Source organism: Oreochromis niloticus, linkage group LG16 (assembly GCF_001858045.2).
Source record: "Oreochromis niloticus isolate F11D_XX linkage group LG16, O_niloticus_UMD_NMBU, whole genome shotgun sequence".
Taxonomy (NCBI): Eukaryota; Metazoa; Chordata; class Actinopteri; order Cichliformes; family Cichlidae; genus Oreochromis; species Oreochromis niloticus.
The window spans coordinates 22,196,449-22,267,801 of record NC_031987.2 but is presented as its reverse complement, the minus strand read 5'-3'; the positions used below and the strand labels follow the sequence as shown (position 1 = coordinate 22,267,801).

Below are 71,353 nucleotides of genomic sequence, written 5' to 3'. Positions count from 1 at the left end.
CGTAATTAATGAGTTTGCAGTCTGCTTCACTTTATTTCAAGCATTTTATGCTCTACAATCAAAGTCAATCAGGGCTCAGCACACACAAAAGAACTATTTAATATCTGCCCATGTGAGTGACAACACACTGGAATAATCTCTATAATAACTATGAATGTTGGCACTCATCAGGGAGCCTATATAGCTAATGTGGAGTCCACACAGTCCCAAAGGGCCTATATGTTAGGCAGCCAGCTACACTACTCTGTGTTATTCCTCCAAACACAGCTACCATTATTAAATATTACATTTCTGACATGGCAGGTCAGATATGTGTTAAACATAAATGACATCAGCCAAAACTTGTAGATATAAACTGAAGGTTTCTTTCTACCAAAATTACCACATATGTTCTCAGAGCATTTGCACTGCCAAGACAGAAATTTCTTCTGAAACCACTGACAGATTATCCTTGATCTCCCTGAAAGAAACTCAAAACAACCAAAAGAGATGCAAATGAGAAGAAATTAAAGAGACATAAAATGAAGGGAAGAGTAATGAACATAATATCTTAAAGAGGCATCAAACAAAGAGAGGCTTAGCAACCAAGATGAGATGAAAAAGACACACGCAGAGATACAAACATACAACAAAAAGATGCAGATTTGTCAAAATGAAATCCAGAACGACCAGAATGAAATGCAACCGCCCACAAAGCGATGCTAAAATGACCAGTATGTGATACAAGACAAAAAAACAAGCGTATAGAGACCTGCTTTATGGTTGTTTCTGTCTTGCTTCTCACTGGCTTAAGTTGGGAGGGCTTAACACACTTGAGCCCATGGCCCATTTTTCTATAATCTATCCATGACCAAATGCATTAACTTTGTATCTCCAATCATACATGTTGACAAATGTGGATCAGGAATGTATCATCACCAGGAGCAGGAGGCTACTGTCTGATTCACCTCTGTATTGTTCCTCAGCAGGAAGATGATTACAAATGTCTTCTTGTGCTGCATAGTTGCTACTTTAAAATAATACCTGTCATGTAAACAGGATGGTCTGGAGCCTATGTGAAATGCAAATGCAAACATTAGACCACACACATACACACAAATATGCTCCATATACTGTACAAGGAAGTTGCCTGTGGTTATAGGGACCTCCTACAAGTTGACCTTTGAACCCCAGAATACGGTATCTACTGCAGTTTATTTATCTTGTCTTGGAAGATAAAATATCTATAAAATTCATTTTTTTTCCACCATTTAAAACTGCCACAACATCCTATAGTCTCTAAAAATGGTACTCTGGTAACATCAGGGAAAAACATATAATATTTATTTTCTTGTTTCCTCTGAAACAGGGTAAATGAGCAGAGGGTTTTACGGGAATATCTTAACAAGATAAATTTAAGGGCTCATCGGCAAAGAGATTAAACTTCTTTTATTGCGTGCTTCATTAATGAATGAATTTGGCCAGGGATGGTTTACATGGAGGGCTCATGAAGAATAAAAAGAAAATACACAGCACATGGACAAGGAATGTGTTCTGACATCCAACAAAGCATTCTGGGTAGTGAACAAGCTAGCCCAATTCAGCTCCAGCCACATTTCAGCCACAAGACAAGCTCCAGGCCTTCAACCAAGACTACATATTACTGAACGCTTGCATTAGAACATCACAAGCCTTAATGAGGACCACAAAACTGAAGCCTCACTGCTCCAGGACACTGTTAATAACAAGCTAAAATCATACGCAGTCACTGTAAAAGGAAAGCACACCTACTTTCATTTCTACGATTTGATATATCTGGAGATAATAAAAATAGGTCAAGCAGCAGCTAGGTGCTGCTAATCAAATGAACTTGATTAAATGATCATCAGGAAGTGTGAGCACCTCTATAAAGGTTTAGGAAGTTAACACATTCAGGTGTGTTAACACAAGGATCAATTGTTTCTCTCTGTTAATCTGGGAATTGTTATGAGGCCATTTCCAAACAATCTTGAGTCCTTTAATCTACAGTGAGTAAGATTCACAGATTGGAAACATTCAAGACAGTCAACAGTCCTCCCGGGAGTGGACATCTCAGAAAATTCACCCAAACTTTAGACCCATTCAATCCTTAGAGAAACTGGAGAAAAGCGAAGAGCTGCATCTCTACAGGCCTGAGTTAGTAGTTTAAGTGTTCATGACAATATCATTTGAAAAATACTGAACAAATATGTTTTGTTTGGAAGGGTTGACAGGAAAAAGTCTCTTTTCTCTAAAACGAACATGTCGGCATGACTTAGTTTTACAAATATGCATCTGAACAAACCAGAGACTTCTGGAGCACTGTTCTTTGTATAGATGAGGCCAAAGTAGAGATTCTTGTCTATAACGCACAGTGACACAACACAACATCTCATTTAACTTCATTTTTGTTAAATAAAAAAGGACACAGTATAATATGTTGTGTGTGCTGTTCATCTGTGTTTTTATTATTATGTCTTATTATGTATACAATTATGCGTTGCAGAGGGTGTACTTTCTTTTTACCATGGCTGTACTTAACGAACCATTTATTTTTATGAAAAGGTGTTTCTATTATTTTGAGCACTGTTGTTATGTTAGTAATATACAGAGTTTGACAATAACATATATGGCAACGTGATTGGAGCCCTGATGCCTCTTGTTTACACTCCGTACAATGATTTACTGGGACACTTAGCATAAATATGAATAATTGGCAGCAGGAAACAGTTGAAGGCTGAAATAAATGACATAAATCACCACATATGAGAACCAGATTACATGTGGTATTGATATTAAATGAAACAAACACAACGCAACACATGAATATTCCCCTTGTTTCAGTAAGAGCAAACAAATGAAAAGAGGCATCAGAGGTCATGCAGGGATTATACACCCCGTGCATGAGTCACGAATCATTTTACTAATTATACAAACTGTTTCTTATAGTTGCATTTTCATCTGCTTTAAAAAAACTCCAGGAGGAAATAAAAAACACTTGTAGAATAACGGAAGGAACAGGTTTGGGTTTTATGATTGACAAAAAAGACTTTGCCTGGGGTGACATTTTTCGCTGCTATGTTGTGGACTGAGCAGTTGATTTGTGTATTTGGATTCTTCTTGGTTGAAAAGGCAGCAGTGTATATAACCCTGATGAACAAACGCAATTTGTCTATGCCGGCAATAAATAGTAGGGGACAACCAGAGGTCAGAAAAGCAACTAAAGAAGGGGAGAAAGAGAGGGAGGAAGCCAAAAATGAAAGTAATAAAAACTGATATTAAGTAAAGAAATACAGAAAACAAAGTTCAAGATAGGCAGATGTGTATTATAGGATGTCTTAGTTTCAGTCATTATTCTAGCTAGATCATTCTAAACCATTTGGCAATTAGTATCATATAATACAAAACAAAGCCACGATGAGTTCCGTATTAGCAGAAAAAGATGTGTGTGATCCATTAAATAAAAATGGAAAAAAGTTCATCTTTAAAACACCGTGCTTTCAAACGTCATACCATTGTTCATAGCAACCTAAACAAATATTCAGAGTTCCTGGTATCTATGTGACTGAGGAGAGCCTAGATTTTATTAATTTCAGAATTAGGTACAAAAAATTATTATTAAAAAAGAGTATTATCAGAGGAGTAATAGAAACGTATCACATTTTTGTATTATTTTTACTAAGAAGTTAAATAGGCCAAGAACAGAGCCTTGATGTACTCCTTATTGCACATCGCAATATTGAGGGTGAGAATCAAGTGATATATACTATCAAAAGGATCAGAGACTGAATGCCGCTAAGAGTATCTACATATACAAGGAAAGGTTAGACAGATAAATAATTATTAAGAGAGAATGAACCAAGTTTAATTATATGAATGTGGATGTGGACAGCACTTAATAGGAAGTAGCCAATGATTACACACAAGTAATAAGTAATAAAGTGATCCAACCAAACCATATCTCCTGCATGTACCTGATAAATCGTTATAGGATATTTTATTATTTCTGTGCATGAATGAGTGAGCTCCTTGTTCAGGTGTTTAATGTGTTATTCTTCCAGTAAATATGTGACCCATGTGGAGGCAAAGGACACCCCTCAGTTACACTCATCTCTGGTTTGGTTTGGAAGTCCTGGAATTATTTAGTCAAAGAATTTGTTTCCAAGGTTCCCATAAAAAAACTACAGCGAATTCGTCAAGCTAAAGACAGCCATCTGTGCACTGGGTCTTATTACCACTGTTGGTTTGTCTGCCATAAACTGTCTGTTTGAATGAGGAGGCATGTAGGAAGCTCAGTATGTGATGCATGTATTTGTGTTGAGTGTCCCTGGAGGGTGCTGTGGTGTGAGCAGACACCGGTCATACATAGGTGGACCACCAGCCATGACGCCCATAAGACCATAGACAGGATACTGACTCATCAGGTCATGTATGTTTGTTTAATGGAAGAAAAAATATTAGTAGAAACCACGTTTCCTTCCACAAAACCACGAACCCTCGGATACTTAAGCTGTCCTGTTCTTCTGCCCAACATCTGTAATGATGGATGAAGAAAGACATATCATGCACATGAACACACAAACACAAGTGCAAACACACTGAAAACACTGAAGAATTAAATAAATTAAACCTCAGGTGTCTTTCAAAGCTACATTTATTTTGGTGAACATAAATCTGAAGGAAACAAAATTTATTTGAATATTGAAACTAAAGCATGTTTAGCGTGGTCATAATACATCACCCAATAGCCTTTTAAGTCTCTTAATAAGTCTTTTAGCACTTCACCGTACAATTATTTTGTACATCTACAATGACACTAAAGGGCTATTCTATTCTATTCTAGTGATCAGATTAATATGGCTCTTAATGACATTTGAAATAATCTTCTCTTATCATCTAATGACAAAAATCCATAAAATGTTCTGGAGTTGGATGAAGCTGTAGAGTGTTTTGGACTTGGGTTAAGGGAACACGGGTGATGCCAGGAATTGTTGGGTAGATATTATGTTAAGGAGAGGAATGCAGAAGGACGCACGTTAGTGGATTTTGAGAAAATGATGAAAATGGCTGTGGTGAACACATATTTCAAGGATAAGGAGAAACGTAAACTTAGGATGACGTACAAGAGTGGAGGAAGGTACACATGTAGACTACATCTTATGCAACCTGAAGGAGATGGGAAACTGGAAGACAGCAGGGGAGAATGAAGCTAAGCAGCACTGGACGATAGTCTATAGGACGACTTTGGAAATCAAGAATTTCATGGGTGAATTGTGGCAGAAGGATAGCAGCAACGGATTGCAGTGAAAGGGAATGGTAGTGAGACCTGCACAGTTGAAGATGTTAAGCTATTGGATGTTGGGAGTGACCAGAATGATAGTGTATATATGGGTCAAAGGATGCTGAATATGGAAGTGCCAGGCAGGAGGAGAAGGAGGAGGAGAAGATAAAGAAAAAGATGGCTTTATTTGTCAGGACGAACAGAGAAATGAGAATGAAAATGAGTAAAGGTCAAACCATCTGAACTCTCTGCTTATTATATTTTAACCCATACCACTCCATAGGATATCAACCTTCAGGTCACACTTAAATTTAATTTTACTGCTTTTGTCAGAATGGATTTTAACTTCACAAGCTGTAACACTGTGTGAATACAAATGTCCCATTTTATCTTGTACTTATATTTTTATGTCACACGTGATGCTGTAACCTTATAATATCTTCTAATTAACACAGTGAGAAAATGTATCTTTTTTCTTCACATAGCTGCATTCATGCAACATTTAACAGCTCTAAGTCTAATTTGTATTCCTTGTAGTCAGAAATTATGAAGCATTTCTGATAAATTGTCACTTTGGAACATAACAACATAAGTATGCTATTAATAAATATCTTTATATTTCCAGCACGTTTTAACATGTTTGTAGCATAGCGTGCTAAAACACGTCTCGTGCCCTATGCTGACTCCCAGTGGAGATGTTATGAAGTGCATGGAACTTCATGTAAAGCACAGGTGTCGAACTCCAGGCCTCGAGGGCCAGTGTCCTGCAGGTTTTAGATGTATCCTTGATCCAACACAGCTGATTTAAATGGCTAAATGACCTCCTAAACATGTCTTGATATTCTCCAGAGGCCTGGTAATGAACTAATAATTTGATTCAGGTGTGTTGGCCCAGGGTGAGCTCTAAAACCTGCAGGACACCGGCCCTTGAGGCCTGGAGTTCGACGCCCCTGATAGGGACTGAAACAGATAACTTTAGACAGGAAGGTTTGTCAACACAAAGGACTAAATAAAATGAATTTCTTATTATGGATTTCATATACCAATGTGATTTTTACTGGTGGTTTATCATGACATTTCTATGTAAACCTATAAGCTTTGCATCACAGTGCCCTGAGGCTAGGGTCACTGGAAACGTGTGACCCTGTGGTCAGTATAGCTTCCTGGTTGAATTCTTTAAAGTTCAAAGCCTCCTTTTACAGCTGAGTGTGTTAGAACACCATCAGGTTTCTACTGCATCTGCTGACATTTTTCAGCTCAGTGGGCGAGAATGGCAACATGCTGAGACTTCAAATATCTGGAGGGAATTCCATGAACTTCCCTCAACAAATAGATCAATATCACATAGAAACATGCAGACATGAATTGACTTGAATACAACAGCAAACATATTAGTTTTACAATATAAGTAAAACGACTTACTATGCAGAATAACCTTATAAGTTATCTTTAAGCACTGAAAATGTAGAAATATTATATTAACTGAATGTGTGAATTATGCTAGTTCTCAGCTTCTGATTCTAACATTTATATACTTACAGTATTTGCTCAGTTTTGATAATAAAACATTTTAATCTTAGTGTTGGCAATTCTGATCATGAGCTTTCTTTTCAAACAGACAGCCTGTACAGACAGGAGCCTTACATGTGATGACTCACTTCCTTGTGAACTGGTTTCCCCCCCCTCAATAATGGCTTGCCAAGGCCTCATTACATTGTCTGACATGGAAAAGAAAAGAAAGAAAAGAAAAGAAAAGAAAAAGAAGGATCAAACTTCCACAGAACTCTATCATTATATTCACAGGCTATTTCTAGGCTAGGTAAACAAAATCATCTGCTTGTTGTCCAAATATCTAATCAGACATTCAGATGGAAGCAACTCTGTGGTTTTGGGCCTGTAGACATTGGTCAAGATGATGGTGAAGAAAGGTGACTTAATGTGGCATTGATTGTAGGTGTCATACGGCCTGAGTATTTCAGAAACTGCTGACCTACTGGGATTTTCCTGCACAAGCATCTTAGAGTTTCCAGAGAACGATCTAAAAAACAGAAAATACTCAGAGAGCGGCAGTTCTCTGAGTGAAAATGCATTGTCCAGACTGCTTTGAGCTGAAAAGAAGGCAATAATAACTCAAATCACCATTTATTACAACCAAGATATAAAAGCATCTGAATGCACACAACACATCAAACCTTGAAGCAGATGTGCAACAGCAGCAGAAGACCACATCGGATATTATGGACTCATCAAACATGTGGGTGATGTCAAGGTGGCTACTGTCATGTTTTATGCACAGTCTGAACATCCTGTATGGCATACAGCTGGCTGTATAAGTATTTGGATACTTCAAATATATCCTGATTGTTCAGATTGTTGTGATTTTAAATGTACTGTGGTCGTTTACAGAGGTAACATAGTACAAAATTGTTATTCAGAAAAGTTTTTGTTTTTTGTGTTTTTGCCCCTGTGCACTGTCATTGCTGTATTTATAAATGTATCAGTTTAAATTCTGCATTTATAGATTTTAATTCTTAACAACCACCTACTGGCTTGCTCTTTTGGATAAAGTACTATTCAGTGATGAGTAAATGTCATGTGATGTGATGACAGGATATCATCCTATACCAATATGATATAGAGCAGTAAAAGAATTAGCCAGAGAAATATCACCGAAAATGTAACTTTTCCACAGGGAAAAATCCAAACACAAAAAGGCAACTGTTGCCAACTTGTTATAATACTATGTGACCACAAGGTGGCGCAATCATTTCAGTAGTTGGACTGTGGATGAGCCTTCTCTCAAAATATGCAGTTTTCCAGCAGGGGTCCTCTCCGTAGCAGTTTATCAGTGTTTTTATAATACCAGCCGGTTAAAATAACTAATGTTTGATGGCTCTTTAAACAAGCTCAGCAGTGCAGAAATCCAGGAAACACTAGTGCAGCTCCAAGGAACAGAATGTACCATGCATGTTTACTTCCAGTCGAGTAAATCATATACTTAGCAATCTCTGGTCTACAGAAAGATGACATTTTGTCCATACAGAACTACATATTTACATCAAGTGTGGAAACAAGCTATCATTAATTTTATTGATATATAAAATGTTATGAACGGTAATGTGTACAATAAATACCACCAAAACTCTGGACCAGAAATCACCAGACTGCACAGTTAAGTCAACACGTGTCACACTTCTCACCCCTGTTATATTGCTTTATTCGGGATACTTCCTGACTTCTGCTAAGCTTATGCAAATAAACATGATTTTGAGAAGATAACACAATGCAGGGAGAGGGAAAAAAAGACGCATTGCATAGGGTGCTGTTAAAGTCACATTTTAATTAGATTGCTGTGCCAATAATCTATTTGTATATTTGTTGTTGGACTTTTGAATTTGCTTGTCAGATGCTGAAAATGGAGTTTGTTTCTCTTTTTTTTCTGTGAAAGACATTTTTAAAGCAACAAAAGTAACGCACACTTAGTGAGATTTTTAGAAGACATGCCAGCAAACTACCACAACCCAATACAAGAACTCAAATATCCAACCTATAGAGAAAAAATAAAGTTCAGTGATGTTATGTGATGTGAGAGGTGTTGCTTTTAGGCTCACTGTTGGTTATTTAGTAGTGGTGTTGAACTGGACTGCCTATTATTAGAAAAATTGTAGAAACACATTTCAGTATCATATCCAGCAAACCCTCTGTAATGGTATTAAAGGGCTGCTGCACCTCACAGTCAATTATACATGTTTATTTTTCCCCCTCTGGCCAATGAATCCATTTAGACTGTACCGATGTTGGTGACCCAATTTTTTTAGACTAAATTGGACTAAATTGCTCTCTCGCTGTGACGCTCAAAGAGTAAAACAACACAAAACATTTGAGCAATTTCATGTAGAAATTATTTTCTTTCCGTACATCTGCCAACCAAAAGGAGTACGCAGCTAGGCAACATTACAGTGGGGTGAATTAAAAATCAGAAGTGCACTGAGGTTTATGAAGCCCAAGTATGAATCATGGGTTAAAATCTATTTTCTATAAATATGCTGTTTGCTGCATGGATATTCTACTGGGTTGAATTATTCACCTTCCAGCCTCAATCTTCATATAGCATGTAATCTATATTGAGCTTTTAGGGAAATTTGTAAGCATGTCCCTCTAAGGGACAGCTCGATAAGTCTGCCACCGAGAATATACTGGAATTCCCCCTTGTGCACAAATGTCTCACAGAAAAACAGATAAGGAATGCAAAGGAGAAAGCGGGTGGGCCATGTGTAGAAGAAATGGACATAGAAGTCCACTTCATTTACCCACAGAAATGAATAATTTCAGCGTAAGGGTCTATCTAGCTATTGTATACTTTTATACGCCCTCAATGATATCTGCCTGTGGTCTACGGCACACACAGACACCCACATGGGCCCATCCAGCCAGAGGGGGAAGAAATAATTCTGAATCATCCAACATATTACTCACATGCTACAGGCTAAAAACTGTGTTTGTTGCTAAATGTAACTATTGGTTACTCTGACAATTGCTTCACATTTGAGCTCTCTGCCAAGTGAGGGTGTATTGGAGAACAATGATAAGTGGATATTTCTTAATTCTCTGCAGTGTCCAGCCAAAGCCTGGGCGTATGATACAGTATGTGCTACCCACCCATTAATCAACCTTAATCAGTGTCTTTCTATAAAGTCTCCTTGATAATCGGATTTCCCATTATGTAAATTATCGTGTGGGATCTGGGTTTTCAGACAATACACTAATGGTGTAATAAATAATGGGTAAATGGGTAAAAAGACAGTAAGGTCATTTGCTCACACAGATCCAGGAAAACACAGGACCCCTTAAGTCCCAGAAATTGCATCAAAGGTTAGATTACTTCTGATTCACCAGCAATGCATATTCAGTGGAGTGCTTTATTATTTTCTTTGTTTACATTGTGCATAAAAATGCAGTTTAACTTCCTTGTAATTATGTCAATTGTAGTGTTTAGTTTATGGAAAAGGAAAAAAACAGGAAGTGTGAGGCACCCTGTATTAGTTTCATAGCAAAAATACATAAAATTTACCATTATGTCATTTTGAATTTCCATCTGCTAATTCTACTATTTTGTGTTATTGCATATACATGAGGTATAATATGCTTCCTAGAAGGTGGACCCCTTCTTTGCTGCATTCCCCCATTTTTATTTATTTATTTTTATTATTTCTTTCACCACCACCATAAGGATAGACGGTGATTTTTTAATTAATTGGACAACAGATTTAGTGATATAGAATTGATATTACATTAATGTATGTACAGGTGTACAGTCACATGCAGTCACCTGTACATCCCCATTTTGCTAGCAAATTGTGCTAATTGACTGCATTTTACTAATTCATTGTCACTGAATGTTGCCATCTCACTGAAAGCAGAAGTTCTCACAGTTTGGTGGTCTCGAGCTTTCAGGTGTGTGTTAACACAATACTGCAATCTTTGCAGGAGTTGACATCCCAGCAAGGTCAAACCGAGCAACACTCAGAGAAACTGCAAATAACCAAGACATATATCTCTGACTTTAGGGGCCTCAGCTAACATGTTAAATACTAAAGTTCACAGCAGTAAAATTAGAAAAAAGCTGAATATGTATACTGTTATATTTAGAAGGGTTGCCAAGAGAAAGCCTGTTTTCTTTAAAAACAACATGGCAGGACAGCTGACTTTTGTTCAAATGCAAACTTGCATTTGAGCAAACCACGAGACTGCTGTAACAAAGTCAATAACACACAGTGTCGTGATTGGTGATAACCAAACATAACATATTAACACAAACACCTGATACGAACTGTCAAGCATGGCGGTGGAGGGATGATGAGTAGGGGCTGTTTTGCATTGACAGGACCTGGACGCCTTGCTGTCACTGAGTCGACCATGAACTCCGACAGCTTAAACTCCATTTCCAAGCATTATTACTTTGTTTTCATTTAGATTATTAGTATTGTCATATATACTGCTTTATTGCAGTTACAATCACAGTATCCTAAACATTAGTATTATTTACTCTGTAAAAAGAAGAAGACTAAGATGAACGGGGAGACTAAAAAATAAAATCACAGTGAGATGTGAAATAAAAAGCGTGTAAAAAATGAATAAAATGTTAAAAGCAGTAAATTCTACCATTTCATTGTCTATCTTTTTTTTTTTTTTTAAATAGCACCTTCTTTGTGTTGAACTCTTTAATCCGTAAAACCCAGCATGATTTGGTCCTGTTTCAACTTTAAAATCCTATTCAGTGTTTTAATAATGGAATAGAACAATATGGCTTTATACGGCAGATCCTCTGACTTGCCCTTGCAGGATGTGATCAGTTATTATTGACACCTGTGCTGTTCCTGCTCTGACATGTCCAGACGTGTGCGAAAAAGAGATTCTCACAAAGACAGCTTTTGTTTTTGAAACATGAGTAGACTACTCTCTGCAGGACTTTTACCTGAATAAAGGATTTCATTTCGCATTGACTAAGACTGGGAGAGTGTGGTTTAAGAAGCAAACAGAAGCACGGATTGTGGGGTCTGCAGGGTGCTGTTTAAGTGTTTCCTTTTGGTGACCAGGTGGATTTTTTGGGGGTGGACGTTTTTATTATATGAGTGTAGCAGGTGCTGAAGGTTGGGGTGGGGGGTGCTTGCGGGCAGTACAGGACCATTTAGACCACTTGGGGGACTCGGGTATCCCAGTCCAGGAGGAGGAGCCTCGGTGGAGTGGAGGAAGTAGCGCCACAGATTGGATATGTGTGTGTGCGAGTGGAGCGTTTACCTCCATAGTGTGTTTGTCGCAAACCACTGGACTGTTGAGCGATAAGCCAAAAGAAAAGAGAAGAAAAGAAGAAAAAATCCTCAGGAAGACACCACCCGCGGACTGTATCTCGAAGAGATGAAGGGTTGCCTTTCTTTTTATTTCCACGGTACAGGTTGAAGCAGCCGGCCAGGAAGCGAGCATTATGCATTCAGACTGCAGGCTGCTATGGGCAGAGCGGTAATGGTGGGCAGGGGACCGACAGGGGCCGGGGTTCTCGTCCTGTCGATACTCATCATTCTCACCACGGAGAGCTGTGGAGGGCAGAAAGGTTTGTACCAGTCGGCAGTGCAGTGACAACTGGACGGGCTGTGTGTGACCGCGGAAACCCGCGGCCATGCCGATTTAAAGTGTAAACACAGACGTGTCGATGTTTCGTGGGATGTTTAAAGTGTGTTGTCATGGTCAACCAAACTTAAACCTACCTTACATGGCCCTGTGTGTGCGCGTGTACGTGGAGTTGAGCACAGCTCGCCACCGCCCGTCGTGATGTTTTTCTTTTTTGGTGGGAGACGGTTGTAGTAAAACCAGGCAAACCGGTTCCTAAAAAACTGATACTGTTGGGAAATAACTGCCGCCTTATAAAATGGGTGCTTACTGAATTAACGTGCTGCTTGAAATGTTTTGCCTAACGTTGAAGCAACAGTATGTTGCTTATGTGCTTTCCCCTGTGCCCCTGTTCTCTTTAAATTGACAGATTTTTTAATGGAGTCTGGTTTTTGAGGTCTCTGTACGAGAGGATAGCACGTTTGGGTGCTTGTGGCCTTGTTGCCTTTTTCAGGTAGCCCAATTTTTACTTTAAAGCTAGCATAACAACCCCGGGTAACAATATATTTTGGTTGGAGAATGCTAACCTGACGCTATATTATAGCTAAATACAAATATATAAGTATATATATTTTAAAGTCAACAGTCCTCAGGTGGCCACAGATTGGGGGTGGGGTAGCAGTGGGGGTAATGCTGTAAACACGTGGACATGGTGTGTCATAACTTGCATTTCACGTTAACTAACATTCACATTAATAGATGGGTGTGATGATAGACATTTGCTTTTAGTATTGTTTCTTGAGCCTGAGAGCTCTCCTTTTATGAAGGTAATCTGCACTCCTGTTAAACACCATACAGTTGCTCGGTAACTTTTGTGAGTCAGGGTGAGGGAAGCTGCTTTGTTTTTGTCCTGTTCATCTGGATAATGTCCACTGAGAGGCTCTTACGTAACTGCAGGTCCACAGAACATCGAGTTAGCACCATGAAGCGTGACTGCTTAGTGTTATCTCAGAGCCACACACAACATCCACAGACTCAGTCTTTGCTTTCTCTCTCTCACACACGCTCTATTAAAACACAGCTTTTAATTTTTGAAAAAGTCTCTAAATCATCTCACATGTAATCGTTAACTTTCAGGTTCATGTGTTGCTCTCTGGAGAACAGCCAACGTTTTGTTTTATTGTCTATAAAAACTAAACAAGAAGTAATACTTAGCCCTTCACTGAACACCATTACTGCATTGGATTACATAATTTAACAGGCACTGTTATTAAAAGTATGGCAGCATCAAACATTTTGTTTTTGTCATTGTCCAAATGCTATAATTTTTCTAGATTAATGAAAAGTGTGTAAACTTTACTGCTAGTTTTCAAAAAGTAAGAAGTTCAAGTGTCATTACATCTGAATTTCTTGTGTATAGATTTTGCATAAAGTATGGCAGATATGTTAAAGTGAGAAACTGGTCATTCCATAAGTGTTTCACAAGCTAGTGGGCGACTTACTGTGAAATCCCTGCTGGACTCAGCAGCACTGGACACTTCTGCATGTGCCAGAAAGGTCATTATAAACAACAGGAATCAGTCGCTCTGGAAAGCAAGCTGCATATGTGAGGACACCCTCACTAAATTAGCCAAACATCTTTTTCTGTATTATGCTCTGCTTAAAAAAGAAAAAAAAGATACTAGTGCATATCGGTCAACATACACTCACCAGCCACAACATTTAGTTACAGCTTGCACTAAGTACTCGATTAGACCCCTGGCTTAATTCTTTATGGCATAGCTAAACCAAGGAAGCATTCCTGAGAGATCTTGGTCCATATTGACATGATTGAGATCTATCAACTGTTCAGCCTGTTTGAGTACAGTGAACTCATTGTCATGTTATAGAGTCCAGTATGAGATGATTTGAGCTTTGCGACATGGCGGTTTATCTTGCTGGAGGAAGCCATCAGCAGATGGCTACACTGTCACTGATGTCATAGGTAGTACTCAGGTAGACTGTGGTATTTACATGATGCTCAGTTGGCGCTGAGGTGGCAGTGAACAAAAAAAACATCCCCCACACCATTACACCACCAACAGCCTGAACTGTTGATACAAGGCAGGATGGATCATTTATTTCCTGACGTTTAGGCCAAATTCTGATCCTACCTCTTATCAAGACTCATCAGACCAGGCATAATTTTGTGAGTCTGTGAGTTGTAGCCTCAGTTTCCTGCCCCTAGCTGATAGCTGTGGCATTCAGTGTGGTCTTCTGCTTCTGTAGCCCAGCTACTTCAAGGTTTCATGTGTCATGCATTCAGAGATGCTCTTCTGTACATCTTGGTTGTAATAAGTGGTTATTCGAATTACTGTTGCTTTCCTGTCAGGTCAAACCTCTGACATCATCTGGGCATTTTTGCCCACAGAACTGCCACCCACTGGATAATTTTCTCTTTTACTGGTCATTCTCTATATTCCCAAGAAATGGATCTCAGGAAAATTGGAGTACATCAGAAGTTTCTGAAATATTCAATTCAGTCCAGTCCATCTGGCAACAAAAAGAACAAAAAGTCACTAAAATCACGTTTCTTCCTCATTATGATTCTTGGCTTGGTCAACTTTACAATTTCTATATGTCTAAATGCACTGAGCTGCAGTCAAGTGATTGCCTGATAATGGCGTTATCGATATGTTGAACAGGACCGCTTTTGACATTTTACATGGTTCACATGCATTGTCATTGTTAGACCCTTTTAAAGGCGACGCTTGCTTCGAGTTCTTCACCTTTTTCTCAAAGACACCCTTTGAAGGAAGCTCATTTGCATTGCTTGTATGCAACCTCATTGTTTCAGTCACTACCCACTGTTTGTGTCCATACCACAAGGTAGGAATGTAGACAGACAAGCAAATCAACAGTTTTGCTGTCGCATCTACATTACTGAGTTCTTCCGTTTCGTGCTGCACAACGCCCCAGTGTGAGGTCGAGGGCATCACCTGACGAAGTCAAGAGAGCCATATTGTGAGGTGATCCTGAGACCAGCAAAGTCGAGCCTTCCCTACTTGGCTGCTCCTAGAAATTCTGTCCATAAAAATCAGAGAATCGCCTCAGGACTTTTCTGACCAGTTTATGATGTCATTGTGGTTAGACCGTATTTAAAAGATGTCTCTATGGATGTAAACATGTTATGTATAACAACTATTTTGTTTCCTTATTCAAAATGCTAATTCAGTTTGAGCAGACTGAAGGTAAAGCCCCAGCCAGATGTGAAGCAATAAACTGCTAGCTCGTTGCCTGTTTATACTTGTATTGGGGATCATTTTGAACTGCGGGGTGACTCAGCAGGACAGTGCAAGTTGAATTGACTTAAAATAAACCTTAAATATCTTTGCTTATTTTAAGTGAAACTGAGTAACTCTATCCTCTATTGCTAAAAGATCTCAGCGACCATGAACACAAAATGAACACAAAATCAACAAAAGCTAGTGTTTGCCCAATAACCAAGAGATGTGGTGTTACTTTTATACTTTACATGGTGTAAATCACACCCACTCTTTGCTTGCGTTTCCTGAAACTGTGTGTTTTTGTTGTTCCACAGGTGATGGCTGTGGCCCCAGTGTACTTGGCCCCGAGAGTGGGACTCTGTCCTCTCTGGGGTACCCAAGGACGTACCCGAACAACACTGTGTGCGAGTGGGAGATCAGTGTGCCGCGTGACAAGAGGATCCATTTTCTCTTTGCTTTATTGGACATAGAAGACAGCGACTGCCAGGTCAACTACCTCCGCCTGTACAACGGCATCGGACCAAACAGGAGCGAGATTGGTGAGGGTGACAGGCGGATGTTAAACTGGACTTAATGTTTTGTAGAGGGCAAATCCATGTCGTTGTTAATAATAAACATGCAGTAAACGATACAGAGTAAGGGAATCATGCTTGTTTCAATATAAAGCAGCAGATCAGTCTGTGATAGGTTTTTGTCAGGTTTTGGACTGATCTCTGGAAAGCCCTTCTCTGTGCGTCATTCTAACACTGCCTATTGGGTGTCAGAGTCTAACAATTTTCTGAAATCGACAGTTCAACATTCACACCCACTCTGTGTCATGATTGGCCGGTGTTCAAAGATGAGAGCGACTGTACCCACAGTTTGATTATTTTTTCTCTAGCTTTCCTTTCTTCTGTCACTCTTCTTACAAATAATTAACTACCACACTACTGAAGAGACTGTGTTGTTGTTATTAACCCATTATCTTCATTCTGTTGCATCTTCCTTTTCTTGATGATGTCTGGCTTTTCACTTCAGTGTTGTGTGCAGACGTTTGAAATGCCTGCAAACGCCTCTTCTTTCAGATGAGCTTGGAAAGCGTGTCTTATGAGCAGATAATGAACATTATCTGTTTATAGGCACAGGAGAAATGTGGTTATTACATTAAAGGAGTTAAATGTCAGGAAATTGGAGGACATATTGTCTTTCACTGTTATAACCTCGCCGTTGTAAGTTATTAGGCAGATTTCGCCCTGATCTCAGCCAAGGGTGGATTATTTTAAGCTATGGGTGTTTTTGGGCAGTTTAATACGCTAAAGCTAGAGTCACTGGATGATGCATAGTGAATATAAAGCCTGCTAAGGTCATGTGTATGTTTCCAACATTTGTCTTTGCTAATACAAGGTGCTAATACATACTACTAATACAGATTATGCACAGCAGCCTCTCTGAGCCTTTTTATTGTGAAGTTTCTCATATTTTTGCAATCAGACGTCTAGTTTTGGTACATCAGAAGCTATCAGAGCAATAAGAAAAATTTGACCTATTATTACAAGTGTTATATTTAGTATAAACTGAGCAAAATTCATTTTCATTGCCAAAACCATCCACCTAACTTCCAGAATCTAGGTCAAGATTTTTTACTTTCCTATTTTTGAAAAGGTTAGAACACTGTATATCTTATTATAATGATTGGAGTGTATGTATGTACAAGTACGTACACATGCAGCGATTATAAACATCTATACGTTTAAAAAATATTTATTGTAAATACCAATTCTTTGGTTTTTTTGTATATATTTTACTTTCATCACTCCCATCTGAATGCGATGTTACGTTTGTGATGTTTGTATCACGTGTCATGTTGTGCGTACGTCGCCCGTACGTAACTTAACAGTTGTGAAAATTTCTATCTGCGACAGAATTTTGTTTGAATTGTGTCGCTATATCAGAGTTAAAGTAACATCTGCTTAAAATACTCAGTTGTAACATTTCTTATGATGTCTTTGTGCTATTTCCAATTAAATATTGGCTTTAAATGATTTACAAAATACTGCACTCTGCTTTCATCTCACACAGCCTTAGCAACAAGTTTATGCCTCCTAGAATATTGGTCAAATTCTAGTGAAATGTGCACATGTAGATGTTGAATAGGTCTTTACCTGAACTGCGCTCACGGTCAAGGTCACATTTGTCATTTTACGTGCAATAACCTGTGAATTGAGCCGGACGAGCTGCTGCCTGATTGTCAATCTGGTTATTGAAAATTTTCAATAACCAGATTGACAATGCCCCAAGGTTTTTGGAAACAATGTTGCCTTATATCAATCTAAAATATTGCTATGTGTGGATGTAAAGCATTGGAAAGTGTATTATAATAAATGATGGTGCACATTAATATTTCAACAAATATCAGTCTGTGGCTGATGACTCTGCATCATATTTATATTATCATTTAGGCCCTTATGACCACGAAGGAGGTGTTGGGTTGCTCTTTATCAGAAGGTTCTTATAAAGACCTGCATTTAACTTGGTGAATCCTGCAGAAAGAAAATTAGATTGACTTTTCCCAGAATATATCCGAAACACTCCTCTAGTCCATCTTACTTAATGAAACTGATGAAATCTTGTTTTTGTGGTTTTATGTTGGGTTTTTTTGTTTTGTTTTTTGGGGCATTAATTTGTGTAACTGACCGGCCTCTTTGTGTCCCTGTTCTTGCTTAACAGTCAAGCTCTGCGGGTTGGGTCTGAAGGTTGAACATCTGATCAATTCCACTGGCAACGAGGCCACTGTGCAGTTTATGAGTGGGACCCACCATACTGGACGTGGTTTCTACCTGTCCTACTCCACCACTGAACACGCAGGTAACGGCAGACTCTCAGCTCACCCACGCGCAAAGTCTCTCATCGTCGTCTTATCATCCCAGCCTGCAGTAACGGTCGTGTGGTTCAGAAATCTCAAGTTTGAGCTTGTGTGCATGTCTGCTTCGGCCCCCGGGGGTGGGGGAATAGGACTTGATTCAGCGATTGTGAGTTTGGGTTAATCACAGCTATTTCGTTCTGCACCTTCACATTATTTTAACAGCTCTGAAGTAATCTGGGTGTTCTGGAAAAGTCTTGCACGCAGATCAGTAACACATGGGTTTGTCTAAAAGCTGGCAACCTGTTACTGTTGGTGTGTGAGAACTGCATATCTCCCTCCTGTTGGGTCATCCAGTTTTCTCCATGTTTGTCAAAAAATCCTGCCGGTGTTAGTGGATGAAAACGTCAGTCGATCAGTCTGGGCAAAAGTGATACACCTAACACCTAATTGGCCAACACTGCAACCTCTAGACCGGTCTGTCTAAGTTTTCTGTTTCTTATGGGTAAAGTTGGAACAGGTCTGACTTTCTAGGGCTGCCTTAAACATCTTTTTGAGGATTGTGCATGCAGTTTTTCCACTGGGCCAATTCAGATTGTGTCCAAACACTTGGAACCAAGAGAATCTTTAATGGGGCTGGGCAGGGAGGGTGACTTGTCATTTTATTTTGCTAATTTAATCATCTGCCTCTTAAAGAATTCAGTTTGGTAAATAACAAACTGATGTAATGGAGTTGAAAGCACGCGCTAATAAATAGATATTCGGCCATTGTGCACATTCTTGCTGCTAGTTTCTGGGAAATAACCCTTCTTCAATGTTCACTATGCTTAAAAACAATGTCACTCTAAGTCATATTTGAAAACTAGTGCTTTTGTGTCGTCTGGATATTTAATATCATATATTAGTTGCAACAAATTAGTCAATTAGAAGCTGCAGAACATCCTTTCATCTGATTGCTCGATTTAGATCCTTTGGCTTTTTTCCCCCCGGTTTAAAACGAAAATGGTTCTAAATATTTGTGTGTTTGTGCAAAAAGCCCCTTCACACACAACGGCTAATATGTTCTCATACTGACAGTGTTATATGTATGTTGAATGTTTTTATGCTCAGGACCAATGTAGATGACATGCATGCCTCATTATCCTATAAGCAAACGATATCCATGGTAATAAAAAGACCAAAAAAAAAAACCCCAGAAAGGTGGGAGTTGAATAGAGAACTGTGTGTTCACTTCTGTGGCGACGACGCTCGAGGCCGCATGAGAGGCTTTTTACGATGTGGTGTTTGCTCACCGCTGAATACGAATTTAAACACGCAGCAAAGATAAGGAGCTGCTCTGCTGTGAATGTGATGTTCTCATCAGCCACATGTCTGGAATTCCAGCTGCTGTATGTGCAGGGCGATCATGCTAGTGGGCATCGTTTCAGATGGTTGTTTTTCTTACATAAATGCGAGAACAGCGAGGGGTGGCATGAGCAGATGAATGTGCACAATTTTGGGTTTAGTCAGATTGAAAATTAGCAGCATACCATGACTGGGGAAAAAAGTAAATCTACTGTTTTCTTACTGGATGCGTTCCCACTGGGCTCTGATGGTTAAAGTTGAGTGTAGTAATGAAAGTAGCAGGGAGGGGGGTGAAGGAAAATCCAGACTTTTTGGGAAGTGGAAAAGGGGCAAAGCCACAGTGAAGCCACAATGGCAATGAGGGGTGAGAGGAAGTGAGAGTAATTGAAAAAATATTCATGGTTTGTGGTTTTATTGTAAGACTTGCATCCTGTGAGAAAGTCCTAATTGAGCTCAACTGTGATATATTACACAGTAGTGAGGTTGCAGGATTAGATGAATTCTGACGGACATGAGAAACAGCCGGTGGCAGCTCGATCCAAGGCACTCATGTTGGAGTTCTGCACAGGGACAATGGGGACAAAGCTGTACGTTAGCTTAATTACCAAGGATTTAAAATGAGAGATTTGTTTCCTTAGTAAGCATGTCCCTTGTTTCTGAAGACGTGCCTCGTCATGTGGATGCTTTGGAGATAAATGGATAATTGGAGCCACAAGAAGAAAGCCGCAGCAGTGACGTGTGTGCAGCGCAGTAATATTTTTGTCTTGGCGGTTATCTCAGCTCGACTGAATCACACTGCAAGGCAAACAAGGCCATCAGCCACTTTTTCCACAAAGGCGCTGATGTGCGTGATGTCGTCTTGTAACTGATGCGTGCAGATGAGCGTGGGCGGACAGTTTGCACAGCTAAGTAACCGAGTAACCATGGTGACCTGTGGCGATTGGGGGTGTTTGTCATTTTTTTGACTCATTGGTTGGTCTGCCAGATAAAGGGGTTTTTCTTCTCTTTGTAATGTGGTGAAGACTCCCACACACTGACCATCTCCACGAGGTTTATTTACACTTCTCAGTAGCCCACATCATCCTGTTGGACTTCACGTCCACACCCAGCTCACATACCCCTCCAATAACACACATCCTTCACCGGATGACTTTAACGTGTTCGACCTGGATGTGAAAAACAACCAAAATTGCCCCAAAATGAACTGATTCCAGCTACTCAATGCGATTACTTTACTGTGTTTATTTGTCTGCTGTGATCCGGTGAGAGTGAACTGAACATCTGCTCGCTTGAACAACACAAAATAAATAAAAAAACATTTCAACCTGAGTGCTCTGGATGGTTGCTTTTAGCCATTCTAGCAGCGGTGCACTCTGTTGAATGGTCCATCTCACCACTTTGCTCCACAGCTGTTTAATGTTTAATGTACCCACCCTCATGGCACTCCGAGGAATCCCAGTGGGGCCAAATTGAGTCCGAATGTTGGATTTGTCGAACTTTATGTTTAACATTAATCAGCGATTACGATTATGATTAGCTGGATATGGTAAACTGTTCAAAAGGTAAAGAAACCGAAAGGGTGGATTTTTTTTTTAAAGTGGGTGATAGTTTATCAAGAACATGCAGAGAAACCAGTTCTGACGCTGTTTATTTGCCTTTGCAGATCTAATCACCTGCGTGGACAAGGGAATGAACTTCACCGAGGCAGCGTACAGGTAAACAGAGTTTGCTTTTTGTGGATGTCGGCGCACTGATTACACTGGTGGATATAAATTGTACACGTGTCACTCTCTTTTTAGGAAATACTGTCCGGCAGGCTGCTTGACATCTACAGAGGAGATTTCTGGAACTATACCCAATGGTTACAGAGAGGTGGGTACGCGCCCCGTGTATGCACAGACATACACGTGCATCGCTTTTATTTATGTTTTCTTAGCTACAAGTTATCTTTGTGAAGGAGGCAAAAGGAGCAGTGGCTCAAACGTGTCTTGGATTGATGACCTCACAGCACCCCTGCTGCGTGTGAGGTCACGGGCACTAAGTCTCTGGTTGATGACCTCATGTTTAGAGCTTGAGGATGTCTCATAAAGAGGGAAGGGAGGAAGGGAGCGAGAGAGGGAGTGGTGTTGCTGGCCGACGGGAGGATAGGGAGGAGCGTGGGGTTGAGCTTCAGGGAACGAGGCGCCCCACAGGAACAGAGGAGGGGCAGGGTCAGCGGGTGAAAGGGAGGTGAGATAATAGTTTGGCCGAAAATAATAACCTTGTAATCCAGTCCAGCTGCAGGAGGGTGCTGAGCAGGGCTGTGTGTGTGTATGTGGAGTGTTTGTGGAGAGCAAAAAAGTCTGAAGAGTGAATCAGTGTGATTAGAAGTTGGAGAAAACCTTTGTGTGCGTGCATGCCTGAGCCGCTTTTGCTTGTGTGCGTGTGATTCATTCATGATTGTGTCTTTGTGTGTGGAATATGATGGTGAGTGTGTGTGCGTCTCTCACAAGGATCAGTTCCTACACCCAGATCGTAATCCTGCAGCTAACTTTAGTTTTTTAAAATAATTTTACTTCAGATTTATTCGGTGATCCATGTTCTACTATTTATTTATTTATTAAAATTTCCATCTTCCACTTATAACACGTGTTAGTCTTGTGTGTTAGTGTGGTTTCCTCTGCTGGAGGCAGGGAACTGTGGTTTGGAGCATTACTTTGTGTTTGTGTTAGTGGTTTTGGCTGGCTCTCTTAAGGATGCGGTATGTGTTTTTGTGGAAGTTTAAGAGTCACAGGGAAAGTGTTGATTGCTTGTGGCAGCCTCTAACTGCTGTGCATGTGCATGTTTGTGAATACATGCGTGGGCTTGTCACTATTTTTTTTTTTTTTTTTTCCCCCCCACAATGCCAGCGTGGGTCTTTCCCGTAAGACGATTTTCCCCCCTCGCACCACCAGCTGCTCATCGGAAGGAGCTCGTGGCCAGAGCGGGATCAGGTTTTGTCAGTTTCTCAGTGATGTGGCACCAGGTTTTGACAGGAATGCAGCCGGGAGGGAATCATTACCTTCAATGCCACTTATTATCCTCTGTGCACAGAAGTGACATCATCCTGACTCATCAGCCTTTATCTCCCTCGGTTTGAAGGTTAAGCGATTATGCTGCAAAGCGGTACTGCCTGTTTCCACTCAGCAACTTGAAAATAGAGCAAATTTGCAACGGCACAACATGTGTGCCACATAGGAACGCCACTACTACTCAGATTTTCTTTCCTTTCCCAAAACTTCATGATTCCAAAAAGTTTAACTTTTCAAAGTCTGTGTTTGTGAGGTAGTAAAGATATGGCTTTCAATCTTTTTAGCAAAGACACATAAAATGAAGCATTTTTCTTTCTTCTTGTGGGTTCTCTGTTTGGGGGGGGGGGGCATCCATTCTCTACCTATTCAACTAAGTATCACGGGGGGCTGGAACCTGTCCCAGCTATCACAGGGGGAGAGGCGGGGTACATCTAAAAGCCTTTTTCTAGTCTGTTTCTACTCTATATTCAGACTTCTTCAGAAAATCTATGCAAACTAATATGACCAGTCGTACATTAACAACATCAGTGACAATGGCCCAACACACTACAAGTCACAAGACTACAACATGTGGTCAGCATTCATGCAGACAGGAACGACTGGTAGAAAACAGAAATATCAAGACTGGATGTTTCTCTTGTGACCTGCCGGGTCTGATAAGGTGAAAGAAGTGGACTTTTTAGGTGATTTGAAGTGATTACTGTAGTTTAAATTTTTCTTCTTAACTGATTTAGAAAGAACAACAGTTTTTTTTCTTATCTCGTGAAAAAAGTGCAGTTCAGACAGTAGTTGTACCTTTTATTTTGGTGAATCAGGTCTGATTCACCTACTCTTTAGTTAATCAGATCTGGTTTGTAACAACAACAGGACATATTGATAAGAATATATCAGTTTAATCCTTTGTTCCTTTCGTTCTACAGTCTTCCCCTCTGTGTGTGGCAGCAATCCATGCAGGTGTGGTGTCCAATGCAGCAGGCGGGAATATCAGTGTGGTCAACAGCAAAGGCATCTCTCACTATGAGGGCACACTGGCTAACAATGTCACTTCCACTGTGTAAGACATTCACCACAGTACACACATGTTCTTCTTCTCTGTTTGCTCCTCTTATTAAACCAACTGTACTTGGTCTCTGTCCTAGAGAAGGTTAAATATATATGTAAATCTAAACGATTCTGACAGTTTGGTAAATAATATTTGCTGGATCTTCTTTCTTACTCCTCAGAGGAACTCGGTCAGACAGCCTGTTCACCTTCACGACCAACGGTGAGTCATCCAGGGTCTTTGCTGTATTGTTTTTCCTATTAAGGACGTGATTTTCAGATTCTGTTCACTTGCTGTCGATGACATGTTTTTGTGACAAATACAAGATACAATTTAAAATTGATTTGTTAATAAGTTGCTTAAATGATTTATAGGTTGCTTAAGAAACATCCTCAGTTTATCAAACAGGGGAAAAACAAGGAAAGAGACACTTGTTTAAAGAATTATGATGAATTTCGCTTCCTTACTGTCATTATTTTTGACCCCTACCATCATTCATTGAATGATAGTAGGGGTGTTTTTAGGTGTTTATATGGCATTATTTTGTCAGGGGGCTTGATGTGATTACAGACAATCACATTGTCTGTAAAGAAAATATCAATGTCCGAGCTGGAAAATTCTAATTCTCCAAATCTAATGCCAGAGACTGGACATCCAAATATTTTGGGGGACTTTAAGCATCCATCATTCTGAGAGCCCACATTCATAAAGCCATATTACTTGGTATTCACTGGGAAAAACACCCCTGACTGCCTTATTATTGAGAAGTTTCTTCCCCCTGGAATTTCTCAGGCAAACCTGTGATGTTCACTGCTGTCATTCATCAAAGATGCTTCTATGTTAACTGAAAAGGGAGCCAAAGTTAACTGGTTAACTGATGACGGGCTGCACATTTCAGACTGTCAGTTACTCCAAAATGGGCCACTTCCTGGGTTTAACGTATACTCCATTATTAAAACAGCCTTTGCTTTTCCCATCAGTTGCTGCAGGCGTCATCAACTACGTAAATCTTGAAGATTACCTTTTAATGAAATGCAATCCAAGCTTTATTTCATGTCTTAAATGAGTTTCTATTCTTATTAATGAAGCTAAGGGTCTGTTTGTGCTTTCAGGCTGCTATGGAACGCTGGGTTTGGCATCGGGGGGCGTTGCTGATACTCAGCTCAGTGCTTCGTCTGCGTTGGACTGGAGCACTCGTGTGTGGGCACCATCAGGGGCACGGCTCAAAAAGGAGGGACTGCCATGGGCCCCTTCTCAGAGTGACCAGCTGCAGTGGCTGCAGGTAGATCTCAAGAAGGAGAAGCGGATCACAGGTAAACAAAATTCTAATAACAAAGTTATGTTCATTCAATAAACAAACACATACACAGGCTGGTGATTCTCTGACGTTGTGTCTTGTGACACCTTCCTTTACACAAACGTCGACGTCATCCTCAGGTTAAACTGCGACCACATACTTAATCTGTACCTTTACAAAAGGTACAGATTGCCATGCATTGTTGCTTTGTAATATTATCACAAGTCAGTTAGATCAGTTTATTTCAAACATTTAACAGACTAAAGTACAGTTGACATATACGGACATTCAACAAAATAAAACACCAACTATTTTAATCAACTGTATACAAGTAACTCAGATTTAATGTTTGAGTAGAAAGAAGTATTAACATATTCGATCCTTCCCCCTCCTGTCTAGTGAACGATCACAATAATATCTTAATTTCAAATCACATACCCGTGAGCCATATACACATACAGGTGCATTTATACCTACCGATTGATATATGCATGTAAAGAGTGAACGTATTAATATATTCATATACACATATGTACATACACTCACATGCATATGTGCATATACACCTTCGAATGCCTATATGGACATTCAGATACCACTCGGACCTTCCTCATCAGTATTTTAGGAAGATGTTTGAACATTTCTGTGTATATGTAGTGTGCATGTCATGGGCACAGTTATAGCCCCTTCCAGACATTTGTGTTATGAGTCATTATTGTTTTTCTGAATTCAGAAGACAGTTGTTTCCCTCTGAGCCTCTATAAAAGGGGCGGGGCAGTTGCATCACTGGCAGGCCACAAGTGTTTGGTTGATGCTTAAAAAAAATCATTCAAAAAATTTATATCAAAAATAGAATTCAAACTGGTCGTAGCAAATGGCTGCACTTCCCTGAACCGTTGGGTTCTTCCTGTAAAAAGGGAGTTTTTCCTCCCCACTGTTGCAAAGCGCTAACTCAAAGGGGATCGTCTGATTGTTGGCCTTTCTCTTTATTATTTTACGGCTTTTACCTTACAATATAAAGTGCCTTGAGGAAGTGTTGTTGTGATTTGGCACTATATACATAGGATAGAGTAAAATCAAAAACCTTTTACAAATGGATGAAACCAACAATTTTACAATATCCATGAGATTTTACTACTTATGTTATAATATAATTTCTATATAGTGAGGTGAGGTACGCCATCTCATTTACAACAGAGGCACAGACTTGATCATAGCTGAGATGATGGTTGCATAAAAACAGATCTAAGAGATACCAGAGCTCAAGCTTCAAAACCAGTGCATTCCATGTAAACCATTTACTGTGTGTGGCGCTTGAGAATGCCTGATGCAAGACTGTGGTTTCCATATAGCTCAGTATCTCTTCTCATCTCTGATAAACACGGCAGACGGTAAATACAGGATGTAGTAAATGGGGAGTGATTCTGGACACAGCCGCAGTCCTGAGCTTTCAGTCGAGTCAGCTGTACGTCATCTTCCTGTTTCCTCTCTCTGTGCATGCATCCAGGAATCATCACCACTGGTTCTGCCCTCAGCGAGGAAAAGTGCTACGTTTCAGCGTACCGGGTCCTGTACAGTAACGACGGCAAACAGTGGTCCGGCTACAAAGAATCAAATTCTGTACAAGACAAGGTAATCAATAAACCCTGCTCGCTCAACAGTTACAAAAAAAAAAAGAGTGCAAAGCAAAATGACGTAACCCCCTTCTTCAAATTGGTGCAGATGGACCAAAATATCACTTTAGAAGTCTGCAGAGACACTTATATGGATTGTTACCAGAGCAGCTACTATTGACTAAGAGATGTTTATGGCAGGAAATTGGAGCAGTCAGTGGTTTCAGTTAAGTGCTGTGGTAGACAAGTCTGGACACTCGGGCATTAATAATGGATGGATATAGATTTAGTGGCAGAGTTCTTGGGCTGAAACTGCTGTCTCCCAGTTCCTTTCTACTGGGATTCTCACAGTCTCATATTGTGTTGGAGGAAAGTAATTATTAGCTTGCCAAGTTGGAAAGTAATCAGCTTATAGTGCATTTGTCCTCAAAGTGAATTGTTCCTGCAGCTGTTACTACAGTTGGGTTCAAACCTCTGACACAAATAAGAGAGCTTGTTATTATTTTGTGTTAGATTTTCCAAGGCAACAACAACTACGGAGACGAGGTGAGGAATAACTTCATTCCACCAATCGTGGCCCGGTTTGTGAGGATCAATCCCATCTCGTGGTACAAGAGAATTGCACTCAAGTTGGAGCTGCTTGGCTGCCAAGTTCCTTCAGGTAAATGGAGTGTTTACTGGCAGGTCAGCAAAGTGAGCTGATCAACACAGATGTATGTATTGTGCAAAAGTTTTGAGACATTTCTTTATATTTTGCTCCTCTGGAGCCAGGCTTTCTCTCCAAAGTTTTTCTTGTACCTGATTATTATTCAACTACTTAACACTGACCTATGAATCATTCAAGCAACCCCCCCCCCCCCCCCCCCCCCCCGCACCAAACTGCACCAAACTCGGATGAACTAGGATCGTCTCCCCATGTAACAGACAAACTAAGCAAAGAGCCAACTTTCAATTTAGATTTAAATTTTAAATCTTTGTTACTAGTTACTAGATGGTCTCAGTGGAAGACTGGTTGGCACGAAACCAGTCTTAAAGAAGGGAAACATGGAGAAAAGAGATGCCAAATTACAGAATAACAAAACTAAAAAATCAGTGGGAGGGGAGGTCAAAAAACAGTGAGCATGTACAGCTACATGTAAAACATGGTGGAGGTGCTTTCATGGTTTGGGGCTGTATTTCAGCCAGTGGTGTTGTCAAAGTTGGTGCAGTACCATCTGGAAAGCAGTAAAAACATATCTGAATAGGAAAAAAACACAATGAAACGCCTCTCAGTCATGGATTGGGCTCCCAGGGCTTGGATCTCAACATTACTGAAGGAGTGTTGAATCATCTTGACATGGAACAGAACAAAAGGCAGCCAACATCCAAAGAAGAGGTTTGAATGTCTTTTAAGATGGAGAACTATGCTCCTTAAATAGAGTGCTCAAATAAAGAAATGCAGGGTGGCTTGAGGCATTTGCACCGTGCTGGAAGTACATTTGTATTCATGTATTTGCAGAAAGGCGAACGTCAGATTTGAGGCCAAGGATGTCCCCTCCCCGTCATACTCCAGGAGCTGCCGGCACAAAACATCCACCTCACCTTGGCCAAACAACACCTACCCCGAACATCAGAAACACCACCATGCCTCCCCACACTGGTAAAGGTGCGTGCAGTTTTTAACAACAACACACACACACAAAAAGTATTTTATATTATAATAACTTTGTGCATTTTCCCCCATTTTAGATGTGACTCTGGCAGCAGTCCTGGTTCCCGTGTTGGTCATGGTCCTGACTCTCATCCTGATTGTGGTTTGTGCTTGTCACTGGAAGAACAGGTATTCATCTTCTTCTTTCTTCAAGTTTTTGTTTCGTTTTTGGGTTTTTTGCCCATTTGACTTTACTCGTCTCTGACAGGAAAAAGACTTCTGAAGGAACGTATGATCTTCCTCACTTGGATGGCACAGGTATGTCATCGCCGTGCAGGACAGCTCAGTTTACCTGGATGTGTTTTGTGGACTTGCTGTTGCATCTCTGTGCATCTGTAGCAGACTGGTGGAAAAGCATGAAGCAGCTACTGCCCTCCAAGATGGTGGAGACGGAGGATTCGGTGCGATACAGCAGCAGTGAAGTCAGCCGGCTAACGGGGAGGGGTGTCGTACCAGGGCTACATGCTGAGCCTGCAGGTAAATGCTGTCGCCTGCAGTAGCTGCTGAAGTAACCGGGCGTTCTTAGTACAGGGTACTGTGTTGATCTGTTTGCATATTAACCTACACTTGAAAGATGCCTCCAGTATGTTAACATAAAACATAAAACGCATCTGCAGCCATCCTGATTTCTTTTTTTAAAATATTGATTTTATGCATATTTCTTACACTTATACATTTCAGATCATTAACCTAATTTTAATATTAGACAAAGAAAACCAGACTAAACACACAGTGCAGATTTTAAATGATGATTTCTTTTATTGAGGGGGGAAAAAGTGATTCAGACCTACCTGGCCCTGCGCGAAAATGTAATTGCCCCCTAAACCTAATAACAGGTTGTGCCACCCTTGGCAGCAAAAACTGTAATCAAATGTTTGCAGTAACACAACGATGAATCTTTGACATCACTGCAGAGGAATTTAGGACCGCTCTTCTTTGCAGAATTGTTTTAATTTAGACACATTGGAAGCTTTTCCCAGCATGAACAGCTTGTTTAAGGTCTCCTCATTGTCCTGCTGCGTAACCCAGGTGTGCTTGAGCTTCAAGGACTTCAGGGTTTTCTGGAAAAGAGCAGAATTCAGGATTCCACCAGTTATTGCAATTAAGTTATCTTGAAGCAGCAAAGCAGCCCTAGGTCATGACACTACCACCACCATGTTTGACCTCCTGGATGAGTTGTCGATTTGCCCGTGGGGTGATTCTGGTAGGCCGTCCACTCCAGGGAAGGTTCACCACTAAGTTTTCTCCTATTGTGGACGGTGTGGTTCACTTGAACCTTAGAAATGGTTTTGTAGCCATTTTCTACTTTAGCTCCAGACTGATAGGTGTCAGTGACTTTGTTTCACAGCTGTTTCTTTAGCTTGTAGCATGATGTGTCACTTTTGAGATGCTTTAGCCTGCTTCAGGTTTGACAGGTACAACGGGTTCTATTTGAGTGATTTATTGATTTAACAGGTCTTACAGTAATCAGGTCTGGGTGTGGAGAGGGACATTTACCACACGTTTCCAAAAAATGTCATTAATCACAGTTAAGAGGGGGAAATAGTATTTTTTTCCCCACTTAATGAATGAAATAATTTAAAAACTTCAAATTTTGTGCTTACTTGGGTTAACCGTGTCTAATATTAAAACTGGCTATGTCTGAACCATTTAGGCGTGACAAATATGCAAAAAAAATAACAATTAGATATCCAATTAGTTTTCCACTAATTGCAGGGTTAGCGGTTTGATTCCCCACATCCTGGATTGCTGCTATAAACCTCTGTGCAGCTGCAGATTGCTTCTATAAAATTATAAAGTTATAGGCTTTTGTAACATAGAAATCCAATTGTTAATCAGTTTCCTTAGTTGCTTAGCATTCTAGAAACAGGACTTCTAGAGAATTTGGGAGCAATTTCAAGAGGTAAACTGGTATCTGTAAGATGCCCTTGATTTTTAATATTTCTTTACTGTACACTTTCCTTTCAGAATATGCCCAACCGCTCGTAAGTGGCGTAACAACGCTAGGAGCAAGGTCAACCTTTAAACCAGATGATGGGCCTTCCCCAGGATACTCTGATCCAGACCTGTATGACGCCCCCATCTCTTCAGGTTTATGCCACGCCTACGCCGAACCCCTGCCATCTTCAGGATCTGAATACGCTACGCCCATTGTGGTTGACATGGGTTTGAAGCAGCCCTCGACTTTGTGTAATTTCATGGGCGCCAGGCCTGGCTCACTGAATCCATGGACAGACAGTGGCCAGTCAGGGAGCATGGCATACGATAGACCCAAAACTTCCACTGAACTTGCCACGCCCACTGAGGATCTGACTTATCAGGTACCTCAAAAAAGCACTCAAAAGCCAACAGGACAGGGCTGAAAAGCTTGAATGCACATGGCCTTAATCTGCCCCTCACTACCAACACGACCCAGAGGATAAAGATGGGGTTGAGTTGAGAGCCGTTGAGCTTTGGGCTGGAGTCTTGAATGAACGCTACCTTCGCTTTAGATTCATCCGGAGATGTTTGTTTCCTAATTGTTTCTGCATGGCCACAAACAGCTTGTGTAGTGCCATTAGAGTCCTATCACTGAAATCACAAAGATGAATGTGCTCGTGCCAGGCGTGAGTCGGAAATGGATGAACGGAAAGCGTGGAGGGTGAAAAAGAAGAAAGCTGACTACTATTTGATAAAGACTTTGTCCCTGTTTTGTGATTTTTATTTTTTTTCTCTTTTTAAAGGTCCTGCATCCTGTGAAACTGTGATTTCCATTCTGCCGCTGTCTGTTACACACTAAACTAGATCCAACTGAAATGTACCCGATGATTTACATCCATCGAATCTGAGGGTTTTCGTACTGAATTAATTGCATGTTGAGGAGTTCCTCGTTTGCAGCGAGACTCTTGCTTTCCACGGTACGTCGTTGTCTTATTTTGTTTTAAAAGCATGACTTGAAATTGTGTATAGTTCTAGTAATTCCATTACTGCAATCCTGTTTAAAAACTCAAATGATTTATGAATATTTATTTTTTATTTCACATCCTGCTGATAAGGAGAGAGTCTTTTAATAGTAAGCATCCCGCCACTCAGTAACGCGCTATTGTGGATACCTGACTGACAGTAAATTTTGTTTTATAGACGTATAAAAGAAAAGGTCAGGAGAATCAACCCAGTGAACTTCCAAAAATCCTTTGAAAATACTCGTTTTGTATTGGGAGACCAAATGTTGCCTTTTCTGTGTTTATGCAATGTTGATTCACAACAGAGCCGACTTTCACAATCGTGCCAACATCCCAAGTTTAGCCAAATAAACATTTGCGCAGTCTTAAAACTGATTTTTTTTTTTTTTTCTGTTTTCTACATTGTTGGATGAAACAAAAAAGGTACAAGTAAAAAGCGGTAGATGAGCAAACATGTTACAGCTGTGATAACTTTATAGATTGTGTGTTTCTTAGATCGTGTTTTGTGGATCGTGGTGATTGTCTGGTGATGAAATTGGGTGTTGTGACTTGTTCCATTATTCGTATCTCTGTGCATCAGTGTCTGTACGTGCGTAAAGCTGTCGTCATATTTCGGCCTTGTGGGTTTTTGGACAATTTACAGTGTGGCTTATAGTAGGACGTCGTCTGTAGCACCGATAGACCTGCGCTCCTCTCCTTCGCCTGTGCTACTCATGTAGAGGTGGAGGACAAATGCAGAACAAGCTGCTTCATATCTTTTACAAGAACAGCAACCTGATCCTAAAGGTGTTGTTCCAACAGCTGTGCCACTGTCACGCTTTGATCGTGCTCAGTAACCAGTTTTCCAGAGCTCCAGGTGCTCCCTGGTCACAGAAGGGTTGAGTTTATGTGGCTCTCACTGATTGTATATAGAAATAAAGAGTTTTTAAAAGAAATTGTTGAGTACTTAGTATTTTTCAAGATTAACTAATTATTTTTCTGTTTCTGATTAATGTGGGTTTGGTGAAGAAGGTTCTGGGTTGAATCCAGCCTGGCGGCCTTTCTGTGGAGTTCGGATGTTCTCGTTGTCTGTGTGGGTTCTCTGGGTTTTTCTGCAGCTATTCCAACTTCTTCCCACAGTGCAAAGACATGCATGAGGTTAGGTTAATTGGTAACTCTGAATTGACCATAGGTGTGAATGTGGGTGTTGGAGGGTTAACCCTCCAACAGATTGGTGGCCTGTCCTGGGTGTTCTCTCCCTCTTGCCCTATGACAGCTTGGATTGCCTCTAGCCCACCTATAACCCTGAGTTAGATAAGTGGAAGAGAATGGATGGATGTTTTTCTTTTTTTTGTGAAAGCTTTTTAACTTGACAACCCCTTACCATAAAAGATGCCTACCCCTTTATTCTGGACTGTGAGCTATCAACTTGCTAATTACTGCCACGTTTTATGTTCATGTTCTCTCCCCACCCCAGAAAGAATAACATGGGTATCAAACTACTTCCTCAGGATTTGCTTGTCCAGTGTGTTGGACTGCCAGTGTAGTAGTTAACACATGGAAGACTGGCAGGAGACAAAATCCCAGTCTCAGAAGCTAGAGTACTCCCAGCCCCAAGCCTGGATAAACGGGATTGTGTAAAATGATCTACAATCAAATGTGGCTCAATCTGCTGTGGTGACCCGTTGGGAAATAAGAGAGGGGCCAAAGTACCTTCAGTACTTCTATTTGACTAAAACTGCAAAACTACACCCACTTCCTTCAACCACGCCCAGTCTTAATTTGCAACTTAGTATAGCAAAAAACTGAACCTTTAAATGTTTGCATTTAGCTAGGCTGCAGATTCTTAGTACTGTCAAATGATGGTGTGGTGTGAAGTAGCTATAGCCAAGACATAGAAACACTCGATTCAACAGGTCATCTTAATTACAATCCTTTATTCAATTGTAAGATGTGGCACTTTGACGGTTTTTGCACACAAGGATGCAAGAATACGCTTTGCATTAGAAATGTTAATGTAATAATTCTAATAAATATACATATTAACAGTACATGAGAAATGGTGTGTGTATTATAAAAGCAAACTTCAGCAAGTAAAAATCAAGTAAACACAGCTCAGATGTGTAAACACACCAGCTTTCACGGCAGCACCACAATAAACCCGTCACACACGTGGATCTGAAAAAGCAGCTTTTCCAGTTTTCCTGCACATGCTGCTGTGAAATCGAACACAATTAACATTCCTTTTTAAACCATTTTCCCCATTCATCATTTACTCACAAATGTTCGTCATTTAGCATTTGTTGTCCCTTTTTAAAAAAAAAAAAAAAAAAAAAAAAAAAAACCTCCATATCAACCCAGCAATAATCTCTTTTAATCTGCTTGTAAGTTTTTTCCCAGCATTCCTCTGTTTCCTCAAGCACCTCTTCCTCTTCACTCCTTCATGTTCTTCCCATCTTTTCCAAACTTCCACCAGACCACCGTGAGGACGACTGCTGTCAGGAGGATCAGGCTGCTGGTTACGAGGTAAGCAATAGGCAGGAAATGGTTCTGACCTCCAAACCAGGTCACCGTTGTCAGCACCACTTCCTTTCTGCCTCGAAAATACTGCACGGGAAAGTCTGAAAGAGCAGGAGGTCAAGGCCAAAAATATCTGATCAAAGAGAAGCTCAAAGGAAAACGGTCAGCCTGTAGTCTGTATGCATGTTTAAATTGAATAACAAAATATGGAGGGAACGTGCATTTCGGAGTTAAGACACCTCTAATACGGTGAAAGGATACTGTAGGATATATCGATGCTGTAATTGCCTGCTGGAAGCCCCTTCGTGAAGGGGTTGTCGTTTCGGAATAAGATTCCATAAAGTTTCTTGAAGTTGGGGAAAGCTGCCTCCCTCATCCATACAATGAAATCGTCATTGATGAAACCGTTGTTCATGGGATTGGAAGGATCGAGCTTGTACACGGGCTTCTGCCAGTATGGAGGTGGCGCCGTTCCTGTGGAGAAAGCATTTAAAACGTGACACAAAATGATTTCTGAGGGGGGGAAAAAAAAAGACATTCCTTCTTTACCTTCAAACACTTGCGCTAGAGTCAAGTTGTCAGTTGTTGGGTTGCGGAATTTGATGTATTTGTCCGTGTACCACGTGAGGCCTTCCCGCAACAAAGGAACCTCACCTATGCCGTTGGAATAATGATACCGCAGGGTGAAGGAGTCTGGGAAAACACATGCAAGTTAAGAGCGACAGGAAGGGTAGAGCAGCTATCTGCTAACTAATGCTGTGTGTTTTGAGTTGTGTTTACCGTTGAAGATGCTGTTGGCCACAGCGCCACAGGGAGCAATCGGGCGTCCGCTGGGATCTTTCAAAAATGGCTCACAATATGAACTTGGGTCCTAGGGAAGATGTGATATTTAATCAAGTCGAGTATTCAAGTAAAATTCAAGCTTCTTCAGCTTTAAACACTACAGCGCATGTCTGGTAGCTGAAGATTCATGCATGTGGGCTCCCAAAACACATGAAACACACTAAAATAAGGTCTATTATCATAGATGAAACTACCAAAGGTTAATTTTAACTCCACCAACAACATGAAAACGCTGCTTACAGTAATCACCCAGCATTATCAGGGGTGTGGCTCATCTGTACTTCAGTTTTTTTAATCTTCACAAACCAAGTACAACAGATGGCATGACTTAGCCTTAGTGACCATAAAAGTCAAAGTTTCTGCATGATTAGTGTGGCCTTTTTTCTATAACGGCTCTTTGGAGCTGAAAATCTCAGAAGCCGTGTTTGGGAGGAGATGAGATTCTCCTAATGCTGCCCAGCTTCTTCTTTAACCTCTGGAATTAGAGAGATCCATCCCTTTACTCAGAACTGTCACTCCATGCATAAGGTGACCCAGCAGCTTTATGCATCACACGGGGGGGGGAGGGAAAGTGGGCACGTCTTTTTTTTTTTCTTCTTTTCCTGAATTCTGAGAAAAAAAGTCAGAATCCTGACTTTTTTCTCAGAATTCTGGAAAAGAAAAAAAAGATGTGCACTTTTTTTTCCCCCCCAGTGGCCCTAATCCTCTTCCGTATCAGAGTGTCAAATGAAGTTGGCCACTGAAATAAAACAGCAGGTAGTGCCCAGTGCACGCTGTCAGATTTATATACAGGCAGTACTCTTTACACCCAAAATAACTTCAACTTCAACTTTTTTCAACTACGCCCATCAGGATGCAGCTGATTTAAAAAATTAAAAAAAAGGAGAAATGATGTGCTTTTTCCCCACATGAACAAGTATGGAATTAATACTCTAAGAGTCCAAGAAGAAAACTACTGGTGACTAAAAAGAACACACAGGCTCGTCTCACATTTGCCAAAAATCGTCTTGAAGATCCCCAGAACTTTTGGGAAAATACTCTGTGGACTGACGAGACAAAAGTTGAACTTTTTGGAAGGCTTGAGTCCCGTTACATCTGGTGTAAAACTAACACGTTTCATAAAAGATCACACCAACAGTGGTGGTTGCCTGCTGGTCTGCAGCTGCTTCAGGACAATAGTGAAATGCTGTAGTTGATGAAAACTGGTGTCAAGACAACCATCTCACCCTCAACGTCGCAAAGACAAAGGAGCTGATAGTGGACTTCCGGAGGTGCAGAGGAGTACACACCCCCATCACCATCAACGGCGCCGCTGTGGAGAGAGTGAGCAGCTTCCGCTTCCTTGGTGTACATCTGGCTGAGGATCTTACGTGGTCAGTACACATAAACAAGACAGTGAAGAAGGCGCAGCAGCGCCTCTTCTTTCTCAGGAGACTGAAAAGATTCGGCATGAGCCCCCGCATCCTCAGGACCTTCTATCGCTGTGCCATTGAGAGCATCCTCACCGGATGCATCACCACCTGGTATGGCAACAGCACCGCTTACAACCGCAAAGCTCTCCAGAGAGTAGTGTGGTGTGCTGAACGGATAATTGGAGGTGAGCTTCCCTCCCTCCAAGACATCTTCAGGAAGCGGTGCCTGAGGAAAGCGGGGAGGATCATCAAGGACTCCAGTCACCCCAGCCATAAACTCTTCAGACTACTTCCATCAGGAAGGAGGTTCTGCAGCATCCGGTCCCGAACCAGCAGACTGAGAGACAGCTTTTTCCACCAGGCCATCAGACTGCTGAACACGTCATAGACACCTCACCCTCACTACTGGAACTTCAACATTATGCACTCCATACTGTACATTAATGCCACTGTTTTGCACATACCAACCTCTGTATATTTTATATTTTATATATCTTATTTTATTGTTTACTCTATTTCATTTGTAAAACATGTATATACACACTCACACACACACACACACGTAGAAAAACCTATTTAGTACACACATTCAGTAATGTATATACCTTTATATATGGTACATATATTTATTACTTTTTAGATTAACCATTTTTATATTTTGCTTGTTGCACGTTATTGTATTTTGCACAACTCTGTTGCTTGTGAAGCTTGCACACAAGAATTTCACTCGCATGTACTGTACCAGTGTACCTGCACATGTGACGTGACAATAAAGGTGATTTGATTTGATTTTGATTTGAAACATGATTTCTGCTCTCTACCAGAAAATCCCAAAGGAGAATGTCCTGCGATCACTAAAGCTCCAGCGTACTTGGTTATGCAGCAGGACAATGATCCGAAACTTATCAGAAAGTCACCTCTGAATGACTCCAGATAAATTCAAATGAATGTTTTGGAGTGGCCTAATCAAAGTCCACACTTAAGGCATGACCTTAAACAGGTCATTCATGCTAGAAAACCCTCGAGTGAGGCTGAATCAAAACAATTCTGCAAAAAAAAAAGTGGTTCAAAATTCATCGAGTTATGTGAAACATTCAACGCCAGTCACAAAAACTTGACTACAGTTCCTGCTGCCATCACCATTTATTAGGTTTAGGGGGCAATTACTTTTTCCACAGATGATATTTGATCTGAAACATGCATGTGTGACAAATATGGAGAAAAATAAGATATGAGGAAGAGGGCAAATACTTATTTCTTGGCATCGTCAGCATTTCTGATGACATGACGAAGATACCTTTAAATTTTTCTTCCTTCCAACTGTCTGCCCATCATCTCTGGAGTCCATGTATCTGCGAAGGTTCTGATGAAAGTTACGGAGTCCGTAGTAGAAAAAGACATCTCCCTGGGACGGACACACACACACACACACACACACACACTCATCATCAAGTGGATGAGTGTAGAACCACAAATCCTAAGCTGAATTTAAGCTTTAAGCCTCAAAGCACGGACAACAAACGCATGCACTGACAGTGGGGCCTGTTAGATACAGAGTGTGAGAGTAATAATCTTCACACGAGACCCACTTCCAAGCTGTTTCAGAGCTTTGTGCCATACTTAGCGTGTGCTACTGAGGCCTCTGGAGTAAGATTATAAGTGGCCCTCAAGTTAGGATTATGTTGTCACTCTGTGCTGAGAGGTTCTTACCTCAAATGGTTTGTCAATCCTAAAATTCACTGTGCAGATGCAGGTCTCGTTTGCGTTGCTCACATTTTTACGCATTTCAAAACACTTGTTGCAGGTTTCGGCCTCTGTGTAGTCCAGCTGAAAAGACAAAGAGAGAGAGGGGGGAAAAGAGCAGATAGTGAACTTGATCTTAAACTTTTTCAAACATAACCTTCGACCTTTCCTCACGTTGTCACACCCGGTTTTTATTGCACACAGAGGCATTGGGGCCTCTCTGACATGAACAAAGACAAACACATAGCGCTCTTACGCCATCAAATTTCTAGAACTGAAAGTGAGTGTTTAGAAGCAAATGTGGTTTTCACTCACCTTCATTTCCTGGGTGTTCTGCACAGTGAGAAGCAGCCATACTCCCAACAGCAGACAAATCAAAGCCATAAAGTAGAAAAAAGGCAGCACGGTGTTAGCAGTTAGCATTGGAGACCAGGCAGGTAACCGCTGCTGTTTGAAAGCGGAGTTGTCGGGTCTCCGAGCCAAGGGCCCGGGCTTGCCTTTCACCTTCCCCATGAGAGGGAGAGCTTTGGCTTCAGAAGAAGAACTTGATTGACAGCTGGAGACTCAAAAACTGCGTATAAACCAGCCCTCCTCTTGTCTTCCTGTTTTTTTTTTCAGCGATATCTCTCTGCGCGCACACACACTCACACACTCCTCTGCTTGCCAAGGGATTTTCCCAGCAGGCTTTGCATCGTGGGGGCAACCGTTGTGTCCTGTTACTTATTAACCGCAATTCTTTACTCAACTACCTCTTTCTGTTACTTCCACTTTACCACAAGATTGTGTACTTCCGTCCTACAACACACAGACTCGTACAGAACAGCATTTATATCGTCACTGACTGCGGGAGATATCGGGGTGGTTCTGGGCCCCTTTGTATCTGTAGGATGCTGAATGGGGCTCCCCGGTGGTTTAAGTAAACTCATGACCTCACATTGTCAGTAGGAGGGACTTTCCAAGGTCAGAGTAAACAAAAAAAAAAAGGATGTGGCTTTAATTTGGAGTCTGTTTATTCATTCATCACACTCCCTGACATTGTGTTGGTCACAAAAGTGAACAAACAATGCCGTACATTTCACACAGGCTCTGGAAATATTAAAGGCTCGGGACAGGATCAGCACAAGGAATAGCAAAGACAAAGTCTCTTTAAATGTCAAGCAGTCAGTTAAAATAGTCCAATTTTGACTTTGTCTTCTTTACAGCGAGCCAAGACGCCACTCTCCAACAGCTTCATAAGATCCTGTTTGATCTGGAAAAAAGAGGCAAATATGAAGTGAAATTAAAAGGGAAAGAAAAACTAAAAGATTACTCTGCAATGCAAATAGGGTTCAATATTGAATAACTTTTAGCTCTTTTTCACTCATTAAAGGGAACCCTGACTACAAAGGCATGCATGCTTTACTACATAAACAGTAACATAAGATTTTCAGGGTTTTCTGTCTAATATTGTAGGTTCTCCTTGAGGTGACAGTTGCTGGATTTGGCGCTATGTAAATGAAACTAAAATGAACTGAATTTCAATGTAAACTCTTTTCTTACTATAATAATTGTAGCATATGCATATCTATATGTCAACTTGTACCACCTCTGCTCTTTAACAGGTGCGTCAATCTGAATGAAACTTTGCATAAACATCACTTATAACCAGGAGCATCTGTGACTTCTTTTAGTTAACCAAAAGTATCAAATGCATCAGGTGAGAAGAGCAGACAACACAGCTATGGCTCTTCTGGAAGTTCCCCCACAGCCATTTTCTTGCTCCTCTACCCACACTCTGTGCCATGATTGCTTCATCTTTGACATATTCTGGATTATTACACCTCCACAGTGTCACCAGCTTACAGCATACACCCAGTGCATTGCACACACAAAATAATGGAAGGTTAAAATATTAATTCAGGATAAATATTTAGGATATTTAAAATAATGGAAACATTTGATACGATTCACATTTTAACGCTGTTTTTGCAGGAGATGGGATTTCCAGGATAACAAAACATAAGTCAGGGTTCATTTGAAAGCATGCAGAATCTACGACTAAACAAATATGTCCAGTTTTTAAGCTGAAAAAAAGTCATAATGTTAAAAACGTTGCACCTTCATAAATATATGTTCAATTAAGAGTTTTCCAATCGTTTCTTCCTCGTTTCTTGTAGACCAACAAGCAAGATCTAAAATAAAAGTGCATCACAAATATTTAAACTCATTTTCTTCATAATGTAATTTTAAAAGGTAAGTTTTACACAGGGGTGAAATATTTAAAGGTTTTTCTGTTTTAATGTTGATGATTATGGCTTACAGATCATAAAAATCAGGAATCCAGTTATTCAAATTATTACAAGATTTGATTTTAAATTTGAGTAATGTGCTGATACATAAAAATGTAACTTTTTGACAATATTTTTTTTAATCTTAGCATTTCATTTTTTTTTTAACTTAAAAAAAAGACTCATTTTTTCAAGTGATCTCTTTTCTTTTTCTTTGTTAATTAACTAAAGGATTAAGTTTCTAATCTTAAGTGCAGCTTTAAGGTGAGTAAAGAGAAACAATGATCATGGAAAATTTGCATGTTAATTATTATAAACAAAAGAAAAAGAAGCTCCAAGTCAAAGTGGAGTAACAGCAATAAAAACACATTATTTTTCTAGCCCAGCAGGGGGCAGTAGCTCACCTCAGGAATGTCCACTATCCTTCTGAGCTTCTGATCCCTCCAGTTCCAGTCCAGAACCAGGTATCTCAATGCCTGCAAGCTCAAACCCTCTGGGGAACAAAATCAGAGTGAGAAGACTTCAAAAGCTTTGGAGTTAAACGAAAGAGGCCAATCACAAACACACACCTCTCTCAATGAGAGCACTGATCCTCCCTGGTGTCCCCACTCCTATGTGGGAGATGCCTTTCTGCAGCAGCTTCACCTGCTCTTCTATCTATGCAAAAGAATGACACAGACAATCATTCTATGAAATCATTCACGGTTCACAATCTGCACACACCGCCTGTGATTAACGGTCATCTCCACTACCTTGATATGTTTTGCAAAAAGCTTCACTGCTTTGGCTTCACCCTTGAAACTAGTCAGCTGCCTGTGAATGACACAAACAAACATCATTCCTGTCACTTTAATTTGAAAGTGGTAACTGGAGAAACGCGACAAACATCAGTGGTCTGTCACTTACTTGATGAGCTCGATGGTTCGGAGAGCAGAGCTGCAGACGACAAGCAGAACCACAGAACTTTTTTCTGTGTGCTGCTTTTGAATCTTTGCCCACTTGGGAGCAACTAAGAGGAAAAAAAGAAGAGCAATTAAAGTGATGGGTGTTTATAAGTGGAATCTAATGAAAAACTTGGTCAAAGTTTGCAACGGCACTCACTCTGTTTCAGATAAGAAGAGAGGGTGTGTGTCAAGTCATTACTAGACAGGAAAAAGGAGTCTGGAGGATGGGAGAGGACACAGTGTGATCTCTGTGAGTCAACATTTCAGCAGATATCGCCTGAATGTGAAAGCTTAGGGTGATTTGGCTCGACTCACCCTGCACTTTGAGCTCCTCCTGCTCAATTACAGACCGCTTGTCTTTAAAGTACTGTGTAACCAGATCCTGCAGGTCAGCTGGACAGCCTGGTTTTGGCTCAGAGGTGGCCAAGACATCTGTTATCGTTTTCTTTTTCTAAAACAAAACCAAAACAAACAAACACACAAGTAAGAACCCCAGAAGCAGCCAAATGATAGCCCCACTTTAGCCAGTGCACACTGTTGTAGTTGAGATTTGCAACACCAGGTGTCGCCACACCCACCTTTCTCTTTTTGGGGGGTTTAGCGGACTTTTCATCCCGAGTCTCCTTCCTTGGAGGGATCGTCTGCTCGTTCTGTGACAATAGTGCATGCAAAACACACAGTTCAGGCAATTTATGTTAATGAACATTTTAAATTCTAAATACAAATTAAATTAAAACCTAATAATCCTCTGAGGTAAAGAGCACATTTTATAATGAAATTTAAATGTGTCAAATTATATTATATTACATTAAAAGTACATCAGAATATCCAAATGCTGGGACAAAATCAAAGGATTTCCATTTCCGTCATCAGTTAATATGATAATTGTTTTTAACACTCTGGTTTATTCACTGTCTCAAAGAATGAGGGTGTATGTATAAGTATGTGGTGGACATTTATTTTGAAGGTATTCTATTCATCTATCCTGACTTCTTTCTTCTTCCTTGTAATGACTGTTGGAATTACCGTTTCTGCCTGAGAACTGGTTGATTACAAAATGACAAGGAGAGGCTCAGTCTTTTGCCCTATTAATATGATACGTTTTCTTACACACTTTATACTGTATAAACATCTAATAGGCAGCCTTTGTAGAGAAAGGACATAACAACCTGCTCATTATTTTTCTTCTTCTTGGCTTTAGCAGGCTTCTCTGTTACAATCTTCCTCTTCTCTGGTTTTGTCTTTGTTTTTTCTGCTGGCTTTTTCTTTTGTTCCGTCTCCTCCTCCTCCACCTCAGATGCATCTGGGAAACAGAGGGAGAATTTCCTCATTAAACTGGCAAAAGAGCAAATGCGTCCACACCTCAAACTATATTTAGTTCAGGTGAGGAACAGGAGAGACCCTGTCAGCAGAGTAAAATGAGCACATTTAATGCAAAGGATTTGCAAATCGCTCTTTACAAATTTTGGTTTTATGGGTTAACTTGTAACTGTGCGCACTATGAAGAGAAGAAAATTGCTAAGAAGGGCCAACACCACGCTTGTTTAGTTTGATCCTTGGGCCAGTGATCTGCAAAGTGTGTTCAAGTCTGGGTTATTCATCAGGTGTGGCTGTGAGTGCACATTTCAGTCAGAACTACACAACTAAATGCTACCTGAGGTAACAACAATGCAGCAATCTCAAACAACGCATCTGGTTATATTTAGCCTCCCTGTTGCTACCACTTCTCTGTGCATTCCTCACATCTCATGCTGCGGGGTCACGCTTAGATCTTTTGGCATTTCTGGTTTCTTGGTGAAAAGCCTTTAAAACAGCTGTCGGAGTGAAATCAGCAGTAAATCAGAGCATTTTCCTGCAGTGTCCATCCTAAATGTGCTGTTTTATAACACTGGTGCCATTGCACTTCTTCCTCTGGATCTGTAATGTCGAAAACTTTTTTGAGCCAAAGCTTTTACATGGCAGTGTTTCATTACTGAAAACTTCAGATTACTTGGACTGTGTGGATGATAAATAAGCACATCCCATCTCTGCCAAATCCTGATCATTACCCTCAAAACTGCTTTTACCATTAACCATTAACGTGAAAACGAGAACTCTGATGTGTATGTAAGCTGACCTCAAAGTGATTTTTCATTGAACAGTTTGTGGAACTATGGTCAGCATTTTCCAGCACTAACCAGTATATGTACTTGCATCCTGTCATCTTCCTATAGAGTACTTTCAAAGTTAGTGATATTACTGGATTCAAGGTGCTTCACATGTACAAAGGATTCAAAGGAAATAACAGAGCTTGCTGTCCGATGTATATTTTCTTTACTTGATATATACATTTATGTTTACTGTTCATTCTCTTCACTGCTGCTGGGAGGCTTTTATGATGAAGCATTTACAGAAAACACATTGAATTTGTTGCCAAGGTTACAGATTTTTAAGCATTCCAACTTTTACCAATTCGGAGCTATAATGCTCTTTGAAGCTGAAATGAAAGAAGGGGCGTGTGGATATGCTCATATAATATGGCTGAGACACTTGAGCATGTCTCTGATCTGCCACAGCGGGTTTCCGCTCCGGGCCACGAGAACTGACAAAAGGCACACCGCATGCGAACAGTTGACCAAATTTTCTGCCTTGTTCTCTGATTTCCCATTTTACAATCAATTTTGCAGTGGTTACTATTAACTCCTTCCTTACTAGTGTGTGTGTGTGGGTGTGTTTTAAACACAATAAATATTTTCAAGGATCATTTAAAAAGGAAACTCTACACGGCCTCAATGATCCATCTTGCTCTTCCTTTCTCTCAAGGGTCTCTCTCAATCATTCAAACACCACACCCATTTACATGGTATCCCTCACAAGACCTTCATTCATCCTTGTTTTGTGCATTCATCTGTCCAGCAATGCACTCCTCTGTCTGAAAGACCACTCCCACTATTAATGGACCAAGCCAATCATTCCCCACTCCTACTCTTCTTGGCTCTCATCCTGTTCTCACACTTGCTCTGGACAGTTGTAAGGACAATGCCGGAGGATGAGGGGAAAGACAATTAAAGGCAAGGTTAATTACAGAGGCAAGGAAGCCTTTATGACAAAATGCTGGATGTAAATGGACCATAAATACAGCAAAATCCAGGCCTATATATGAAAAGGGGACGCTCTACCTGTCCCATAACAAGTAAGTGTTATGCTTCCTTTTGGTACAGCTAACAGCAATCTGAATCTGGCACTGTGTTAGTTGTGTTTACTAAGGAATAAAACAGGATTTAAACTTACTGCTACTCATTATTTGTTTTTATGATCACTGGGAAAAAATATATAATTATATATATGTGCACAAAATTTTTTACAGTAAAAATCTTAAACTAGTGATGAAGGTACTTGTGGTCACCGCATTAAATGTTTGCGCATGCTGAATTGACACCTATTTCAGGGCTAGGAGGGGGACTGGAAGTACACTACCTTGTGGTCACTTGAGACTGGGTTTGTATCTCTTCCTGGTTTCATGTCTAAGATGAATATAATAACTACTGAGTCCTAATGCGGGGCAGCTAAACTGAGCTACAAAACACACCATTGAAACCAGCTGTAGCTTAAGTAGGTCCCCCTTGTGCCACCGAAATACCCCCGATCCACCAAGGCATGGATACCATAGGACCTCTGATAATGTCCTCAAGTATCAGCTGCCAGGACTTTAGCAGAAGATCCTTGTAAGTACTAGGATAGAGGCTCAGGATGGTGTGATCAAACTGAGATCTGAGGGATGTGGAGACTGAGTCAACTTCTTGAATTCTTTGTTATGTCAAAACAAACAGGATATACTGTCACCATGAAGACTAGTTCATGGTGTATGATTTTCATGTGGGTGATGTATGTCAGAGTAACATGAATTCTATGACCCAAGGTCTACAGCAAAACATCACATAGATCATTATATTGTTCAGTTCTGACACTTGCATGTCCACTTAAAGCAACCGAGGTGGTTGGTGACAGCCAACAAGAGTACTCTGTACTTTCTGTGGGTGAAAACTATGATGCTCTGTGTGAGCTGGCTGTAATATGCTCTGTATATCACAGCCAGCCTTCACTTCCTACACATATTTTGAAACCTTGAGCCTCTGTCGTCAGTTCAGCAGTCATCTTTTCTTGTATTAATTTTAGTAGTACTTGTGGAGATGCCCTGACCATGTTTTCAATAATTTTGTCCCTGGTCAAAGTCATTCAGACCATTAAGCGTGCATATTTGTTTCTGCTTCAAGAACTGATGATGAACATTTTCAAACTTGTCAAGCATTTTAATGTGCAAGGTCATTTTGTTCATCTTGTGAGAACAAATCTTGCAATTATGTTTCTTTTCAATTGCTATTATTTTCCAATATTTGCACCGTCCACAAACAAGATTTATGTGCTTACATTGACTTAAAAAATGTAGCTACTTATTATCGATGCTAGAAGTTAACCAAACCCATAAATGAGCAAAATAGTTCTGACATGGTCATTAAAAAAAAAAAAAAAAAAAAACAAAAAAAAAAAAACCCTAAAAAGAAAAAACTATTTCCCAATCCAACAAACATTAGTATTTACAAAAAGCCATCTATGCAGTAATTTCTGATTTGGCTCATCCTTCATGAACTTTACTTTTAACGTTTTCTCTCTCTCTCTCCCTCCCTAGCAATTGATCCCTTTAACTTTTTTTTTTCCTTTCACAAGACGACTTAACATTTCTACATTTCAATTCATTCTTAATGAAATGCAAGACATGACCGCGAGCACGAAGATATGTTGAGATTGTTATCAGAAAGTTGAAAATTAGCTAGCTTCCTAAATATGCAGAACATTCAAAGTGTTTAGGTAATCTTTCCCATCTTTATAGTGCATTGGTTTTCACAGACAGTGCTACACTAAAAAACTTAATTCCGTACCTTAACTCTTTCCCCTTTGAATGCGTTCTAGAGGTAACCCTTATTTCCCTTTTCTGAACTGAGCTGTTTCTGTCATATTTCAGGCCTGCTTTCAGAACAAAATGACTGGGTGTGTATCAAAATTTAGTGAGGGTGATCTCTGACTATACAGCTTATTAGGGATACCCCTGGAAAAACCTGGAACCTGTTCCAATGGTTGTCAAACAAGGTCTTTATTGATATATATTGAGGTGTCAAAACTTGTCATTAACGGTGCAGATGAGGTCGTCAAATGTTAGGAAAGAGTTAGGAGTAATATTGAATTCATAGTTTGTTTCCAAATGAAACAACTTAGAAAAAGATGTCGGACATAAAAATTTAGTGGTCTACATAAATTAATTTCAGGGTCACATGAAATTCTTAAACTCCAGAAGTTCAAGAAAAGATCCCGGAAAGGAATATATACCTCAAGTGAATTCAGTGAATGAAGGGAGGCTGTGAGGCCACTGCCATCTACACCAGATCAGTACAAAAAATGATTATTGAATGTAAAACTTCCTATAAAATGAATGAGGAAAATAAAAAAGCCCTCAGTCTCAATCATCATCTGAAAGAGGTAATTATCTTGAGGAACCCCCAACTCTCAATTGCCTTCTTGCCACAGTCAAACAATATGGTGGAGTAACGAGGAAAACGCATGCTTTCAAATGAATAGAGCACAGTAAGGTTACAGCTCAGATAACCAGAGATCAGTGAAAGCTAATGCCTGTGGAGCAGAATCACATGCAGGGGAAATGGGGCTGCCTGGTAATCTTTAACGCCCGATCAATATGGATGACTGGTCTTAAAGGGTGGTCAATGGCGCTGGCTGGATGTAATGAGGATCAATTGACTAGCTCCAGGAAACAGTTGATTGTTTCAATTCCAGACAAATGGCACCCAGAATTCCTGTTTAAGGCTAAAATGCTCACTTGAGTAAAGCACCCTGCCAACAGAACTGCATAAAACCGAGTTGGCCATGAACCCAGAAATGCTCAGTTTTTATATGTTTGAATAAAAACAGCACTTTGGATTAGGAAGAGGGATCAGAAAAAGTATTTACTCTTTTCACCATACTCCAAACCCGATATTTCCATTACACGGTAGAACTTCCATCCCCACCACCAAAGATACTTTGAGGCAATTTTCTTGTAATGTTCATGTTTCTAGAAAAACAATAAGATACTTTCCTTAAAATCAATTCGGGACATGTTGAAGTAATCAATAAGTCATTTCAAGGCTGCTTGTTTGGTGTTGGGAGTTGTGTGGTTCAGTGGGTGAGCGGGCACAGCAGTTATTGGTTTTGAAAGCCAACAACTTCCTCTTTAAAGCCACAGTTTAAATATATGTTACCATTAAATCAATGGGGACTTTAGACAGAAGGCTAAAAATGAAGTGGACTGGTCAAAGACAGCAAATACCGAACAGGGACTGGTGTTCTGTCTCAAACACTTCTGGCCTGTTCAATCAGTGCATTATCCCAACACGCGAAGGTTTGGGTACATGCTGACATTTTGTTTGTAAGTAAAAGATTGGATTGTAGAACTAACTAAAACATGCAGACATATGTCTTGAAGGGGTTTGTTAGTACATTTAACCTTTTGTCAGTGGCAGGAATTAAATATCGCCAAGAGGAGGAGTAATGGGTGCACAGTAAGGTTGACAAAGAAAATTTCTCCAGAAATTTTTACAGTTGTTTAGTTCTACAAAGCAAGACATGCTTCACAACCACACACATACACACACACACTCCTATTAGCTCACGAAATCTGGATCAGTAAATGAAAGAACAGCTACACACACAATCTGGTATTTATTGCCTTCAGAGGGAACAGATGTTCACCAGCATTCAAGGCAGCTCGACTTGACCTTTACATAAAACCAGGCTTAATGTTAAGAGAACTTGGTCACCAGTATGTGGGATGTGTGTGTTTGTGTGTGTAGGAACGATCACTGTCATGTCTTATCTGACTCAATTACAGAAAAAAATCAAGTGTCTAATTCATTAAAGAGTCTTTACTGTGACCTCTACTGTCTCTTGTCCTAGAAGAGTGGTCAGTCATGAAAAATGTTTAATTACCTCATGTCAGCGAGGCTTCATTTTCAGTGCTGGCAATTGACTGATTGAACATTAAACTACACAGATCAAAGTTATACTGAAAGACCAACGTGCACGTGTTTGAGTGAAGCCAGTCCTGGCTGGCAGAGAGTGATTGTAGCTCCAGAGGACATTGCTAATCAGAGATAGGAAGGGTATGTAAATAAGGCAAAGCTTTTAAGCTTTTACAAGAACCAAATGAGAAAACCTCTTCTGAACCAGGACCACATACTGCAACCTGTACTGGTACCTGGTACTGTACTTAGTTAAAAATCATTTATTGCTTCTAGATACCTCAGTGGCAGGTATCACATGGCTGATCTTTACATTTATTCTATATTAATAATCACCAATAAAATACTCATTCAATGTATGAGGAATCTAGCATCTGATCTCAGAATGAGGGTAGGGGGCTGTCTGTCTGTCTGTCTGAACAATCCTGCACTACCACAGAGTCTCGTTGAACAAAAATGACTCCAGAAGGACACGGCTTACGTCACAACAAAATAATGTACACTGTATTTTATGAAACCACTGGCTACTAAATGGCTGTTGTTTTGCTCTCCGCAATTATGGTTACCATTTGATTTATTGACCGTTTACTGTTATGTAAGAAAGACCACCCACAAGAGCTAAACCATAAAACAACACAACTCAAAACAACGATTTGGAAAGAAGACTAACACCATTAACATTATTTAGGACAGTAAGTGTAAAATGTGAACTCACAGCACAGTACTGCATTACCTCATGGCCCTAGAAGGGTCTACTACACTCTCTCATTTTAGTTGACCAGCATCACAATAATTAAACTGACTTAAATACAGTCAGATATCAAATGGCATATAAAATGTATATAAAAGTGAAGAACTATGATAAAGCTTATGTCCAAAAGCATTTTAAATTAACAGTAATTCAAATCAGTCACAAAACAAAACATTAAACGCACTTTATGCTTGAAACATTTAGCATATGTAGCCTAACCACACTCATAATCATAAAGCACAACAGTTGCATTACTTGTGACAAAACTGATTTACAGACTCTTCAGCACTCCGCACCCCTCTATCTAGCTGGCTTGCAAACTGTATAATTTCTCAGTTATACCACTCTTGAAGTACTGTGCTCTAGCCAAAACACACATCAACCATACCGAATATGAATTATAGAGTGCTGTGCCAGCTTGACCCTGAAAACTGAAGGCCAAAGAGGACTCCAGCACTCAGACTGATCCAGCCTCCCATGACAGGTGGATATAAAATGGATGTGAGCTGCCTGGTGAGAGTGAGCAGCTGAAGCAAGGGCGTCAAAATTAAATTACCCGGGGGCCATGGACCAGGTTGTATTGCCAAAAACTGTAGTCATGTAGGCTTCCATTATAAAAGAGCTGTCTGTAAAACTAGCTGCTCAATATGACTGTGCAGGGTAAAAATGGATGATTTTAACTGTGACCACTAAACCAACTTATAAGTTAAGAATCATCAGCCAGAGAAAAAGTTAGAGAACAGACAATTTGTTGCTTCTCATGCGGCACTCATCCTCTGTCTGGGTAACAAACCCCTCTCCATATATAGAAATGGGGCAGTACTGAATGTTAACACTGAAAACCATATTTTTAATCCAACAAACAAATACCTGCGACTTTTACTGAAAAATGATCAGGGTACAGGGATGGGACAGACATGACAAATTGCCTCCAGATAAATGGAAAGAAGATGAATGTCCAGAATCTCAAAAGATGTGCTAAAAAACTAAACTGTGTGTCTGAAATAAAGTTAAAGCAGTCCACTCAGAGTTTCATTAAAAGTGGCATATATGTGACAAACCTCACCCTTAAGGAATTTTTAACACATGAATGGAACATGCTTTCGCTCATTTTCCTTCTCGCCTCGGCAAGGTAATGTCTAGAACAGTCCAGGGCTGTGCCGCATGTGTGAATGCAGCTCTAGTTTGGAGGCCAATTACACAGCTGGTTGGATAATACCAAGGAACAGGTGAACGGTCGTTGTTGTTGGTCTGTGGACAAATTTACTGCAAAGATACTGCCCGTATCTGCCTGTGACCACTTGTGGCTAGGACAAGGTGTTGTGAATAAGATTAATTTTAGGAAATGGTAGTGGTTTATTCTGAGGGCAGCCAGTGCCCTCTTGGGTAGAAAGGAGCGGGCAGGAGGGGTGCAGGCATGTTGCCCCCGGTGGTGTTCGGATAAACAAACAGAGGCACAGCCACATGTGAGGCTGCCAACTTGCCTGCCAGCGGACTGTCCTCAACAGGGCAGACCTGGCAACCATTATTAAGGCTGACTTTGGCTCTGAGCCACAACTGAAGTACCGAGGTATTTTCACATGCCTGGCATTGTGTGCGAGTGTGCTTAGACATCAGTAAGCATGTGCAGGTCTAGACACTGTGTGGGCACTAAAGAAAGCACAGCCTGGCTCGTGTCCGTGTGTGTGTGAAAGCGAGAGAGTGAGAGCAAGAGAGAGCAAGTGAGGCGTTCCGGCCCCATCGCTATTAATCAATTGAGTGCCAAGGGCAAGGAAACAGCAGCACGTGTCATGACTCGACTTGCACACATTAAAAGCACCGTCGGACGGGACGACAAAAGGAACAAGAAATATGTTAATGCTCATGTTCAAGGAACACAGACCCCAGGCCACTACAGAAAATGTGTGCCAAAGCTCACTAACTCACATCAGACCCTCTGCATTTATCTGAACCTATTCAAGATGAGTTATAAACTTTCCCTTTAGTGCACAAACTCAATTCCTTCCATCATTCAAATCTGGGCCTCAGGACAAATAATATCAAATTATAATAGGATATGATAACTTTGTAGTCATGTATATTGCAGCACTCAGCTTTCCAATTTTTATCTACACTCCCAAACAGCTGTGCTGAGTTTTTATTGTCCTTTTCTGTAGCTAAATGTCAAGGGAAGTACAAAAGAAATGCATCGACAGCCCAGACAGCTTCATCTGTCTTCCTAATTGATACAGAGAAGGCATCAAGAGGAGGGGAGAGAGTTTGAGATTGTCACTCACTCTCTTTCCAGACCAAGGGCAAGAGAGAAATACCTCAATGTGGACACCTTCCTTTAAGTGAGCCAGCACTCTCACAGTGATTTAGTATCTGAAAGATGTTATTGGCTAAAGTCTGCACTAGTTAAAGGTTGTCTTTTTTTCTGTTTGGTTTGTTTCTTCTTGCACAATGTTTGTCTCTTATGTACCAGTGCTCACCTTGTTTAGAGCCTCAAAGTTGCTCTCGGGCCTTGATGAAAACAAGCAGATGCTGCCTGTCTGTGTGCTTGTGTAAGAGGAAGAGCTACTGAGAAAAATAAAGACTCTTACTGCTTTTCTGTTCAATATCAGACTTTCTAACATGCACCAAAGAAAGGTATGAGAAGGTATAGCTGTCTTTAAACAGACATACTGAAAAAAACAGAACAAATCTGTGGGCACTTTAAATTTTTAATTACTTACTTTTTCTTAAGACACAAGGACCTTCAGTTATTCATCTAAAAAAGAAATGACCAAATACTATAGAATAAGGACTGTTCTTGCCCACAGGGAGAACTTGGGCCTGAAAAGCAGAGCTGAAGAGTAGCGAGATGACATCATCTTTCACTAATATGAACCTGATTGCTTTCTGTGTCTCGGGTGAGAACATACAGAAAGTTGGCCGGCAAACAATGTTTAACTTATGTGATTAGCTTTAATAACACACACACACACACACAAACATATGCACGCACACACACACAAAGTATCTAGATATATGGTCAGTAATCACTGTCCTACTTTATGGAAACATTTAGTCCATTTTATCAGCCAAACTAACAGCAGTTGCTGTAAATGTGCTAAGAGTAAGACTATGAGATGACATAAGCTGCACGCAAAGTAATGCCAGGCGCGGGCCTATCTATTTCAGTAACACTAACTGTTATGACAAGAGACCCCTTTGACTTTGGATTAGCTCATCAAAGCTTATATGATCTGCATCACTTACAACAGCCACACAATAACCACTTGTACTGTAAAAACAACTCATGACCTTGTTTAACTTCTTTCATGCCAAGCATATATTTTTCTTTTTCACCAATGTTCAGCTTTCACCTCCAATCATTTCCTATTTCTCAACTTTTCCAGCTCCACGACAGACTTCACATACCCCATTGGTAAAAGCAGCAACATTTCTTCCCATCTTCAAGGTTATATAAAGAAATACCTAAACGTCTGTCTTTTAACCTAACCAGGCTCTGAAAATCATAATTGAAAAGGACAATATGCAAGAGAAGAGAGACAGGTGGAAGGGAAGACACACAAGAGAAGGCCTGTCCTGTGATGACTTGCTGTTTCTGCTCAGCATTTTGGAAGGGGAACTACAGGTAGGATGATTTACTTCATATTGGATTTGCATTTATTTTGTAGTTCAGTCTAGCTCTTGTGAACTCATGAGAAGAAACTGAAATTAAAGCCACCGTTCTTCTGCTGTGTTTGTTGAACCAGGCAAGGGATGAGGTAATTGCTGTTTTGAAATCAGAGAAGACAGATTCAGGTCTACTGAGGACCCACTATGGTTTCAGCAGACAGAAGATGGTGCTTCATGCCCTGCGGATAGACTCCCTCTGGGCCCAGCAGGACCACTTGCAGGATGTGTACGAAAGACCTAATGCTGAGGTACTAACTGCCAACAGAAAGAAAGTAGACACCATCTGGAGCAGATAATCAAATTTAATGAGATGAATGCATTACTGTCTGACAAAAGAGTGTCTATTACTGCTGCATCATTGCACACATTTGTTAAATTGCAGTACAGGTGTTGCATGTTGTGAATCTATCCTTCTGCCATGGTTACAAATCGGTAAGTGAGCACTTTTTCGATTAATTTCTACCACAGCGAAGTGGACTGGGTGGCAGCAAAAATCTTGAAAGAAGCTCATCAAAAAATGCCTACTATTATAATGTGGGCAGAATAATTCTTGTTGCTTTTACATAATAACAGCTTTACTCATCAGATTTACATACTATGTTGCATTTTGTAAGCGCGGATGTTTGTATTGTGGATTTGGTCTTGGTTTCAGAACGGCAACAGGAGAGAACTTTCTCCCTGTGGTTAACTCGACAGCAAGTCAAGGTAAACTAAAGTTTTACTCTTCATACCCATTTTGTTTTCCCTTCCCCCCCTCTTAGCTCAAACACTTGGTGGAAGCCCACGAGCATTCCTCAAAACAGATGATGAAGCAGCTTCAGGAGGTTACCCGCTCTCATTCTGACGCCCTGCACAGGCTGGAGGAAGAAGAAAAAAGCCACAGGGCTTTGATCCACAAGAGCAACAGCCTTACCACTCTGCTGAAGCAGGACAGAGAGAGGTTTGTGCAGCAAACCCAACACATGTAAATGGATGCCCAAGCAAAGACAACACTGATATTTTATATTTATACTCCCATGCTGGCCTATATTGAGGCTAGGCTTATAAAAATATCCACCAATTCCTTTCAGGAAGGGAATGTTACAGCAAGCTAGGAAAGGCTAAGGGATTAAAGTATTTCAGTACATTGGAATAAGACCTGATGGGACAGACCTGAGCTCTGATGTACACTTGTGAAGGCTTAAATTCTTTTAGTCTATGTTGGTCTGTAAAGCTCTTCATGGCAGAGTGAGTGGCTGCTCCATCTCAGCATTTATATATACACACACATATGACCTTAAGACAGTACTTAGGAGTTACTCCACTCAGACACAGTCCATTGCGTTCTGGACTTGGTTAGACTTTGTGGCCAACCTGGCTCAGCTCACTCCCCCTTGTAAACACATAAACATGCACTCACTTGCAATTACATGTAGAGGCTAAATTGGCACTCTCATGCCCCATTCAACAGCACAACACAGTATAGGCTAAAGGTTTCTTCTAAACTAAGGAAATGTGCTGAGGGTTTGTTGGTGGGTAGAAATGTTCCCTTACCAAATAGAGACCGCATTTAGATGTGGCCTACGGGTGAAGCTAGGTCTAACATGAAGGTGGTGACTGGTTCTCCTATGCAATTTAAAGGTCGTTTTGTCGAAGTTCCCGGTTGTCTCGGTTCATGTACCACCAGCGTCCACTCTGTAATCTAGCTGTGTAGAGACTGGACCCGCACTGGGCTTGCAGCCTTGGAAGGAGACTAGTTGTCTGCTTCTGCAAGCCAAACTGAAAAAAGGCTTTTACTGATCCACCACAAGCATATATGCAATTAAAGACCAAAAATAGTCATACCAGTAGAGTGATTAAGTTCACTAGAATTCTCTCTCTTCAAATACAATGTGGAAAGCTAAAACATATTCACTTAAAGAGTCTGTGGTTCATCTTGGCCTAATGATGATTAATACATGAGTAGATGGCATGTCTGTGGTCTGTCTGTAGCCCCGTGTGACGCATTTATTCCTGAGTGTTCATAACGTACAGGTTCTTTCATCTCTTTGCCCGCTCTCCTTTCTAAATATCTAAAACATCATTCTTTATTAAATAATCTAAAGCATAATCCGACTGAACACACACCTACGCTTTCTTAAAAGAATGATCTTAAAAGAAGGAGACCATAAAAAAGGAGCAATATCTAGCTGCCTCTCCAGTGAGTCCCTCGTGGCCTGGTCAAGTCTCCAAATTCCACTGTCATGAGGAGCAGCTAGTGCTTGTAGTCCTTGTTCTGATCTGCAGCCTCTGTGAGACGGTGGAGCTTGAGCTCATTCATCTGCAGGATCAGACTCTGGAGAAGTAGGCGAATGATGGTGGAGGGCCACGACAACAGTGAGATGGGTCAGCAAGCCAGTTGGCAGGGAATGACGTGATGGAAATTATGAGTCTGAGTCACCAAATGTTCTTGGCCAGGAATTAAAATACCTGGATACACTGTCCAACTAAAGTCTGTGTGGGAAACACTGGTTATTGACTGGTTCACTTCCTACCCTTTCTTTTAGGCTCTATTTGTCAGTTAAAAGAATACTTAACCGTTTTGATAATCGGTTAAGTGTTTCAGTCTGCTTTTAGGCAAAATACCAAACTCTACCTTGTAAAATCTTCTGATTTTGTAGCATTTTACAGCATTAAAATTTGCTCTACTCTTAAATCACAGTGGTGAATCACAGCGGATGGAGCCAGATATTTGATTTAATGCAGATTTTATGCTGGTTCTTGACGCAACCCTGCCATTTATCCAGACTTGGAACTGGCACTAGGAGTACACCAGTTTCAGACTCCCTGAGGATGGGTTTTCTGTCTCTGGCTGGTCTCAAACTAGGGATGTTTAACGTGTTGGGTATCGGTCCAACTGCTGAATTAAAGAAATTAAAAAAAAAATAAAATGCACGACTAAGATTATTTTCAAAATAAATGTATTCCAAAGGTATAGTTTGTCTAAAGTGCACAGGTTTCTATTGCCCTTCTTTACATTCCTGACTGCACTTCAGCTTCTTTGAGCTTGGCTTAAATAGGTTTGAGCCGAGTTAAATCTTGCATTTATCCCCTGGGTAAACAACATAAGGCACATGGTGATACGCTTGTCCCTTTCATCTCTTTCCCAGTCCTGTCTGTTTTTTTCTTTGCTTCTTACTTTGCAGATGCCTAAATATTTAAACGAGAATTTCCACTCTTACTTCAAATCCTCTTCAACTATCTTTCAATCTCACTCTGTTTCTTCTCAAAGTATATGCTCCAGGCCAAGAAAGCCACACAGCCTGGCTAAAAATCGGCACCCCTCACTTTTTTTTCCCCCTCGTTTCCCTGGAAAAGTAGCTCCACCAGGTGCCATATGCTGAACAGATGACTTGTTTTAGCCATAATTTAATACAGAAAATTCAACACACATCGTATCACCACTTTGCGCAACAGTATGTGTCAAAGGATGATTAGATCTTCACGTCACTATGCCATTGCAGCAATCTGGCTGTTCCAACCTCAGCTATCAGAACATGCTCTAAGACTGTGTGTGTTTCTATGGTTTATTACTGGGCTGACAGCATCTCAGCATTAACCGCACACACATGTTCAACATACAAGGGACATCAATGCTCTCATCTGTCCATTTCAGTTCAGAATCATAAACTCTTCATAGACTTTACTCAAAACCCACAAAGCACTCTTAGAGCTATCATGTTTTCACTTTACAACTGATGTGGCTTTCTCATCAATACATCATCAGTGAGCACTACAGATGCAGGAAAGGAATGCACATGATCTAAAAAGGATTATTTAAAACAGCTCTATGAGGCTGTACACTTGAGTCCTTTGGGTTAAATTCTCAAGTTAGCTAAAATACTTTCATCCTAACATGTTCATTTCATATGCTCAAAGGGACAATGCATACATATAACTGTTCCATGTTTATCACCTTAGTTTAGGGTGTTAGCTTATATTGTTTGCCAATTAGCACTACAGTCCCCCCCCCCGATATTTCTTTTCCTGTGTTGAAATGCCAAAGGAGGAGGAGACTAACCAGAAGAGCGAGGTGGACAGCCTCTGTAAAGTCAAATTAGCATATCAACAAGAATTAAAGTCAACCTGAGTATCTGGTACAGTTTTGGTTTTCTTCCTTCATTCTTTGTTTTTCTAATCATTTAGTCCATTTTAGCATCATAATAACATCCGTTACCAAGTGAAAACTGTGGCCTCGGGTTTAAAGACGCTGATGTGTTTTCCAGCTGCAGCACATTCAGCTGCAAACTGTTTAAGTGAGTACTGGGAGTCCTCCTGGGATGGTGGCTCTTTATCACCTGCCCGATGCCTGCCTTCCTCGCAGCTTCTATGCCTTCAAATCTGGCTACAAAATTTACAAAAAGTAATAGAGGCAAGATCAAGCCTAGACCAAAGTTTAACACACACAATAAACAGGTCCAAATTATTGCAAAGAAAGTAAACACGCCTTTCAGTTCAAGGGTTCAGGCAATGTATAGCAAGGAGAGGCAAACCCTGGTTTTCTCTGTGGAAAGCCCTGCAGAAACCCTTGGGGAATCTGCATTGTTAGTCTACATACCACATGTAGACTTATTTAGTAAACTCAAGGCTCCTCAACGCAACAAAAGCCGCAGGAAGGTAAAACATTGGTCTGCTGCACTATAGCCTAGATGAAACCAGCCATTCAGCCTAAAACCGAGGCTCAACTATCATGTCTGAACCCCTTTTTCAGGACTCTGGCAGAGAAAATAAAAGGCAGACGGGAAGGGTGATATCCATGTAATTGGCACACACTGTCCAGTCCCTTTTCTTAAACAGCTTGACTCCAGACGGTGAAACTGTGATCCCATTAGGGCTAGCATCAGAGCAGAGCCTTGGTGCCCATTCAAAACAATGCATCTTAGCTGGTTAATCCAGCATCAGCCTCATGTGTAAAATGTCTGTAGACAAAAGGAGTTGTTTGATAAATTACTATTAAACACAACTGGAAAGGAACTGAATAGCCTCTTCTGTTTTTTATTTTATTAATTTAACACTGGCTAAATGCACTGGCTGCCAACTCAACACAAAGACTTGAAGTTTTCACAAAGAGAAGAAGAGGAATCTTTGTATTTCACATTTGCTTTCAAGCCAAGTTTTTCAGGTCATAATGAAAAGTCTTTAACTAATGAGGTATTGTATTACATGGTTAATAAACAAAACATTTTCAGAACTTCATATCACATACATGCAACAGATGTGCTGTTGCAAATGAGACCCGCGGCAATCCTTGTACAACTTTTTATAGTTGTATGAAGAACTGAAAATGTTATTCCTGTATTACCTGAATTACTAGAGAACCAGGAGAAAAGCAACACAATAACATGGCTGTGCCAAAGCAGAAACCCGCAGATGTTCTGTTTGTCCCTCATTCAAACGCATTCGCCATCTGCCTGCTCAGCCAATGAAGTGTCAGAAGATGTTCATAAATTATCAGGATCTGGCAGTGAATCAACTCAGAGAAGAAGCACTACCCCGATCACAAGCTGTTGGGCCCATTTATTAGCTATAGTGAGCAGATGAGGTCAGTTTAGTCATACTTTCAATTTTATTAAACATTTAGATAAATGAAGGGAAGAAAGCCAAGAGCGACTGACTAAGCAGCTGCTTTTCTTTCTGTACTTTCAATGTGCCATTTATATGACCGCTCTTAGAAAAAAGAAGGATTTGTCAAATGTGACAGCCTTAAAAAAAATGAAGAAAAAGAAAAGTGTCCCTCTGCATGAAAATAGGAGCTACGAAAACAGAGGAGAGTGCTACACTCGGATAACAGACATATTACATATCGGCATTTCTTGGGTGTGTGTGTGCTCTTTTTTCCCCCCTTTCCCCCAAATATGAGTTTTCAAGAACTGGATGAAATGCCAACTCCTCCTCTATGTAAAAGAGGACCTCATGAACTCTGATATGGGAGTTGGTATGTGCATAGATATTCAAAGGAATGAGGAGGATTTCTTTCTCACTAGAGAAATATCTCAAATCTCTCTTTCCTGGCAAAATAATCATGGCAAAAAGCAAGTTTGAATCTTATAGTATTTATTATAAAGTATATAATTAAGATAGAGTCATTGTCTTCCATGGAGGTAGAAGTAGTAGAAATGGTTTTACTGATAAAAATCTTCTTAAAATAAATGCAAAACACAAGCAATGCAACTTGGCTTGGCTTTTAATCATTTCAATATTACTTTGATCTAAAGTTGAAAAAGTTCTTTTAAGTGTCGTAATTTCCAAAGCATAAAAGGCCACTTTTGATAGTGAACATATTCTAAGAAGGCCTGGCCTGTAAATGGCCTGTATTTGTATAACGCTTTACTAGTCCCTAAGGACCCCAAAGCTTTACACAACCAGTCATCCACCCATTCACACACTGGTGATGGCAAGCTACACAGCCACCCTGGGGACACTGGCGCCACCGGGCCCTCTGACCACCACCAGTAGGCAACGGGTGAAGTGTCTTGCCCAAGGACACAACGACCGAGACTGTCCAAGCCGGGGCTCGAACCTTCCGATTACAAGGCGAACTCCCAACTCTTGAGCCACGATCGCCCCCAGTGATGGCAAAGGTACTTTAAATAGCCAATAATAAATCATCATAGGTGCCTAGACTTTTATCAACCAAGTCCTGTGACTCCACTTTGGGTATCCTCCCAGTTGGGCAAGACCTGTTTTCTACTAAGGGGCTTCAAGTAAGGTGTGAAGTTTTAAAACTTGGAAAATTGACTTTCAACTTTAACTTTCTGCATTTTGGTTATCAAATTAACACTAAAATCCCAAATGAGAACAAAGGAAAATAACTGTAAATCTCAGATCCAGAAATAAAGCAAAAAACAACAAGGCTGTGTGTGTCTTAGGTGGCTACTTCATGGAATTTTTTAAATTAAAATTCTGCTTGTGTCGTGTTAATTACCCAGTGGCACAGTACAATTTATAATGACCACTGAAGACCAAACAAGTCTGATGACTCATGAACTACCTGTGCTTAGCTGCTGCCATTTTGTCAGCTAGACTTTATTAAAACAGAGCCTAAGACAAGAGGTCTATTGATCCTGCACTAAAAAAAACAGAAGAAAAAAGTTACAATTTATGCAATTAAGGGCAAGCTAAATATTATAAATGCCACTCAGTGTTTTAATAAAACATGATAATCTTCTTCAACAATAAGTAATCACCATTACAAACCAAAAACAATTAGAAATGAAATGTTATCAACCACAGCTATCTATGCCTTTAGAACAGGCAGCCACAGTTGCCATGAAGCAATTAAGGGATTAAAGCAAATACCAACCAGGCACAGAATACCGCCTTACATCACCAAGTTATGCAACTTGTAGAGTCTGTTATGAAGAGGAGGTTGTGTCTCTAAATGGAAGACGTTCACATGTTAAACTATGACACAAATGATTTGGGATGGATTCTCTGCTGACAGAAACAGCTTAAATAATTTTTGTCCATTGCACACACATTGCATGTGTGATTTCTTGTTTCTATACCTGACCTGTATCTAAGTAGTTTTAGTGGGGTTTAATTTGGCATGCCTCATATGAAAAGGCTTGTGAACATAAATGTCTAAAAAGTGAAGTTTAAGTGCACCTTTTTGGCTGTTTTCTAAATTCTTGTGAGACTGCGACATGCCTCGTGGGGAAAAGGCCTCTTTTATTTGAGGCCTACACGAGTTTGCTCGACAGATGGAAAAAAGAAAGTACCACCAGAGGTTTATTTAGCAGTGAAAAATTGCAAATAAATGGAGGAGCAAAACCTATATTTTTTGTTTTTGTTTAGCACTTTCAGCACAATCATTTATAAAGCTTAAATATTAACACCTATTTATGATCTTTGTCATTCCTGTGACAGATGAGACTAACTGCAAGAATAAAGGAGTATAACCACACTATACTGAGCATGCAGTTCATGACTTGAGTAATCAAAAAGAAGACATAGATAAAGTGAAAGTTGATGATGGGATGAGAAAGGGAAAAAAAGATTGGCATTTTCATAACTAGAAGTAAAAATGTAGAAAGAGAAAATAACTCACAAAAGAGAAAATGTGGTGAGGAGAGAGAAAGAGAGGAAAGAAGAGGGACATATGGATGCAATTGAGGGCTGATGAACTGATGATGTCATCTCCCAGTCAGGTTATCGGGCCCCAGGCAAAGCTGCTACAACTCACAAAACATGTTTTTTCCTCTTGAAGCATATTCAAACTCCAAGCACACAACATATAAACTGGTCTGCATGCTTCTGGGACACGCCAAGGCAGGTTAAGCATTTATGTAGCATGGTTAACATGTTCAGTTAAACTAATCCTGCAAACTGAGGGTGTTATCCTTGCAGATTGAATGGTGATTGAAGATTTTTCTTTGCGCGCGCACACATACACACACACACACACACACTCCTTCCCATTAGCCTCTTTGGCATTGCTATACAATGACCTCATCTGCAGTGGGCTGAACTCCAGAAAAAAACACACACAAACACACATGTTCACACACACAGAAGTAGAGCCTGTACAGTCCCATATATGGACTTGCTGATGATGTAATGGGCGCCACTGACTGCAAGAGAGTCTCAGTGTGCGGAGCACTTCTCATAATGTTTGGTTTTCCGGATGGAACGTTCACATCACTGGGATCTCTGGGAAAGGGAGAGGTAAAAGAGTGGAGGCAATTTATTCTTTGAGGATTTTTTTTTCCAAAAAGAAAAAAAAAAAAAAGGACACGGGCCAGCTGAACTGCACAGGTAGGAACGAAAAAAATTTGTTCTACAGCGAAAAGATGCAGACATGCATTTAGAAACGTTTCCCCACTTTAAAACCAGATTTACAACTGCTAGATAAGCTGATAAGGATAACGTCTCTATTGGCTAATTCTACACAGATTAAACAAAGAGATTGCTTTGCAACAGAGTTGTTCAAAAGGTATCCAAGCTGTTGATTTAGACGTAGAAAATGATTTTGAAGATTTTGCTTTTTGCAATTTTCTGCATTTGAGTAATGTGTTGATTCCTTTTAAAGTCAAGAGAAACAATATAACAACTCATCTTACAGTAAAAGTGAATGATCTTATTAATAACAGAAATACTTAACAGCGAGTTCATAACCATCTATTTGTTCCACTTACAACTATTTAAATTGTACTAATTAAACTCACTCAAACCACACTCCAAGATTAAAGTTGTAAGAGAAACATCTTAATTAACAGCGCGCTTGATTCTTTTCACTAACACAATGTTCAGTCTCATATTTTAGACTTAACACATTAGTAGCCTAATATTTAAAAAGAATTAAACAAAAAAACTCATTAGTTTAAAGACAATATAGAGGATCTGGAATTATACACAAGTAGAGCTAAATGCCTGGACTACACTGTCACTGTTTTTATGTTTGCTTGTTTTAAAAGATTCTGCTATGTGAACTGTGGATATACCTCTAGAGTGCAAAATAACATGACACAAAAAGTCCAAACTCTCCGATTCCAAACAGTAAAAATACACCGGTGACAGATCACATTGGAGTATATCCCTCATGCACTAAGATGACAAAATACACAGTATGAATTAATGCTTGTACAGAACTCGTGCGCATCTGGGGGAATGTGAGGAGTGACAGCACTTGGTAAAAGTAGCCAGTCTGTAATTACTTTAAGAACAGAGGGGAATTCCTGACTCTTAGCTTAAAATGGGGTTTACATTTGAGGTGCACAGAAGGAGGGTGATTGGATGCAGCATTGAGGGTACTCAAGGGTAAAGAAACTTCTTAATTAACAAATACTCCCTGCCAAGGGACCATCTGCCATGTGAGTCAAAACATCCCACAGAATGGCTGTTGCTTTGAAAGAAACACACAAACATAAAGAAATATACACACATGTCCCTCATGTTGTACATTTCACAGGAATACACAGATGTGCAAAAAAAAAATCCTCCTTTGCTTCTGAGGGAAACTGAGTGGGCAAGAAACTGTTATTCAGATTCTTCTGAAAAACAAAATAAATGTTTATGCTGGAAATACACAACTTAGGACATTTTGTGAGTTCAAGAGGTTAGCTGTAAACAAAAAAGTGCCCTTTGGGGGCTGAAATGAGTCAGTTACACAATGAAACTTGGCCGCATTATTCTGTTTGACAATACATTTCAATTCTTTTCCTCTGCAGACTCAAGCTGTTGCTTATAAAGGAAAGAGAGTACCAGGAAATTAAAGAGAAGAAAAATGAAAGAGAAGTATCCATTCTAAAAAAGGAGCTGACCGAGCTGAAGGCTTTTGCACTGCTAGTTGTAAAGGAGCAAGAGAGACTGAGCAAGCTGCTGGAGAAGCAGAAACGCTGTACCAAACAACTGACGGCTATCACTGACCATATCAAGCAGAGGCTTAGTGCTCCTAGACGAAGAGCAAAGGTGGGGGAGGAACTGAAATCGCTGCATATCGGGGTTGAGCTCCACAATCAAGTTTCCCTCTTCCACGAAAGCCAGAACAACATGACAGCCCTAAGCCTCCTGTCAGAGGTCGAGGTACTGAGGAGAAGGGTGGTGCAAATGGAGGGGAAAGATGAAGAGCTGATACGCATGGCGGACCAATGTCGAGACCTGGACAGCAGACTAGCGAAGGAGACCAGCAACTGCCGTAGCCTGAAAGCTGAAGTGGATAAACTCAACAGCAGAATTAGTGAACTGGACAGGATGGAGGAGGCTTTAGGCAAGAGCAAACAGGACTGCAGCATCCTAAAAAACAGCTTGGAGCAAGAGAGACAGGTCAGCAAAATGCTTTCTGATGAACTTGACACTTTAAGGCTAAAGGTAAGAGATCTAGAGGCTGTTGAGAGCCAACTGGAGAAGAGTGAAATGGTCATCAGACAGGATCTTGGCAAGCTGAGGTCACTGACTGTAGCGTTGGTGGAGGACAGAAAAGCTATGGCTGAGAGGCTCCGACAGGCTGAGGAAAAACTACATAGGAAGGAGGGCAAAAGAAATGAGCATGGCAATTTGGCCACAATGACAGAAAAGCTGAGAGAGGACCGGCTGCAGGCACTGAGGTCTCAAGTGGACTTGGAAGAAACAATAAAGAGCATAGCAAAGGAAAAAGATGATCTCCTGGACAGTCTGAACAAAGAGGAGGAAAGAAACAGAGAACTACAGAATAAGGTAACCATAATGAAGAAGAAGTTACAGGTCTTGGAGAACAGGAAAGAAAAAGAGGACAAATACTCATACAGCTCTATCCCAAATAACACTGCCTATTACTGCCAAACTGAAGACAACAAAGTTAAAGAACTGACCCGTGAGTTAGAAAAGCTGCAAAAGAGACTCCAGGATAAGGAAGTGCTGGAGGGAGAACTGATGAAACTGGAAGAGGACTTTGAGTGTCTTGAAAAGAGGCTCCATGAGGAACAGACGAGGACCCAAGCTCTAACAGAGGAGCTGGAGGTGACAAAGAGAGAGCTTTCAAGGTACGAGCAGGCAGAGAAGCAGGAGGTCAACCAGGAGCACCTTCTCCTTTGCCGCCTTCAGAAGGAGCAGGTTAAATCTAGACTCTTAACCAGAGAAGTAGACAGCCTGAAAGAAAAACTCCAGAAGCTGATGGGAACAGAAGAATCCATTTGCAGGATGCAAGTGGACCAATCCACACTGCAAAGAAAACTGAGCCAGCAAGAAGCCAAGAACAAAGAGCTGGCCAGAGAAATGAAGGATCTTACTGGTGAGCTAGACAGATACAGACACATCAATAGTGTGAAACCCAGTGCCAGCAAACACACTGCAGTCCATGATCAGACCACCAGAGGGGTACAAACTGAACCTGCACAGAGCCTGCCTTCTGACTATCGGAGACACAGCAAGAAACTAGATGAACAAAATGGTGACACAGACCCAAACCATAATGTAGAGATCATCAACAAAAGGAGCTCTCCTGTCAACAGCCTTAACAGCTTAAACAGTTCGAATAACAACCTAAGCCAGGACAGCAGCCACTCAGGGGCAGAAATGCACCCAACAATTAATGGAGAAGTTATGATGTTAACACACACACCAGGTCAGCCACTGCACATCAAAGTAACACCGCATCATGTCCTCAACACAGCGATGCTCGAGATCAGTAGCCCAACTGGAGAGACAGCATCATCGTACACCAGCACAGCCCTAATCCCGACGAGTGGAGCTTCACCCAAGCAGAGAATTACCATCATCCAGAACCCTAAGACCCCCACTTCCAGCCCTGACCGTGCCATCTCCCCCCTCGACGGAGCAAACATGTCTCGGATGTTGAGCCCAAATTCCTCACGCTCTGTCACACCCGACCACAACAGCTCTCCTATTCAGATCGTAACTGTCAGGAGTTGCTCTCCGGAGCCAGCAGAGGTTACAGATCAGACCATTTTCTGCAAGACACCTGAACAGCAGAACGGCTGGCACCATTCGAGGTCCAGTACCCCTGACTCAAGTCCCAGTATCATCACAACAGAGGACAGTAAGATCCACATCCATCTGGGGAGCCCATATTTCCAGCCCCGACATGGTATGACCCACAACTTCCCACAGCCCATTGGGCCATACTATGTTCGACATGAACAAAGAACTCAAGTACTCACTAACGGCTGTCATGTAAAAGGTGTTGGAAAGATTACAAGTAGTATCACTATATCCCCTGCTAGCTCGCCAGGATCATAATCCTCAAATGTTACAACAAGCGGCCTTTGTATTTAGGTGAAATACAAATATATAATATGTATTTTGCAAAAAATATGTCCTCAGTCATCATTTTAAACTCTACACAACCAAAATAATTCTGCAAATGAAAAGTATTTTGATGTATTTGAATGTTTCGTCATGTTTGTTTAATGTGAGCCTTTGTAAAGCTTACTTTATTTGATTACTGTCTCAAGATTTATTGACTTTAACAACCCTTCATTGTATGTCAAGTGCCTGTCTAAGACATAAGTGAGATGTCAGTGTTTCATTAACATTCCTTTTTTTCCCTTGTTCATTAAAAGTTATCTTGTTTTCTATGTATTCATACTGAATACTTCTCAGAGGAACTGGGTCGCTTGCCAGTTTAAATGCAAAACAGCTGGATTTGGGAAAAAGTGAGTGCAAAACAGTGCTTTGATGTTTGATGAATTACTGGAAGAAAAAAAAAAAGCTTTATATGTTTGCTGAGCTGGGTTCGACTCAAAAACCTTTTTTCCCCCTAATGCAAGGAAACTTGGAACACTTGGTGATGGAGGAGGTGTCCCGGTTTAATTGTGAATTGACCACTAATTTACTTTTCAGTAAATATTGTGAACTGTAATTGTTATTATTAGCATTTAACTCATTTCAAAGTGACAAGTGATCCAATTAAATCGTTTAAAAAAGGTTTAATAGATACATTTCCACGGCTTTCCTGTACTGTGAAAATAAGCAAGACCCCCAAAGTATTCAGCATGTGTCTCCTCCTGTCACACAAATATCCCAATGTATAGATTAATGAGGCATTGTGACACCATACTGATGTGCTTACTTTATGATTCTACAGCCTGTATGATGTAGACAAAAAGTAGTTTTGGTTCTCAAAGCTCCACTTAAATTCAGCTAAACAATAATTCTGTTGTTTTCAAGACACCTATTTAAGATTCAGATGAAGCATACTAAAAAAAAGCAAGTGTACTGTTGAAAAAAGTAATGGAAAATTAAATCCGTTATGAAAGAAGAATATCCACACGAATAAGAAATTACTGTTTATCTTGGAGAAAACACAGTTTACTGCCTTAGTTTCCGAAATAGCACAGATAATCCTCACACATGAGGCGCAGTGATAACTTCTGCAAAAGCTCAATAAGGCTGGAAAAACACACAAGTTAAACAACAGCAATCAATTTATTATCTGTAATTAGGTCAGCCGATTCCTTTAAATAAGCCCGCATCAACCCTGAAACCATAACGGCAGCCTTTGCTGTTTTAAGTGAACACAACACTTATTAGATATTTTTAAGTGCAACATGACAAAATGAACAGTTACACAGTGTGGCAGAAATAAATAGCCTAAGACACTTGAGTAAATTAAATCTAGTTACCAAGTCATGATGAGCTGTGCCTTCTAAATAGGAAACTAGCTGACAACACTGGGGGATACCATTACATGTCCTGTGGGGAGAGACGCTGGCAGCAAGCCTACAAATAGTGTGTATCTAACAACAGTTGCAGAGAAATATTAATGTGCAACTTGACAGGGGCTCTCGTGAGAATCTTTATTATTGGTTTGAGAATTTGGCCACGAGACACATCATCACAAAAAAGGAGAAAAAAAATAGAAAAAAAGCAGGAAAAAGTTGTACTGCTTCTTGCAAATTGCTGCTTTATTCTTAAGACTTCAAAGTCAATCCCATCCTCCGTCTAACAGACTTCAACTCTCCTTTACAGCCCTGTCAATTTTCTGTCAGCCTTGCAGCCATTTCTGTCAAGCAGCTCTGTGATATGAACGCACGTAAGGACGGTTATGCCAGGGGCAAACCTACAAAAAGAAAGCGCTGCACAAATCACTGGACATAAAAACACACATGGGTTTACATAAGTAATAGCATGAAAGGTTGGAGAGTATCACCTGTGCAGATAATACATTCTGCTGAAGCGTTTCAAGGTGATCACAGCTCATTGCCCAGGACACATGGAGAACAGGCAACTTGCAGAACCGTTCTCACTGCCTGGTCATGACTTTCATCATGAACAAATCCTAACTTTTATGAAAGAATACAGATTTTACAGAAGTGGCCAATCAGCCCCAAGAGGAAACTGTAGTAAACAAATAGGCAAACACTAATAAATTAATACATGAGTAAAATATATGTAATATGTAAGTAATAGATCAACTAATCAATTAAAGACTGTGGCTGATCTGTAAACACATAGATGTTTATTATTTTAAAGCAATCTGAACACCTGTATAATATTAAAGGGCGGTATATTGCATTATATAAATAACGTAATAGGGATCAGAAATTGAACCGAGGCTGGTATGGCTCAATTCAATGTATTTTACTGACACATGCACTAACTCCTGGAATATTGAGTTTCGTTTCTGCGTGCATGTTCGGAGACAACAAATGCAGAAAACGTGAATGAACATATTCAGCTGAAAAATCACTAATGACTCTCGAAAATACAGCATCATGCTCACATTCCAACATGATCGCTACACAATCAGGTCGTTCGTCCTAAAACAGCACGACTGCCCTCTTTTGGTATGCAGAGTGCATGAAGCTGTTCCAGAAGTAGCCGCAGGGAACTTCCTGTGTTGATATGTGGCAAGAAACGTGGGTACAGCCCACTGAATGCTTAAACCTATGTGTGTAAGACAGTTAACTTTTAAGTTGAAAGAAAGCGAAGGGCACGATAGGAGACACTAGAGCAACTTTACCGGTCCTATAACCTCGTTTTCTGCAGTGACCCACAGATAAAAAACACAGAGGTGAAAAAAAAAAAACACGTGTTAATACACCCCCTGCTAATAACTACTGCGACCAAGGCGGATAATAACTAACCAGCCGTAAGTCACACTTAGCACTGCTTTGTCTTTACACTTGCCGCTAAGTGTACTTTAGGTTAATGTTGCAAAAATGTACCCAGAGGTTAACAGTAACTCAGACTGCTGTGATTGTTGCTAGCTAGCGTTAGCTTACTATAGCCGACAATTTTTTGCAACAGCTCCAAGCTAGCGTTGTGTTTCCTTAGAATACACCAGGACCTCCAATACAACAAGAGAAGTCAAATGTACAGGGTTAAGCCAAATACCTGATTTGTACTCGTGTTGCCACCACTCGTCACCCAAGTCGTCACCCATTTTCTTTAGCTAATACTCCGTCCAATCCAAATATACCGCTAAGAGAGCAAGCTAGGGTTGCGTTCACAGTCAGTAGGATTTTTAAATGTAACAAAGTGATACAATACTGACAAAAAGACTCGCTGACACGCTTTATACTGCAGGCATACATGTGTGTTTATGCCACATACAAGTTCAGTATTTATAAATTTTTCGAAGTTACAGTTGTTGGCACCTTTTTTCCTTTGTGGAACGCCCATTGAAATGTTACAGTATTTCAATTTATGCTAAGAGTTTTTCTCTCACCACAAGATTACTAAGTGGTTCATTGTTAAATAATCTCTGGGACTCTTAAATAAAGGTGGTTAATATACAACAACCAGGTAAACAAAACTGGTCTCTACTTGTGCACACATGGCCAGTGAAGGGGCCTCGGCCTCAGGATCCCTAACTATCAGAGAGCGCATAAAAATGAACAAGATCTTATGATGTGTCTGGGAGCCACCCCATGCAGTGACAGTCAATGTATTAAGCAAGTTGCTATTCCTTTTTTAATGAACAAGTGCGATTTAATAATAAAATTACTGTAATTCACTGTAATATTATAATAACTAGCCTAAAAAGATAGATATAAATATGAAATAAAAATGAGGTCAAGTTAAAGATGAGTAAAAAGTAAGACTGTGCAAGCAAGTAGTGCAAACTGCATTAATAAATTATATGTACACTATAAATCTGAGAAACAGCTGCAAGAAGAAATCAGTGCAGTATTTTCTGATTAAACACTGCAACATTTTTTGGCGCTTTAGATACATCACACAGTAGCATGAGAGAGGCATGTGACTGGCCTCAAATTTATTCTCCAGCACAAATAAAAACAAGCCTAAATTTGCAGCAATGCAAAAACATAAAGAATCCTATCAGCCACAAGAAGAAGGGGTTATAGCAACAGATGGTGTTGGGCCACAATTTCAAAATTCTGGACTCATTCTAGAATAAACTTTAAATGAGGCAGAAGCAGCTGAGACAGCCTTGCCACAGGACAGTGGGAAGTTCTTCAAGATGCTTTGAGCAACCTACCTGGCAGGCACCTTAAAAACAGTGCACAACACCCAACTTTCATTTGGTTTGTTTTTTTTTTTCTGCTTCTTCTTTTTCTTTTCACTGCTTCCTTTAGGGGTCGCCACAGTGGGTCATCTGCCCCTTGAACATCCTCCTCTGTCAAACCAACACTCTCTTCATCCTCCTTTGCTGCATCCACAAATCTTCTCTGTGATCTTCCTCTTTTCCTGTGAGCAATAAAAACAAAAAAGCACTAACTTCCCAGATGCTGACTTTCTTATCTGGGTGATAATAACAATCTGTTTATCATGCATTTAATAGTAAAGATTTGCTTAAGCACTTAACAAAAGCTCCAAAATAAAAAACAAATTCTCTCCTTTCTTGCACTGAGGGCAATCACTCATGCCTCACTCGGCATACGTTTGTCCTTTGCTCTTCAGTTATCAAAAACAGCTTTTCTTTTTAGGGCTGTTATCCTTTCAGTAGGTAGTACTTTACCATTTCGAGATGACGGATGTTTTGTTGGATGGGAGAACAACAAACATGACAAATAGGTTTGCGAAATAAATTTTACAATTGACGAATGCAATTACAGGATAAACCCTCATTATTAATCACACAGTGACGTTTCTCTTGAGGACGAGAGCGCCGTCTTACTGTTCTTTTACTTTGTGTACATTACAAAACACGTCTTTACATCCTCTGTCATTATTGTTTGGAGGAGATGGAGTTTCAGCACAGAGAAGAAGTGAAAGGAAAAAGGAGGAGGATGCGTTTGGAATAGTGCCCTCGTTCCTGCAGCTGTAGTGGAGAGGAGGGACGGCTCCTCTGGGAGTAATTGCATGCTTTTTTGTTTTTCTGTCAGAATAACACATTTCTGGCTGGTATAGGGTATGAGATGTTTGATTAAAGCTTTACTGCAAAAAAAAAGAAAAGGAAAAAAAGAAAAAGAACAGACTGATTACTGTGGAAATTATGGAGGGTTTAGAATGGCTGTGCTGTGTAACCCTCAAATGGGGGGAGAAAAACAAATAAAGACAGAGAAAGGAAGGATGCAGTGAACACATTGTGCTAATGTCTGCCAACTTTCAGGCAGGACAATAGGCTCTAAATGGCAGCTATGTATGTAATTAAGAATCATTCCTGTAAAACACAGGGCTCGTCCTCATTTGTCATTCTTTCTGTTCATTGTTTGGCTGCGTTTTCAAGGGAAACAATGCTGTAAAAAAAAAAGAAAGAACACACACAATCCAATCTTTTCTAGGCCATTGGGGAACCTGTATGACTTTAAAAATTTTCCTGTGTTAATCAGCCAACTTGTCTGAGATGAGATGCATTTTAAAAGGGAAAATTCACGACGTTGAAGAACTTAAAAGTGGAGCTTTCGTTTTTCTTTTTTTTTTGCACGAGTCATTTCGAATGCATGAGTGCTCATGCATTCGAAATGACTCTGAGGAGGTTGTTTGAATAAACACAGTTGAAATGTTTTTAATAAAATATAGATAGGTATATTTTATCCAAATTTAGCTAGACTTTGTTTTAAACTTTAGAAGCAAAATGGTGTGTTGTTTGATACCACCCTTAATCTCCAGGTACACATTAAAGGGACATTTCCACTTTAAACTTGAAGGAGAAAAAGAGCAATGACAGAAAAACACTGCTAAGGCCTTTTTAATGTATCTCAAGATTTCAGAAATTTTATATTTGAACTTATGGACTTAAAGCATTATCTTATTTATATATAAGTAAATGTATATATTTCCAGATGGGCCTAGTATCTCAGAAGCTACAGATAACTTGGGATTTACTGAGAATTTTCAAAAAAGAGAAAATGTCCA

General features: G+C 40.3%; 4 protein-coding genes across 8 annotated transcripts; 2 read left to right on the top strand and 2 right to left on the bottom strand.

The window, feature by feature from the left end:
* Positions 1–11,749: 11,749 nt before the first annotated feature.
* Positions 11,750–32,198, top strand: dcbld2 (discoidin, CUB and LCCL domain containing 2). Of its 4 annotated transcripts, none has more exons than XM_019353010.2 (15): positions 11,753–12,386; positions 15,963–16,187; positions 18,355–18,492; positions 21,495–21,546; positions 21,631–21,703; positions 23,802–23,935; positions 24,105–24,145; positions 25,036–25,236; positions 26,728–26,852; positions 27,347–27,494; positions 28,332–28,472; positions 28,562–28,652; positions 28,732–28,781; positions 28,863–29,000; positions 30,492–32,198. In XM_019353010.2, the coding sequence occupies exons 1-15, from the start codon at positions 12,284–12,286 to the stop codon at positions 30,884–30,886; spliced, it is 2,055 nt and encodes a 684-aa protein (XP_019208555.1). In that variant the 5' UTR covers positions 11,753–12,283; the 3' UTR covers positions 30,887–32,198. The 4 variants fall into 4 exon arrangements, with proteins under 4 accessions (XP_019208553.1, XP_019208555.1, XP_019208554.1 ...); XM_019353009.2 differs by having other exon boundaries at positions 11,920–12,386; positions 28,332–28,478; positions 28,866–29,000; XM_005475498.4 differs by having other exon boundaries at positions 11,922–12,386; positions 28,332–28,478.
* On the bottom strand, positions 31,592–38,821 carry tmem30c (transmembrane protein 30C). Its single transcript, XM_003451592.5, has 7 exons — positions 38,278–38,821; positions 37,930–38,046; positions 37,517–37,624; positions 34,745–34,835; positions 34,514–34,657; positions 34,226–34,438; positions 31,592–34,065 (listed from the first exon to the last, which is right to left on the bottom strand). Exons 1-7 carry the CDS (start codon positions 38,473–38,475, stop codon positions 33,878–33,880), a joined length of 1,059 nt encoding a protein of 352 aa, XP_003451640.1. The 5' UTR covers positions 38,476–38,821; the 3' UTR covers positions 31,592–33,877.
* A 133-nt stretch (positions 38,822–38,954) lies between these two features.
* On the bottom strand, positions 38,955–68,566 carry cmss1 (cms1 ribosomal small subunit homolog). Of its 2 annotated transcripts, XM_005475501.4 has the most exons (11): positions 68,426–68,566; positions 42,343–42,476; positions 41,752–41,823; positions 41,489–41,624; positions 41,331–41,390; positions 41,136–41,238; positions 40,982–41,042; positions 40,799–40,886; positions 40,634–40,722; positions 40,060–40,133; positions 38,955–39,211 (listed from the first exon to the last, which is right to left on the bottom strand). In XM_005475501.4, exons 1-10 carry the CDS (start codon positions 68,472–68,474, stop codon positions 40,080–40,082), a joined length of 846 nt encoding a protein of 281 aa, XP_005475558.1. In that variant the 5' UTR covers positions 68,475–68,566; the 3' UTR covers positions 38,955–39,211; positions 40,060–40,079. The 2 variants fall into 2 exon arrangements, with proteins under 2 accessions (XP_005475558.1, XP_005475557.1); XM_005475500.4 differs by lacking the exon at positions 40,060–40,133.
* LOC102081076 (filamin A-interacting protein 1-like) lies at positions 43,943–66,326 on the top strand. Its single transcript, XM_005475499.4, has 5 exons — positions 43,943–44,345; positions 52,458–52,589; positions 52,711–52,881; positions 53,395–53,573; positions 62,821–66,326. The coding sequence occupies exons 2-5, from the start codon at positions 52,488–52,490 to the stop codon at positions 65,324–65,326; spliced, it is 2,958 nt and encodes a 985-aa protein (XP_005475556.1). The 5' UTR covers positions 43,943–44,345; positions 52,458–52,487; the 3' UTR covers positions 65,327–66,326.
* Positions 68,567–71,353: the final 2,787 nt, after the last annotated feature.

Bases quoted from the DNA above. Each gene is read 5' to 3' on its own strand.
- LOC102081076 (XM_005475499.4), top strand. From the start codon at position 52,488: ATGCAAGAGAAGAGAGACAGGTGGAAGGGAAGACACACAAGAGAAGGC. The intron at 52,590-52,710 runs GTAGGATGATTT...TTGTTGAACCAG, and splicing joins TTTTGGAAGGGGAACTACAG to GCAAGGGATGAGGTAATTGC. The intron at 52,882-53,394 runs GTACTAACTGCC...CCCCCCTCTTAG, and splicing joins ACGAAAGACCTAATGCTGAG to CTCAAACACTTGGTGGAAGC.
- dcbld2 (XM_019353008.2), top strand. From the start codon at position 12,284: ATGGGCAGAGCGGTAATGGTGGGCAGGGGACCGACAGGGGCCGGGGTT. The intron at 18,493-21,494 runs GTAACGGCAGAC...TTGCCTTTGCAG, and splicing joins CTCCACCACTGAACACGCAG to ATCTAATCACCTGCGTGGAC. The intron at 29,001-30,491 runs GTAAATGCTGTC...CTTTCCTTTCAG, and splicing joins GCTACATGCTGAGCCTGCAG to AATATGCCCAACCGCTCGTA.
- cmss1 (XM_005475500.4), bottom strand. From the start codon at position 68,474: ATGGGTGACGACTTGGGTGACGAGTGGTGGCAACACGAGTACAAATCA. The intron at 42,477-68,425 runs GTATTTGGCTTA...TCTGTTTCCCAG, and splicing joins GCAACACGAGTACAAATCAG to ATGCATCTGAGGTGGAGGAG. The intron at 41,391-41,488 runs GTGAGTCGAGCC...CCCATCCTCCAG, and splicing joins GGAGGAGCTCAAAGTGCAGG to ACTCCTTTTTCCTGTCTAGT.
- tmem30c (XM_003451592.5), bottom strand. From the start codon at position 38,475: ATGGGGAAGGTGAAAGGCAAGCCCGGGCCCTTGGCTCGGAGACCCGAC. The intron at 34,439-34,513 runs GTAAAGAAGGAA...CTTTCTCCACAG, and splicing joins TCTAGCGCAAGTGTTTGAAG to GAACGGCGCCACCTCCATAC. The intron at 34,066-34,225 runs GTATCCTTTCAC...CTGCTCTTTCAG, and splicing joins CAGCATCGATATATCCTACA to ACTTTCCCGTGCAGTATTTT.